Genomic DNA, 72,089 nt, shown 5'->3' with positions numbered 1-72,089 from the left:
TAATTGGAAAACTATTCGAAAAACTAATACTGAAACGACTGAAAAGTTACATAAACTTGCATGACATAATACCAGACCACCAACTAGGATTCAGACAAAACCATTCAACAGCACATCAAATTCATCGCATAGTTAACACCATTTCCACTAGTATCGAAGAAAACAAATTCTGCTCAGCTGTATTTTTAGACTCGTCTCAGGCATTCGATAAGGTGTGGCATAAAGGTCTCCTGTATAAACTGAAGAAGCTACTTCCACAACCATACTTCGTTATGTTTAAATCCTATTTAACTAATAGACATTTTGCGGTCAAATACGAAGGAGCGATATCACCTACACTTCAAATCAGATCAGGAGTTCCTCAAGGAAGCATACTTGGACCAGTCCTATACCTCATTTACACATCTGACTTACCAACACATCCCAACAGCACGATAGCTACCTATGCAGATGATGAAGCAGTAATGTCAACTCACGAGAATGCTGAAACAGCTTCGGAATATCTTCAGCTACTCCTGAATCAACTAGAAAGTTGGTATCGAAAATGGCGTCTCAAAATAAATGAAACTAAATCAGTACATGTTACATTTACTAACAAAAGAAGCCTATGTCCTCCGGTCAAAATAAACAACAAACAAATTCCAATCAGTACTGAGGCGAAATATCTTGGCATACATCTAGACCAACGTCTGAACTGGAGAAAACATATTCAAGCAAAGAAACAACAGATCAATCTGAAAATCCGCAGCATGTACTGGCTCATAGGTAGGAAGTCAAAATTATCCCTTAAGAATAAATTACTAATATATAAGGCAATAATCAAACCAATTTGGACCTACGGCATTCAATTTTGGGGATGCGCAAAACCATCAAACAAAAACATCATTCAAAGAACTCAATCAAAAATACTTCGCACTTTAACAGACGCACCTTGGTACGTCTCCAATCTCACCATCCACAATGATCTGGGAATACCATTCATCGAAGAAGAAATCAGAAACCGTTTCAACAAATATTAGCAGAACCTACAGGGCCACGAAAACAACCTAATAAATCAGCTAGTTGAAAGTCCATTCAATATCAGAAGATTGAAGAGAACCTGGCCAGTTGACTTGAATTGAAGAATAATGAAGGAGTATTGATATTTAATATCCTCTACATGTCTATAACATTCATCATGTTTGCTTAATACTTCACAGAAGTAGATTGTAAACCTCAATAAAAAGTGAAAAAAAAAAAAAATTATATATATATATATATATATATATATATATATATATATATATATATATATATATATATATATATAATTTTCGAGGCACACTAGAAAATTTCCAGAGATTTGTGACTTCAAATTGTGACTACTCATCCAATTTATATTTGATAGTAGATTGATGTCAGTCAGTTATATTTTATAAGGATCAGACATGAACCGGAAATTGATACTAATTTTTTCAACAAAAACTTTCATTTTGATATCAAAATAAAACGAGTATATTTGTTGTTACTGTTGTATATAATATAATGGATATTGTGTATATGATGTTATAATGGTCTAAAGGATAAATATATATTATTATTATTATATTTCAAGGGAAATCGGTGGATGTTTATTTGATTTTAAAAAGGAAGGCATGCCATTAATGATGGAAAACGATAAAAGGTAAGTTGTGATTCACACGAACAGACACAGGGTAGAAATCGAACCGTATAGATAATTATATTTTTGAATGATATATTCTCATGAAATCGATATCTCTATAAATTAATTTAATGAAATTACTTAGTACAATTATTGGTTGCCTTGATAGAACGGTATGACGATTTGCAGTTTTGCACTGTTACATTTCATGGTTATTGCAGATCATCGATTACAATGAAAATAGATCCAATGGTCACCTGGTCAGGATTCAGACCATCTGCTGTCATTGTGGTGTTGAAATGACCCACTACTACCGATGGTTTTCGATACAATGAATAGGTACAGAAGTTATCTCGTAGGGGTCGTTTAGAATAGAAACCAGCACGTCAAGAGGCAAACTAAAATTTGAAAGAATAAACAATTATTGACATTAATAGAGAGCATTAAATTAGCATATTTTCGCATATTATGATTTAAATTGCATCATACAAATTTTATACCATTTTTTGATGCTTCTTTTATATCTTAACTTGTATGAAAGGAATAAAATTTATACAGGGTGTTCCACTATATTTCGGGTGCGCTCTAAAATTTTGAAATTTTTTTTTGAAAGTATTGATAGGCTCCATTAGAGCTACATTATCAATTTTTTTAGAAATACACAGTGTACTAAAAAATGGTAAATGACCAAACTTTTTTTTTTATGCAACACTCTGCTTTTTGAGACATTTCTATTCTTCATGAATTGAAGGATCTCTGGAAAAACATGATAACTTCGAAATGAAAGAATCTGTTTGGATGAAATTCTGAAAGTGAATATCAGTAGAACGGAGGTAAATACTGACTTTTTGATAATCATTGACACTCTACTGAATGTTCAAAATGAGACGATTCATGATGACTCATTCAAACGTTAATATTTAACTTATTCCGAATGATACACCCTTTATTCTATTCTTTCTCTTGGTAGTGAATTTTTCAAAGATAATAAAATTTAAAAAATGAAATACGAGCTATGTCATTTGGAATAATGCCGATATTAACGTTTGGATGAGTTATCAATGAATTATCTCATTTTGAACACTCATCATTATATTATCAAAGAGTCAGTAGTTACCTCTATCCCTCTAGTATACAATTTCAGAATGTCATCAAAATGAATGAATTCATTCCAAAGTTATTAGGTTTTCCAAAGACCCTTCAATTTATGAAATATCGAAATGTCTCAAAAATGATAAGTTTTAAGCATATGAAACTTTGAACAAACTTGGGTTCTTGTTCCACATAATATGAAAATTGAATAAAGAACAGGGTGTTTCGTAAGAAAAACATTTTTAATCATTTACAAGTTTTTGGTACATCTTGTGTATTTTTAAACAATTTGATAATGTAGCTCTAATGGAGTATATTGTTACTGTGTCACAAAAACATCGAAAATTTCAGCACAATAGAACATCGTGTTGTATATACAACAAAAATCTTTTTTTCACAAGCGAGAAGTGCGAGAAGTATTCATCAAGAAGAATACCCTATGATTTCTCGTCTTGTGCTCTTAATACGTCAGCACTCTACATACATACAAGTTATTGCGCATCGTATGCTCAAGCAAACTAATATTCCTGTGGAATATTCAATGTGCTCACTTAAATACCCATTTTTCCCTTAATTCCATCAAAATGAGACTAGTAGAAAGAAGTGTAGAACGTGCAATATTGGTATCCCGGGTATTTCACATTTGCGCATGAGCAAGGCGTACTGTAAATCTGAAAGGACCGAAATTTCAATGGAACTACTTACTACCCGATCTGAACATTCATATCAAGATTCGTCGAATTCGAATACTTCTGCTAGTTGGTCTATGAAGCTGTTTTCATGTCCTTCCAGATTTTGTTGATATTTTCTTAATCGTTTTTTTGATTTCATCATTAATAAAGGAGATTTTGAAATCATCATGTATGGTCAAATTGGATACTTATCATGGTGCATCTGTTAACAATCGAAGTATTTCGGATTGCAGTCTTTGTATTATTTGGATATTTGAGGCCTTGGCACATTCCCAGAATTGAATACCGTATGGCCATATTGGTTAAATTATGGCTTTGTAAATCAGTACCTTGTGTTGGAGGGATACCTTGGATTCTCTACCCATAAGCCATTACATTTTCGGAATTTGATATTCATTTGGGCCTTTTTAGCTTGAATGTGTTGTTTCCAGGTCTAAGTGGATTCCTAGGTATTTGGCTCCTGTTTTAACTGGGATTTGATTTTCATTTATTTTAAATAGTGACACATGTTTCGTTTGTTGGTGAAAGTTTCTTGGACTGATTTTGTCCATTTTGTTTCATTGATGGTTAGGGGGATGATTCCAGGAATACAGCAGTACAATATTCATTATCTTCGAGGATTCTTAATATGGTGTTTATCACTAACTCCCTAAGAGAATTCTGACAATGTTTCTGTTTGTTCACGTGGTCTCCATTTCACCTTGTCCAAATGAATATTTTGAAATATTTCGATGTATTCTTTGATTTGGTTTATCTTCAATTGATATTTTTAGTATCTATTAAATAGAGTTGAGTAATATTATACCTTTGAAATTGTATACGTTCAAAGTATACTGAGAGTCCCAGTACAAAACATGAAATACGAAGTATTTCGAAAATAATTCATTTTAGGCACAATATGTCTAGATCACAAATGAAAACTACTTACTAGGCTATTCGATAGGCAAAAAAAATTCAGGGCATGCATTCTGAAGAAATGGACTTATTGCAGTGTTTTTCGGACCACCTGTAGTAGATGGATCGGTAAATTTGCAGGAGACTTGAAAACTTTTCGGGAATCCAATAATAAAAAAAACGTACAATTATTCGAATGGTTTTCAAGATATGATCTTCAGTTAAACCATTGAATACCATGATATTTTTCAAAAAAGTGGCTCACGTCAAAAAGTACCGCAAATAAATGATGACAAGTGGGGTATTTCTAAATCTGAATTTCATGTAGATTTTAAGTAGATATAAATAAAAAATGGGCATTCCCTTTCAAAAAAACGAGGTGGCATCGTGTTTCATCACTTTAGGTCCTGCCTGTAGTGCCAAAAAAAATTTGAGCTTATGCGCTGACTGTTGTCGATTCCGTCAAAATTTGAATCATTTTCCTAGCCCAAAATTTACACGAGTTATCTACCGATCAAGCACTAGTGACTCACCCTATATAATTAAAATTTCAGGTTTCATGCAGAAATTCGTGTGAATCATGCTGTCAGAACCATAGCAAAATCAAGCTGAACCTAAAAAGAATAACAAATCACTGACGTAAACTCAGGAGCCTCAGTGAGTTCGTTCATTTATGCGCCAATTGCGTTCTTGGAGACTACATAATATATCAATATACAGTTATTTGGTCTGCAAGGGCGTAAATGCTTATGACAAATGTTTTCTCATTTTTAATTTTTGATTCGTACCATTTGAAACGATAATTTGTTCAAGGGCGTAGATCTTTTTTTTTTGGGCTGGGGCTGGTGGTAATCGAAAAAAAATTTTTGACGACAACGTTTACTCATATTTCTAATGTGCGAAAAAGGAATTTGATAACGATATTTGAACCAAATTACTCGAAATAATTTTTTTTTTACCAAATCGGTTGTTCTTACCTTATATTGGATGTTCCTAAATTAGAGTTACGGAGGAAAATGAGATATTCCTGGGATACTTTCAAAAATTGAAAATCCCATGAATATGAGCCTGCAAACGCTTTGTTTTCGAGATAGAAGGTGTTTCTAGTGTGTCGTACTTTTTGGTGATGCTTATATTAGTTTATCAAATCTATATTAATCTTCGCTACAGAGTGGGTGAATAAGTACAGAAACTTATGATTAATTCATTCGTTACAGCTTACTTACTGAATATTTATAATAACTTGGATTTTCCTGAGAATTACTAGAGAGAAATTTGAAATTTTTCTATTTATTCTGCTATTGAAGTCGATAGCAGATATAATATCATAATTATAACAAACCAAAAAGTGTAGTACTGGACCAGAGTTTCTTTCTACATTTTTCTAAATTACCAGTGGACCATCAAATAGTTCTGAAAGAAAGAATTAGGCAACCTTCCAGAAAAATATCACCTGCGGATTTGCATTCAAAATTAGCATATTACATGACGAAAACATTAAATTGGAATATATATGGCCAATTCAAATTAATTATTTTGTGAAGGAGAGGTTCTATGAGAAAAAAACTTAAACTTTAACACCTGTATCTCAAAAACAAAGTGTTTGGGGACTCATGTTATAGGACTTTTTTCTTGAAATGATCCGTGAAATCTATCATTTTCATTTGTACCTTAGGAACATTTGTAATTTAGGAACACGGTGTAGTCAGTTCAAAACTGATGTCTTCAAAAGTAAATTGCAATTTGAAAGAAACACATTAAATGGTACAACACATCCCAGGCAATTTTTCTATGCGAATTACTCAGTAACTACAGTATTGAAATTTTGTGAGGAGAATGATACGAAAAACCGAAAACAACGGTTAAGTGTATACCGATGACGAATGTAAAAATCACAGATGGCAAATAAGAGACCGACAAAGCGGATAGATAAAGGAAAATAATAAACCTCGAACTCGGACATAGACGTGCTCGTAGCGCAATACAAGTACTCATCTTGAGAGCTATAATAAACTCATAAACCGTAAAAGGGTCTGATTTTTTACTGCCATGTGGATTACTAAAAAATTTAAAATGATTATTGGTTCATTTTATGGAAAAATGTTCGTTCTTCGTATTTGCGAGAATTAGCAATTTTATATTTTGGAAATCTTGGGTGTGGTAATTACCCCCAGTTACCCCCTCATTTCTACGCCCTTGAATTTGTTAGAATAATTCAGTTTTCGAATGATTTCAGAGTTTTATGATGAATTATGATTGAGGGATCAATAATCAATAACGAATCAAAATATTTCGATAGGAATAGTTTGATGAGAATCCTCTTGTTGGATAAACTAAAAAACATGGTGTGATTCATGCCCAGACTCTGTATGTACACATATCAAATAACGAGGGTTCAAACTGACCGTTGGTCCCTTCATCTCTTACACGCCTGCCTCCGAATGTTGTATTTGATTGACAGCTTTGTTGTTCTCTATTCTAGCGGGACTGAGAGCTTTTGACGTTTTGCAAACAATTAGTACACTTTTGCATACAATGGTTTTTGTCATTGCCAGTATCCACGCCAGACCGTAACAAGCACTTTTTTTATCGAATTCGTATAAAAAACTATGCAGCAGGAAAACTACCACCAATGTTTTTGGGACATTTCATGTCAGTCATTCAAGGACTATAATTGAGGAAAATGAGGTGAAAGCTGTAACAATTAAAAGTATTATTCTTGACAATATTTTCTTTGTAGCAGTTGTAATGAATAAATTGATTTTCACCAATATGCAAATGTTGAGTTTACTCTGATAAGTTGTAGATAACACTATTTTTAGGCAGCCGGAATGCAAATCTAAAGAGTTAATATTTCTGTGAAATATTCAATGTGTCAACCTGAATATCTGAAAAAAGTTGAGACCCGTCCAGGAAAAAGTCAACATCCTGTGTTACTGCACATACTTTCCATGCATAGCACTCAAGCAAAAAGGTAAATCTATGAAAAGTAAGATTTCTATCACTTCCCAAATGGAGATATGGAACACACCACCGCTCTACTGTTGCAGGACGCTGTATATATGAATGTTTGTATACTCTGATTGTGATTAACAGTTATCAAAATTAGAAATGCAACCCAAAATTTGGATGAAATAAACAAATAATTTGAGGGTGTACACAATCTTTCTTACTAGATTCTTCAGTGCATATTGATTTTGATTCTGTGCGGAAATGGCTGGATCGATTCTTTCAGTTTTTGAAAGAAAGCTTGGTATTGCAGATTAGAATGAATTACTGTTTTTTTTTCACAAATAAATTTATAATTTGTGTTTAATCAATTCGGAATTTTGAAGGTTTATCGATCGTAATTCAATTACTTCAATGACGAATTTCAAAATATTCGAAATTTTCACATTCTGATGATAAAATAAAAAACAAGCCATTAAGAGTTCTTGTTTATTCCAATTTAAAAATTCAGAGTATCAATAAATTGAAATATCATCAAATAAAAAAGCGATAAAGGATAAATTGGATCATTGAAGTGTTTCAGAAAAATTGGTAATTCCATAAAAAAATGTTGGATTTCATCCTTGAAATCATTGAGATACGATTGAAAAACCCTTCAGTTTTCAAAATGTATCATTAAACAAAAACTATAATTTTTTTTGTGAGAAAAATATGTGAGTTCAATTTAAACTATTATCTATGCGAAAGTTTCTTCACAAAATTCGAAGAATCGATCAAGCGATTTCTGGACATGATAAAAATGAATCTGCACTAAAGAAACTACTGAGAAAGGTAGTGTACGCACATACATAATGTGTTAGGTTTTCCTTTTTGTGTTTAAATGTTTTAAAACCTTCTCAGGAAAAAATTAAAGTGGGATAAATCATAAAAATTCCAATTCTGGTTTGAAATTTGTGATACGAAACCTATCAAACGAATCATTCTAGGAAAAACTTCTCACATTCAAATTTTTAAATTTCAAATTTTGAAATATGTATAGAATACAGAAATTGAATGAAGAAAAAATATTAAAAAAACTATGTCTTCTGTCTTCAGATCTTTTCTCGGAAATTATGTATTGGTAGGATTACACCATTTTTTTTCCGAAACTCCAACCATCTATACCTATTTTGAAGGTTCAGTTATTCTGAAATTTATTATTATTCTGTCGAATTGGCTATTACAAATCTTTTTAATGTAAATAATTATTTCAATATAGTATATTAGGAATGTCACATATCTGATCTTACATCTTTCCCCTCTATAAATTAGCATAAGAGTTGAGATATTTTATCATATTTATATGTAATAAAATAGAAATTACTATTAAGGAACTATAGTGATTGAATTCTGTGTTGTCACATCCTTGGGTCAACATGTTGAAGTATAATACAATTATTGCAATTAAACGACCAATTTGTACTCAATCAACGCTACAGAGAAAAATAAACAAAACAGAGTAGAAGTTTAAATTATTTGCTTACAAAGTTCAGTCGAATACAGATTAATTAATCTGATTACAGAGGATACTGTAAATATACAGTAACACTGTGTTAAATTTATAAAAACTCAAACAAAATGGCATAAATACTAAAAAAATTTTTTTAAATTGCAATCACCTTCAGAACAAACTGTTGAATGAGTAATGTTTTGATTTTCACACAGATGTCATAATGTTAACATATTTATGTGTTATGGAATTCACGATATGTTTCTATAATAAATAAACATATACATACCTGGCTTAGATCTTGTGTATCGGTCCTGTCATTAATAATCTCATATAATTTGATGAAAATCATTAAGCTGATGTTCCTTTTCTTCCCATTATTTTGATAATCCTTTATAATCGCGTTATTGTACTCGAACGTAAAATGATGTTCAGCAAGAGCGGTTTTATTTTTCTCTCATCACAATCATATTTATGTTGTGCATTTTGAGGCAAGGTATTTTATATACCACATTTGATTGGTAAGTGTTGTATCTTTTTTAGAAAAAAGACTACGTGTGGTTTTAGATTATGAAAGACCAATTTTGTTGTTGATATTTCTGTAAGGGTTGGAGGTTAGAGCGATATTCTGAGATCCTGAATAAATGGAAATCGAAAGTATCGGACTTTCTGGTCTTCTGGGCGATTTCTTTTCTTAGTGTTATAGGTACTGCTTATATTCATTTGTAACTTTATTCAAGAGAGTTATTCATCCTCGAAATTTCTTTTACTGTAGTCAAACTTTCTTCGTCAAATTTGTTGGAACGTTGGCTTACTGCAAATTTGTCGCCTAATTTCAATCGTCCTAACCCTGTAAATTGAACTTCAACATATAGTGAATGTTTTGTGAGGTTCATTTGCTCAGTTTGGATCATAGCTGATTAGCTAACGATAGGATCTTCGTAATGGACTCCATTTTAATTTTTCAAGTCGTAATACGCCTAGATTTATTATAGAACAACTGAATTTCACCTATAGAAAATGAAATTGAGGTGGTCGAAAAAATAACACATAACATCATGAATGAAATTCACATTTTATTTTTTAGTTATTTGGCGAACGGTTCAACAATCATGGTTATATGTATATCCATTCAAATTCAGACAAGTCAATTAGTATTTAATTAAAACTTTGGATTGTATTTTCCAAACGAGGAAATAAAAGCCAGTAAACATATTACCCGAACATCATTATGGTTCCATATTCGATAATGCATCTCCCGAAATCAATAAATAATGTCTGACTCATAGTTTCAATTTGCCTGTTTGCATTGAAATGGAATACTATTGGTCAATTCACCCCTCTTTAGAGTTCCCCCCATTGGCTCCAAACGAAGGGGAAGAGAACGCATCCCTTGTTTTTTACATGTTTTAGTCAGCCAATAACTGAAGCGATTGATTCGGCACCCCTGAAGTACACTCACTGTTAAAAGTGAAGAGATGTTATTAAATGTCTGTTATACATTGGAAGGAACCATTTGCAATTAATGTGTATAGGTTTGTTATCATATAATATAAACTTTCAATTCCTTATAAACAGGTAGTTCTTGCTTGTAGAAGGTCTAAGCTTCAGAGAGGTATTAAATATAGAAGATTCACATTTCTCATTCGAGATTATTTTATTTTTCTCTACTTTGCCTGAAAAGTGAACGAAAATGAACTGGTACCTAGGTACGTTGATTAATTTCAGAGATGTCCATGCCTTTGATTCTCTGATGATAATTCTTTGAAAAATGCACAGGTTTCTATGTTAATGAATATATTCTTGATATAGATATAATTCCAAAACTTTTGGAATTATACAGGGTCTAGGTATGAATAGTGCTAATATCGTAGTGGCCTTTGAATTGTTTTACCACCCTTCAATGGCAACCGTTTTATAGGGTAAATGCACTGGTTAAAAATATATCATGTAGTGCAAAATATTTTCGCGGTATGTGTTCTCGACCATTCTACCCTTCCAAGATAGTTTGCATAGTAGTGGTATAGGTCAAAGTTTTTGCGCTAAAAATTAGTTTATAATCGTCTATCATAGAAAAGGGTTCTTTCTCGTCCTCTCTTAGAAAAGTGCTTTGTGATATATGACCAGAAAATAGTAATTATTTCTTATTTTAAATGAATTATGTGTGTATATTTTGTTCCATATCAACTATTAGATATATTTTTGAGTGTATTTCAATCAAGAAGCGAATAAATGTATATTTTTTTGTTCAATATTCGGCGGTCGCGAACTGGTATTGGAAAATTTGTATCTTTTATTTCTCGACCAAAGTGGTCGAGAACCAATATGTTACTTCAATAATTGTTTATTTCAACCGATATATTTCTGTTGGATCATTTTGGTTTTTTTTTCGATGCCCTGATTCATTTACATATCTACTTTCTGAATATTAGTTTGCGACCACCGAATTAGATAACGTTGAAACACTTATTTCTACCCTTTATTTATTCGCGGTCGAGAACCAATTTGATTGTACTTAATTCTCGTCCACTGGTGGTCGGTGTTTTATATTTTATTTACTCATTAGTTTCTAAATAGATATTAAGAGCAAAATAACCAAATAATGTTGTATGAGTTGCTATTTTGAAATATTTATAGAAAGTGGAAACTTTTGCAAAATATTTTTTTTTTACTTTCCTAGTGTTTCTTACTTGATTACCTCATCTGAAACCCATCTGCGTGATAGGTAGTGATGTCGATGGTACGCCACGAAAGTAAGTACTAATCACTCATCCCGCTCTAAAATTTTTTATGAAATTTTTAAGTGGAGCGGCCACTATTATCAGTGGTCGAAAACTAACACAAAAATGGTCGAGAACTCTGCGGCGTGGTCGAGAACCGAAGGTTATTGAGATTTTCTATATGTTTTCACACTTCAAAGGTCAAATGCGGAAAGAACGCTTAAAATTATATGACAAATCATTTAAAACTCGCCAAAGAATCGATGAACACCAACACCATTAAAATTTGATAAGTTTATGTGCGAAAAAATCGTGCTCGAAATCGATGTTTCTGTTAACTGGTCGAGAACCAGTGCATTTACCCGTAGATGCACGGGTTAGCCGACCAGCACTGGATCTCGACCATTCCGTGCTTTGAGACAAAATAATAATAAAACTATATCATGTAGTGCTAAATATTTCCGCCGTACGTGTATGTGTTCTCGACCATTCTTCCCTTCCAAGATAGTTTGCATAGTGGGGGTAGAGGTTGAAGTTTTCGCGCTAAAAATCAGTTTATAATCGTCTATCATAGTGAAGGGTTCTTTCTCGTCCTCTCTTAGAAAAGTGCTTCGTCATCTATGACTAGAAAACAGTAAGTATTTCTTATTTTAAATGAATTATGTGTGTATATTTTGTTTCATATGAACTATTAAACATATTTTCAAGTGTATTTGTGTCAAAAAGCAGATAAATGTATATTTTTTTGTTAAATATTCGGTGGTCGGGAACTGGTATTGGAACATTTGTATCTTTTAGTTCTCGACCAAAGTGGTCGAGAACCAATATGTTACTTCAATAATTGTTTACTTCAACCGATATATTTCTGTTGGATCATTTTCGTTTTTTTTGCGATACTTTGATTCATTTATATATTTACTTTCTTAATATTAGTTTGCGACCACATAATTATTACTTATTACTTAATTTTCGACCACTGGTGGTCGACAATTAGTTTAGTAATAATATTTGGTTCTCGACCGCATCATACTTTTTTCATGGACCCACTGCAGAAAATATTTTTTGAATATGCTAATTCAAGACTCGTTTATTCTAGTGGCTCCCATAAACAACAAAACAAAGGCAAGCAGTGAGGTCATCAATCCAACACCGAAGAAGAAACAAAGAAAAATGTACCAGTATGACGCTGATAATTTGAAAAATGCGCTTTTCGAAGTAAGAGAAAACAAAATGAAAATAAGAGAAGCATGTAGACGATTTAACGTACCAAAGACGACATTATTAGATAGACTTTCCGGAAGAGTATCAGATACTTTAAAGAAACCTGGACCACCTCCATTGCTTTCTGTAGAAGGAGAAGAGCGCATCAAAAATTGGGTAATAAATCTGGCTAAATGTGGATTTCCGGTGAAAAAAGAGATGCTCCTCAATACAGTGAGCAAGATTGCATCAGATACTAATCCCAACTTATTTAAAAATGGTGTACCACAACAAACGTGGTACTTAAATTTTTTGAAAAGAAATCCGGAAATAAGTCTGAAAGAAGCGGAGAGCATAAATAAAGCGCGAGCCTTAGTTACAGAGGAATTCATCAGAAAGTGGTTTAGGGAGCTGGTACAATTTTTAACTGAAAAAGATTTATTGAATATACTTGCTGATCCCAGAAGAATATTCAACGGAGATGAAACTGGCTTTGCGTTATGCCCGAAAACTGGCAAGGTTTTAGGCCCAAAAGGGTTTAAGAACTTATACAATATTCAGCAGGGTAATGAAAAAGAGAACGTTACCGTTTTGATAACTTTCAATGCTGAAGGTAAATATACACCTCTTTTGGTGCTTTTTCCCTATATAAGGCCACCAAGGGCATTAGTGGATAGCATGCCAAGTGACTGGGTCTTGGGTAGGTCAGAAAAAGGATGGATGACGTCAGAAGTTTTTTACGAATACTTATGTAATGACTTCAATAAATGGCTATTGAAAGAAAACATCCCTAGACCTGTCATCCTTTTCGTAGATGGGCATAAATCTCATCTCACTATGGCGACAAGTCAATGGTGCGATGAAAACCAAGTAATATCATATGCTTTACCACCCACATTCTACAGCCAGCAGATGTCAGTGTTTTCAGGGCCATGAAAGCTGATTGGAAAAAGACCATTCGCTTGTGGCAAAGTAGGCCGGAAAATATCAATTCTTGTGTGACGAAGATGAACTTCTGTTCAATTTTTAATGAGGTATTAACCAACAAAGCAGACTTCGCAATGAATGTACAAAATGGATTTAGAAAATGTGGAATTTTTCCATTGAATCCAGATGCTGTTGATTACACAAAATGTGTACTCAACAACGCTGAGAAGATAAAGAAACCACAAGTACCTTCACGAAGGTGAAGTGAATCCATTTCTCAACGCGATGTCAGATCAGCGAAGAAAGTAATAAAAAGATTAAAACATGAATTGGAGGGTTATGGTTAATACCATAACCCTCCAATTCATGTTTTAATCTTTTTATTACTTTCTTGCTCTCTGTGCTAATGCACAGAGGTGATTCTGCGAGAAATTGATACATTAGAACAAACAGTGGTAACTCCAAGAAAGAGTTTAGACAGAAAAAAACAAAATTCGCTGGAAAACTCCTCTGAACCAATTTTGGCGATAGAATCAAGCAATCTTGTAGATATTAGCAATATTAGTCTGCCGAGTTGCTTTACAAATTCGGTTGTCAACGTTTTGGATGCAGAAGTGCTTCCTATCATTGACATATCAGATCCCTTTATGAATTTTGATTTAATCAGCTCCAGTATCAACCAACCAAATGGAGAAAATATTACCGTTACTGAGGCTGATTATACAAATCAGAGAGAAGACCTCAATATTGATGAAAATAAAAACAATCACACGAACATCACGATCAGAGAACCATAACACACATATACCAACAACAGAGATGACCAACGACATTCCCTCAGTCAAGCATTCGACGATCACTTGAGTTATCATTCAAAAAAAGTATTAAAACCAACAGAAAAAACATGGGAACAGCTCCAAGTGCAATTTTCAGCGTTAAATGGAGGGAATTCTACAAAAAAAAAGATGAAGAAAAACAGCAAAAAACTATGGAGGTTCAAAGAAAGAGGGAGGAAAGAAGAAAACAAAAAGAAAATCGACAGAAGAAGACAACTGCCCGACAAATGCCTGCAGAATCCTCAACAAAATGAAAAAGATTCCTTGTGCCTTGTGTCAAGACAATTTAAACAGCGATACAGAGGATGACGACAAGAAAAATATTGGCTGTGACTTCTGTGAAAATTGGTTCCATAAAAAATGTACGGAGTTTTATGATATACCTTATGTTGAAGCAGCTGCAAGGGATTATAAATGTGATTTATGCTAAATCAAGACATGAAAAAAACCAAAGATCAAATCACTTAAATTTTTTTATATTTTATTTACTTATTAGTTTTATATATTTTTTTATATTTTATATACTTATTAGTTTTATATTTTTTTTTATATTTTATATACTTACTCAACCAAAGAAAGTTGTTCAATATGAGTTCCTATTTTGAAATACCTATTCATAGAAAGTGGAAACTTTCTCAAATAAATTTTCTTTTACGTTTCGAGTGTTTCTTACTTAATAACCTCATCTGAAACCCATCTGATTGACAGGTAGTGATGTCGATGGTACGGTACGTAAGGAAGTACTAATCACTCATCTCGCTCTAAAGTTTTAAAAAAAAATTTCAAGTGGAGACGAGAGGCAAGAGCCACTATTATTAGTGGTCGAGAACTAACACAAAAATGGTCGAGAACTCAGCGGCTTGGTCGAGAACCGGTGATTATGCAGATTTTCTCTATGTTTTGACATTTCAACGGTTAAATGCAAAAAGAACGTTTAAAATTATATGACAAATCATTTAAAACTGCCCAAAGAATCGATGAACACCAACACCATTAAAATTTGATAAGTTTATGTGTGAAAAAGTCGTGCTCGAAATCGATGTTTTCGTTAACTGGTCGAGAACCAGTGCACTTACCCTATTTGATTTATAACTATTTTCTCCTGGGTAAGAGTAGGAGAAGTCCAGGTAATCAGGTATACAATCTTCTCTCAGGTAAATCGAAGAATCTATTTGCAAGTCCGTACCATAGTATAAGGAAAGGATAGTAAGCCAGTGTAGTGCTTTTTTCGATTTTGATGATGTTGAGCGCCATCTAGTTGTACTCACGTTTTACTCAAATATTACTGTCAAAAATTGGTCCGTAAAGTGGAGCCCCCTGAAAAAATCGGTGTTATTTTGAAGAACTAAAATATTTGAAATAGAGTGGCAGAAGATTTCTATATTTTGATATTTTTTCAGCTCTGTAAAAAGCATTTACGCCAGTGGCGTGTATTTGTGATAAAAAAGTACAATGCTACAAGTTATCATGAAATCACTAATCACGTCCAGTCGTCATGAAATGATATCTCTAGGTTTTTTCAGGATTTATGAATGGAATAAACTCCATTTTCCGGAATATCGATATTGCAAATGAATGGATTTGAAGAATATTCGATTGATATTATTTTGTTATAGATTGAGTGAGAATAGGTTAAGTTTCTATCAACATTAAATTCCTAATATCGTAAGTTCCAATGAAATTTCTCAAAAGCTATATTTAGCTTTTGACAGTTGGTTTCGATTATTTTTTTCCAACCTTTTACGATTCTTCGAGTTATGTGTATTATTCGACTGTAATAATTTTTTCTGACCGAAATATCAGCCCATGTTTTTATGAATATTTGAAGACAAGCACACCTTGAACAACCAAATTATATTGAAATATCTCAATTATGTTGAAAATAAATAAAATCATGTTTTGTTTTTATATTTACCTTATATTTAAAAGTGAAATGAATATTTTCGAATGTAGAATCTTATATTATTATTATTCGAACTCTTTATTGCTAAATTCATATGTTTGAATCTTATATTCAATTTTATATTTTTTTCATTGATAATATCCCAATTCTATTCATATTTCTTCTGATGAAAATCACTTTCTACTATTATATGAATAATTTTAATTCAATTGTATCTATCAATTTGTTTTAATTATTCCTGAATAGAGAGTTAAGTGATCATTCATACTTTTATCGTAATGCAAAACGCAATTATTCCAATAAATATTCAATGAATATTTGAATATTCAAATGTAGTGGTAACTTGATAATAACATAAAAATTGTTGGCAATGTCATGCGACCCCTTTTCAACCACGCCACTGAATGAATTATCGTATTATTTCTGCGCCATCTATAGCTCTTGATTCAGCACTATCTATTATCGAGTTAATTCTCCAAATCCAAATCCTACTACAGTAGCGACCCCTGGGGACTATTTCCTTGCCGTCAAACGGCGGTTGGCTTACTATGATATAGTAAGCCAGTGTAGTCCTTTTTTAGAATTTGTTGATGTTGAGCGCCATCTAGTTGCACTCACGTTTAACCTCGAATTTTACTGTCAAAAATTGGTCCGTAAAGTGGAGGCCTCTGAAAAAATTGGTGTTATTTTGAAGAACTAAAATATTTGAAATAGAGTGGTCAGAAGATTTCTATATTTTGATATTTTTTCTGCTCTGTAATAAGAATTTACGCCAGTGGCGTGTATTTGTGATAAACAAGTACAATGCTACAAGTTATCATGAAATCACTAATCAGGTCCAGTCGTCATGAAATGATATCCTTATACTATGCTTATACTATGCCCGTACCATAGTATAAGGAATGGATAGTAAGCCAACCGCCGTTTGACGGCAAGGAACTGGTCACCAGGGGTCGCTACTGTAGTAGCTTATACTATGTCCGTACCTACTCCCCAACGATTGGATCTTCTTTTCCTTTGCCTATGCGTTCATGTCGCCCATAATTACTGTCATTTGGTTGTTCTACTTGTTCTTCGTCAGTTTCAATCATTCCTCAATTTGGCGATAGACATTTTCCACTTCTTCCTCATCGTGGTCACTGGTCGGAGCATACACTTGTACAATGTTTAAATCTACTTTGTCAGTTATTATTTGTACCATCATTACTCTATCAGATAGTGAAACAGTGTTTGTGACTACTCGCGCATCTCTTTCAGAAAGGATAACTGCTACTCCATTTCTTTTCCTCTTCCCTTCACCACCTACATAATATGTATATACAACGTGTCAAAAAAGTAAGGTAACTCGTCAATAATTCTTGTGCGAAGAATTATTAGAGAAAATCCTCGCACCCTTCGATTGTCAATTTCGAAAGCAAATTATCCTGTGCTTTTCTTAATTTGATATTTTTCACACCACATCCACCTACCCAATTATATTTCAGATGGAAATATCTGGATTGTGATACATCACAATTTGATTACCTATTCAGCGATGTGGCTAAAAGTAGAATCGGTTTGTCATTGAAAAATTTAGGAAATAATTTACAATCTTTGATTAGAGAGTAACTGCAATCAGACCATGATTCTTTTACTAATTATTATTAAAAGAAATCCACGAAGCCATGGATTTTAAATTTAGAATGAACGTCTCCCTACACTATTTTTTATTTACTTTCGATACTCTTTACGCTCCAATCCCTCTACTGTTTTTTCGAATAGGATTAATAGGAACGTATGGGTTGTGATATATCAAATGAAAGGACTTATAGGATTATTAGGATTCCTATCTTGATAACACTCTTAAAAAAAATCGCACACTTCTTTATAGGTCCTCTTGCGACCCCCATATCCCAGAAATATCAACATTTCCATTCGCTGCTTTTCCCTCAATTGATTCATATCGCATATCGAATGAAAAATTCTCGGGAAATATGATATTATTCGCCTTAGATAGATCAGTTAGCAACTAATCATACACTTTGTCATCTTAAGTTGATCTGTCAGATCGACGGAAGAATATTTTTTCAATGAAAACTTAAGTTTTTCTCAACCTCCTCACTCTGTTTCGAGAACACCTACATGTGTGTGGAACCGACACCACCATATTTATCTGTGTATTCTTCTATTTGCGATCTAATACATTAATTCGCAACTGGTATTTTCGTTCACATAACTGAAATGATCTTTGATACGATATATCTATCAAAAGCAATAATTTTTGCCAATAGAAAAAAATTGTTGAGGGTTAAGGGTATAAACCCCAACTTCAAAATTGCATGCATTTCTCGAACTTCAAAAATCACCGGGTAGGAGGATATTTCTCAATATTCATTATTTCAAGAAGACCCTGACACCAACCACGAATTGTTAATTCTGTAACACCGTTCAATGTGCAATTGAATGTCTTCCATTCAATATATCAAAATCCATATATTCCTACTTTTAAAAAACAGTAGGGGGATGTGGAGCGTAAAGGGTGTGGAGAAATATCAAATTCAACAATGCACAGGATTAATTTCTTTTGAAATTAAATATCGACCGATTCGAGGATTTTCCTTAATAAATCTTCGTACAAGAATTATTGACGAGTTAAGTAGCTTTTTTTGGCACGCTATATATGATCATCAACCAGGCGCGGATCCAGGCCCCATTTTTGGGGGGGGGGGGGACGTTTAGATACTCAAAATACTGAAAATGTAAAACCCAGAGACTTCCACCATTTTGGGAAGTCATTTTTTGGCATTCATTAATATGGGTTTTCACAAAATGTATTGAAGGTGAAATTTTTGCTGATCTTGTAATTATTTGAGCCTTAGTATGTCAAATTCTAGGAGGGCCAGCAAAATTTAAGAGGTGCCAGTGCTATTTGGGGCAGGAACGTTCCCCCAGTTCCCCCCCTCCCTGGATCCGTGCCTGTCATCAACTACTGTTTGTTCAGTGTTAGGCCATTTCATTTCACTAATACCCAAAATACTTATGCTTAGCCGTCTCATTTCTTTGATGGTATTGTATATCTTTTCGGCTTCGTACATACTTTCGATGTCCATATTTATTCATAAGATTTTATTCTGTAGTTAGGTATATCCCGAGTGCTTGCCATATACTCGAATTTGAATCGATGAACAAGCACGAGGGATAAATGAAGATCTATTTCCCGAAAAAAATTTCACTCAATTTTAATTGTTCAAATACTTACCGTAATTCAACTATTCCCTTAAACAAATTTCAACAAATAATATTAAAGCCTTCGATACAAATCACTTATCAACGAACCGAATATTTTCAAATATAAATGCAGCGTGAAAATATCCTGGTCTGGTATTTGCACCTTTGCTTTAGGTTAATATTTTTGTGAAGTTTTAAACCATCGAAAACATTCAGGATGATTGTAAAAAAGATTATATTTATTTAATATTATATGATATTATATTCTATGAGATAGAAAGAATTATTTTAACATCTTCTGAAATTCTATAGTGTTTTCACGATCTATTTCCCTTCTTATCAACTGATACAAAACAGGCATGGATGGCAGTTCAAGAAGAAAGTTAAACATTGCAAGGTAGGCTATTCAGTCCAAAATTCTTTGAAAGTGAAATCTCCTCTCTTCAGTTCGGACTACGATCATCATGCGCACTAATTTAAACCCCAACTAACATAGTTGAAACTGACATCTATTGAGCGATGTGGTGAAACTTGACTTGAGTTGATTTTAAAGAAAATCAGCATTTTGCTATTCATCCAATCCATAAAGTAATATTTCATCAGTATTGGTTGATTTGAAATGTCATGTAGATACCTCTAAGGAAATAACTATACAAGAAAGCAATAGGTTTCTATTTCGAAATATACCAGAGTTCTTTAATTGTTAATAATTAGTCGGTTCAATAACGTTCTCCTCGGAAACTCATTTCATTAAAGGAAAATAATGATTGAAAACTGTTTGATGATGAATTTGTTTTTAATTGGACACATCTGTGGATCCAATATACCCTAGAATTATTGTTTCGAAATACAAATAAATAAATAAAAAAATAAATATATTGTAAAAAATCTCATAAGATCTGAACAATAATTTAATCTTCGAAATTTTTATGGCAGTCAAATTAGATATCTGCAATTTTCTTTAATTGCATATTGCAACTTGTTAAAGAGGAGAATTACATAACACTCGATGTTTATGTAGAATCTTCTATCAATAGGGAAAAAACTTCTAAATTTATTGTGCTCCCCACTCACTATCAAATGCAACAAAGACACTCCAAAAGACTCAGAAATTTGAACAAAAATTAACAACTCCAAAACTAGCTTTCTCATTAATCAATTTTAACGGTAATAGTTATTTATGGTACTAGTGTGTAGATTGAGACCACGAGGCCATCAGGCCAAGTGGCGTAGTTTTGCCAGACACTAAAACCAAGAAATCGAGAAGTTTCGCCATACTGGAAGGAGGATTTCCAGTCAACCCGATCAATTTGAGTAAAAAATACCTGTCTTTGAGACCGAAGAATACCTACTATAGTTTCAGCCGATTTTTGTTTTTTACAAAAATGGGAGGTGTATCAGACAGTCTGTGGGAATGGGAATAAATAAGTTGTGGAAAATTCAAGAATTGCATTGTTTTTGAAGTTGGAGGAACCTGCACTCTACACCGGCCACTACCTGAGAAGGTCTTCGGCGACAATCTTTTGGCCAATGCAGGAGCTAACATGACTACTTTGAAGCACTACGGAGGATGGAATTCCTTCACGGTATCAGAAGGTTATATAGAATGATCAGTGCATAACCAAATACAAGGTTCTAATGTGTCGGTGTCTTCCAGCACCATAAGCAACTGTAACGATATGGGAGCGTCTGGTTCCAATGAACCAGCGAATTTTGCAATCACTTCAAATTCGAATGAACCGTTAGCGTTTTACTTCAATTTCAATATCAATGTGAATTTTGCTTGCAATAGGAATAAATAAATAGAATACTACTTTAAATATGAACGTGAGTTTATAATCCATAACTCACTAGTGAGTAATGGATTATTATAAGACAGTGTGTTATTTGATAGTTTACTTGTCTAAAATGACATTATTAATGACAGTCATAACTGTCATGTGTTGGATAAACAATCTAAAATTGGGGGATGTTAACAAAATTATTAGCAAGCAAAGTTCTTTGGAAAACTTCTTCAATAGAAGGAAAATTGAAGCAGGTCAATCTTCAAGTTTTTTGTCTTACTGTTAACACTTCGACAGGTAAAAATCAATCTCAAGAACTGTCTGTAAATTCAAAAGCCATTGGAATAACATTTTTTTTTTCTTTTATGAGTCTTAAGGTATACATTTTGGTGATTCATTGTGTAAGGTATCTACATTTTCTCCAAATCAAGTCGAAAAACTAAATATCTTCGAAAAGAATGGCATTTTGGAAAAAACCTATAACGGAAATAGATACGATTTTCAAAAAAGTGTGGCAATTCCATCGAAATCGTAGTCCAACGCAAAATATTGAGATCCCGAGAATTTAAAGTTTGTGTGAGCATAAATGCTGAGAAATACTTGTCAATCAGACTCAAAACCTATAGGTACCGAATTTCATTGGAAAACATCGGACCCCAGAACCCGAAATATTGGGCATATAGGAATGAGGTCCGCGCATGAACAAGGTGCATCTTTTGTTCGAAAAAACCCAAAATCTTGCGGAATTACTTCCAACCCAAAAAGAACGCGAGATATGGAAATACCGAAAATTTAATTTTTGCGCCTGCTCAACGCATATCTCATTCCCGGAAAAACTGAAATTTCTGTGGAATTCTGTCCGAACATACATAATGAATTTCATCTTAATTTTACATGTCGAACAGGAGATATGGAATTGCCAGGAACTTCACGTTTGAGCATATAATTAACACTAACCCTATCATCAGTGAGGTAGAAATGGTTATGAAATTACTTTCGACTGAATGTGTACATACATATCCAATTTCATCGAAATTATAATAAAATAAATAATAATAATAAAGTTTATTTCAGTAAATAAAGAAATTCCTCACAGGGATATATAATAATATTATAATCTGTACGTGATATCTAAAATAATATAATATTCTAAAAATATGTTCTATAATAAAAAAATGACAAAGTCCTCAGGAAAATGTAATGAATTATGAAGATTCAGCTAGTAAGCTATAAGGAATAAATTAATTTTGAGTTTTGGTATTTATATAACCAATCTGTAGCGAAAATAATAAAAACCCAATAATTTGGTATTATTATGACAAAAAAGTAGGACGAAAACAAAGCGTTTTCGGGACCATGTTGATGGGCCATTTTTCCTTCAAATTATTCAGGAAATCTCTTAGTTTCTTTTTTACCTCCAATTCAGGAACTTCCTGTATATAATGTTATATGTATCTATGATCAGTTAAAAATACTGCAACAAATAATTTCTCAAAACGCACAGATGAGCAGTCTTGTAGGAGTAGTGTGCTAGTCGCATTTTCACAGTAGTAACGAGATGTCAATCACTTTTAGTCCCTAGGGATTAAAAGTACAATTTTTGTCCCTGAATAATGGAATAAAACTACTAATTCAATCTCAGAAGAGCATAGTGTGTGAATCTCTCTATGTCACATAAAAAATGATTATCAATCAAGACACTAATTCTATATATAATTATTTGATGCATACACAGAATATAATAACAAATAGGTAATAAGTAATGAAGAATATTATACTGTTTCGATTAGTCTGTTCTTATTTTTATGGGAAAATGAAAGACGAATAACTTCTGACATTTTTAATAGTCATATGAACATTTTTACATGCATATCTTATCAAAGTATTTTCAAAACATTTAAACGGTTGAAGTCAATGACGAAAAAAATAAATAACAATATTGAAGATTTGAAAGGAAACAGAAAAGAAGTCAATCTAAGATTTTTTTTTAATTTGAGGTACCCACCCAACTTTGTGGTAATTCATGACACAACGACAAGTATTAGAATAGACAAGAACAAAATAAGCTATTATATTCAACAGGGATAAAATTTGTGGGACATGATAACTAATCTTTGAATATCTTACTTATCGAACTAAATTGTGAAAATATGCCATATCTATTTCGTCTTATAAAAATATCTTTCTTTAGAGCACCTCACAGTACTTAAACCCTTCAATGATATATTGAAATTAACACTTTGAACCAATATCCACATTTCTCATATGGAAATAGATAACGAACGATCCATTCTTGTTAGAATAATGCTCGAAATAAATTTATGTACAACGGCAAGAAAATACCAAGATGATCAAAATTTATACAATTCATATCAATAAAACATCTGTAGGTACCTAACTGTACAAAAGAAAAATTATATCATTATATAATAATATACATTATATAATATATAATTATAGCAAGTGCATGAGATTTTTACAAATGGAAACAGAACAATGTACGATTTGAACTTAGTCAGTAATACTGATTTCACAAGCAGACGAATTATCTTCACTGTTAATTTCCAATAAAATTCTTATACATTTAGATTTACAAGCACCATATACATATATAAATATCTTTTATTTTATAAATTCACTGTTTTACACTGAGCCAGACAGAAAATATCGCACATTATATTTTTCTATATGCTGTTACATATTATGGTTTTTATTGAATTAGAAATTCCATCCAGAAACTATAATGAGATAATCCCAAGTATCAATAAAGTGATAAGCTGTTTCCAGTGAACCATATATAAAATAATAATTTTAAAAATAACATCACAGACAAACAGAATTTCAACTAATTCATAAATACTAAAATCAATGAATCACTGGATGGGTGAATTATTCATCAAATTAAAATCTTTGGAAAAATCCTAAAACAATCGTTCAATTTACATTATTGCTTATACTTGCTTATTTCATTGACGTTAAGAAGTTCATTGTAAATATCAGTACAGAATCAACTGCAAAAATTATGTGAAAAGGAATCGATTGTTCTCTTTTCAATAAACCTGAATTAACTGAAAATTTTTCAAATAAACTTCAATTTCTCACTCATTATGGATACTGGACGAAAATCTTAGCATTATTTTCGAGCACGTATATAAAAACTTGTAAATTCAACATTCTAATCGCAGTACTTTTCATAATTTTATATATTGCTTTTATTTTAAAATCAGTCTAAAAAAGTCAACAACTCGACCATTTCTTATAAATCTTTCCCGTCAGGATTACGTCCCTAAAACAACCTTCAACGGAAAACAAAATTTTTGACTCATAATAAAGAAAAATACGCTCCTAATTTCTATCTTATATCAGTATTTGAAAGTATTGAAACAACCCATCTATCAGTTTCGAGGTCACCTCAACTGCAACACAGCCTCATTTATATCAGAAAAAAACAAAAAAATAAATAAATAAGTCTAATAAACATGAGTATCTTCAGAAATTTGAACGTATAATCAATAAAGATGAAACATCAGTTCTAATAACTAAAATAAATTATCAAAAACTCAACAAGAACTAAAACTACAAATGAGCAGACTCTTAGGTACATTCGATGATGTGGAGGGGGGAGCTTGAAATCACGCTAGGGCGTGTTTCTGCGCCCCCATGATGATGATGATGATGGTGGTGGTGGTTCTGCTGCATGGAAATGGATCTGGAGAAGCCACTGTGCAAGACCGTGTGCCCTATATGAATCTGTTGAGACTTGTGGAACTCCATCGCTTTGATCTCTGTACGATATTCCCTCTTAGGGTTCATAGAATCCAGCAAACGGATCTGTTGCGATTTACAGAATTCGATAGTTTTGATCTCATTTTCTTGTTCCATCTTATAATCCACCGATTCCAGGAAATGCATTTTAGTGGACTTATGGGACTCTTTCTCTTCATGGTGGTGGTCTTTTTTCGAATCCACAAATTCCATGAAGTAAGTTTGCGGGGATTTTCGAAATTCGGCAGTCTCAATAGAATCGTGATCCATTTCCTTGTTGTTTGAGGATTCTATAATAAGGAATAAGGTGAAATAAAATAGGAACGATCCCTTTTCTTAGTTTTCTTCCTAGTACAGTGAAGAGGATGAACTGATCTTCGCACTTTATTACATATTCTTCTAGCCACGTTTTTATTTCATTTTGGAGTGAACTTTTCCTGGAGAAGTTGAGGAATTGAATTGAAAAGGAAATTTTCATTATTAAAATAAACATAACAAATAAATGAAATAGGATTGATTTTCGATATATGGGCAATACGAATGATCAACGTACATTTTAAGTTTTCAATAATCAAATCCTGTTCGAATCAAAGAACGATTAGCATACTTTCTACATTACTTGAGTAATTAGAATAGTAATAAAAACAATATCTAAGAATTTATAAGTATAAATCCCAATAAACCATGTAGTCGAGAGTGGAGAAGACGAAATATGATAACAATATATACTTCAAAATTAATAGCAATAATGATATTAATAATTTATTGACTGTTTTTGACATGTAATTGAGATCTTCTTTAACTAGACGTTCTTCTTTAAATGCAATGTAATAAATAGGTGAATACTAAGTTCGAGTTCAAATTCAAAATAGGATACATACAAAAATAAATCCATATTACAGCTAAGATTGATCTTAGCCTGATTGGTAAATAGGTTATTACGTTCTTCAAAACACAAATTAAACATACCTGATAAGGGGCTAACAACTTGAGGCCTTGAGAGTCCAGGATTCAAAATTTGGCTCACAATATGTGTCGTTTGGTTACTGGAGACCTCATAGGATTCTTTGTGATTTTCAGCGAGTTCGTCACCATCAACGGTTAGTCCTTGAATAACGGAAAATTGTTCTATATTATTTACCATAAAACAACTGAAATTGATCGAGAAAAATTCTGATATCTCATCAAAGTATCGTTTTTCACTATGTTGAAAATAAATCTAAATATAGCATTAGGGAAACGACTTTATGTTGCAAAAAAAGGTGAATTCTAGTTTACCTATATTATTTATGATTATGATGTCTAAACGTTATCTGTAGCAAACAGTTCAATTTCTAGAACCTATACTAGTTACGTCCATAAAACTTGATACTTGATACAGAGACGTATTTTTCATTAACTCATTAATTTCCATTTGACTTAACTAATCTCTCAAAATTATCACAGAAAAATTTATGTTTTGAAGCCGAATAGTTTATTTTTCGATAATTGAAGCACCTCATAGTTTTCTAGGATTATGTGTTATTCATTTTCAAATTTTTGTATGAAGGTTTGATTATTTCAAATTGATTTTAGACATTTTCAATTTTTTATTGAATTTTGAGCTTTACCAGTAACAAGTGTTATTGAAACTGATTTCCCAATAGAATTGAATATAGTTCGAGCAATGTTACCTGTATGTCTATCCAAGTTCTCCACTTTGTGGAAAGTGTCCACCTCCATGTCCGTCTCCCTAGACTGAGGAACGCAGTTGGTCGATTTCCAATGTGTCCTTAACCCAGAAGCACTTATGTAGTTCTTGTTACATGCGGCGCAAATATAAGGTCTCTCATTCGTATGTAATCTCTTGTGAAGTTTTAAATGTACAAACTGCGTAAATTTGGCCGGACAGTGCTCGCAGTGGTACGGCTTGGTCCCACTATGTAACCTCATGTGAGTCTTGAGATTGGATGTGGACGAAAACCTTTTCTTACAGATGTTACACTCGTGCGGCCTCTCTCCAGTATGTACCAAATGATGTTTTTGAAGATGAGCCAATTGCGTGAAGGACTTGGTGCAGACATTACACTTGAATGGCCTTTCCCCACTGTGTGTCCTAAGGTGAACCTTCAGATTGGAAAGCTGACCGAAAGTTTTACTGCAAACGTTACATTCGTAGTGCATTTTTCCATCTTTCTTTCTCAGAGGATATCCTAGGCTTTTGTAACCTCTGGATTGCGCTGAGTTCGGACTCAGAGGATCCGACATGTCTGAACATTTGGATGAAGTCGGTGACGTTCTGTCGTTATGAAGCTGAATAGGCGTCAGAGGAGTTAGGAGATGATGGTTTATGTTGGCGTTCATAAGGTGCTGCCCCGGCAGTATCAGATTGCCGTTATTTGGGTGTTGGTTGGGTATGAACCCGTTGGTTGAAGACGGAGGGGAGTAAGGCGGGGAACGCGAGGACATGGTGCTATGTACCAAAGGCGGCGAGTTGTATAATGTGTAGAAATTTGGAGGTGAGCCGTTACGGCACTCTCCTGAATATCCAGGAAGTTGAAGTTGACACTCCGGAGAAGAGCTGGAGGTTACCTTCGTCAGCAAGGGACTTATAGATCTCTTAGGAGGAACTCGCGAAGGGACCACGCTGGTACTAGAATCGGGGCTGACAGCGCAGTATCTTTGACTCTTCTTATAAGAATATGCCATCTCGGTCTGGGAAGTCGACGCCGTAGATTTTTCAGCACTCTCGTTGTTATTTGAGTCGGTTCTGTTGTTCGAGAGGATGTTCTCTAAGATACTAGGGGTTGTAGGCGAGTAGCGTGAAGCAACCACACTAAGTGGCTTGAGTTCTGCTTCACAGTACTTCGTCATAGGAACTTCATGAGGGGGATGGTCATAAACTATAACGCTAGGAGGACTCACTATTCTGGTAGTCGACTGTGTGCTATTGACTTCAGGTACTATCGTAGAATCGTCTTTGTGGGTATTGATCGGTTCGTCTTCTGCAGGTTTCGTACTGGACTTATAGTTATAAGCTTTAGAAATTTTAATTTTGACCTTTCTAAACTCGTTTTTTGGTTCTTCGGGCGAAACAGGCTGAATGACTGCTGCCTCTGCAGTAGCAGGTTTCGTACTGAAGTCAAGTACATAGTTGTTCTCACTATCCGAATCACATGACTCTTCCGGGGGAGACTCTCCCCTTTCCTGGTACTCATTGCTATGATACCCTTCGTCAGATCCAACACTACCATCGACAAGTTCTGGTGGTGTCAGCTGTCGATCATATGAGGCTCCTTCTTTGGTTACAGTGTCTGAAGTGTTTACAATAATCGCTTTCATTCGAGGAGTCGCCACCTCAATGTGCTGATGATTAACAGACATGTCTTTCACGATCGTGCAACTGGAACTGGTATCTGTATGATGTTGGTTAACAGATAAATCTTCTACGTGAGGTTCAGACAACGAACGTGAATCTGCGTAGTGTTGACTGATAGGCACTGCATCAGAAAAATGAAGGAGTGGACTTAATCCTTTACTTTGTCGTTGATCAACTATTGCAGACTCGGTGAAAGGCTGGCTAAGGTCACAGGCGGTTTCCTCCTCGTCGTTATCAACCGTCATGTTTGTTTCGCTGTCTTCATGCGGCAAGTTAACTATATGAGAATGAGCTCCATTGTCCTGACTATACCTGGGGGTTTCTAAGGGATGGATTTTTCGTGTTCTTCCTGAACGGTCGACCACAATCATTGGATCGTAGAAAGTTAGATGGTGATTATTCGCTTGATCTGAAACATTGAAATTCGACATATCAATTGTGGTGTCAAAGGCGATCTGAGTGATATCAGATTGAATTGAGTTGTGTAAGGGGGGTATAGAGCTGAGGTAGACTAGTCTACCTAATAAGTCATAGAGAAAAAACATTGGAAAGAAAATCAATGCGGATTCACGATGTAATCCCAAAAGATGTAATCTATAGCAATTTTAAAATACTTACGAATCCTAACGACCATCTGATCTCCGGTAGAAGGATAGTTTAGCCTATCTGCGAACTCCCTGCAGTACCATACCAAGAGTTCATCGTTAGGCTTAATTGGTTTAATCGCATAGAAATATATTTCCATTTTGTATTGGCAGGCAATCAGATTTTGTTCATCAAATGTTGTAGCTGGGTTGACGAATCTCATCCAATTAGCCATAGAAATGTCAGAAGCATCGATATAATGGAATTTTGCTCTTGTTTCGTATACCTGGTGAGAAAATGGAGTTACTCGAAATATTTGGTAAAGAATATTGAAATTTAATATCTATTGACCAATTCTAGCGACTCTACGCAAATAGTTTATCAGAAATGGATATAAAGTGTACATATATGTAATTTCTTACTACTGTAGCATCATCAACTTACTAAAAATAAATCAAAAAGAATTGGCATATAACATTTATAATTATATTCATATCCAGTTCAGATTGAAAAAAGCAAAAAAGCCCTGGAATTTTTCAAGCTTCGTCACAAGAGAAGTTAGATTTGCGCTGTTAGGAAACATGAAGAACCATTAATATCAAATTGGACAATTGATATATCAATAAATTAATTACCGCGATAATATCTACATGGAAGAAGAAAAAAGGGTACCTTTTCACCATAGTAGTCTCTGTAAATCTCGCCTTCTTGAACCTGAACGGAAAACGTACAATTTTGTTAGAAAATCATTTTGGATCGAAACATTATTTCTGAATACGGTTTCCCGAAGATGTTCAACGACATGTTTTGAAACTTGAAAACTTCAAGCCAGCAAATGATAAATAAATAAAAGAAAATAAATATGAGATGAAAACAGAACAACATGCCTTTTAACTCTTCATGAAACTGTATGGTTTAATTTTTTTCAAAAAGTAAAATTTTCAATTTTCTAAATATATATGTATATGAATTCATTCATTCATATTTGATTTCTATAGAGTTCTGAAATGCATTCAATAATGAATTTTATGGCAAGACAATTGATTTATTAATACATATAATTTGAAATTGAATGGGTCAATTCTTAGACTGAAGCTTTAATATCTAAAATATTTGATTGTATTGAATTAGAAAACTTTTGTAACTGCTCTTTTTTGAAAGGATGCTCGACATATACAGGGTGTTTCCTAAACATGCGGCAAAAATTCAGGGGGTTGTTCCTTGGACTATTTTAAGCATGTTTTGTCCTTGGATGATTTTTGAAAAACCTCTTTGTTTCGAAGATACAGGGCGAACAACATTTTTCATATTTTTAAAATTAATAATAGTTTAAATAAAAATGCGTACCGCACTGTGTTTACTAAGTAGGTACAATTTATTTTTAAATTTGTTTAACAACATTCCAATTACTAAAAACGGCCAGTTTTTTGACTAAAAATTGATAAGTGCAGATGGTAAAGGAATACAGATTAAACACGGTTTTCATTTGAATTCGTTTGCTGGGTGTAACTTAATAAGAAATGATCCTGGTGTTTTTGAAAGGGTTCGGCAGTCAATGAGGAGAAGATTGGATGCTTGTATGCTGGCTAGAGGTGGTCATTTTCAACAGTTTTTGTAGGTTGAGTTTAATTTTCATGTAATTTTTCATAATAAAATGTTATTATCTGAAATTTTGTTTCCCCTATATCTTCGAAACAAATAGGTTTTTCAAAAATCATCAAAGGACAAAATATTCTTAGAATAGTCCAAGGAACAACCCCCTGAATTTTTGCCGCATGTTTAGGAAACACCCTGTATAATTCGGGGATATCGACATATATGTCTACATATTAAAAGATTTATCATTTGATGAATTAATGTTGCAAAAATCTGGTCTATTATTTTTTCTTTCATTTCAACTATTATTCTATCTATTATTTTTTCTTTCATTTCAACTAGAAATTTGTAACTCACAACTTTCTACTCATGTATTCTTAAATTTATACAGCAGCATTCAAAATAGACCCGTCACTATCTATATTGAGCAATTTACAAAAATTTTCTATGAGTGAAATATAGTTTGATTATAATTATACAACAAAGTACTGAAGATAAGCAAAAAAAAGCTAAATTAAAAACATGCTACATTATGAGCTGTTGCAATAAAGCATAATAAATGAATTAAATCTATTATCATATACAAATGTACATAGTGTAGTTTATCTTGAATCTTGAATTCACAAATTGTTATGAGGAGAGAATTAACACTATAAGCGGATTATTGGCATAAAAGCTTTTGACAGAAAATTATTTTTCTTGGAACACTCCATACTTACCCTCCAAAAAAATTTCTTATTTGCAGTTTGCGGTATCTTGAATTTGCTATAGCTTCGTCCTTTGAGGGGACCAAACCTCGTTCCACGAGGAATATATCCTGTACTTATCACGCCATTACAATTCTGTAAAAAATATTCCACATGATGATCATTTGAGGGCATAACAACAGATCGGAATGTTAAGTTTATATCATTCTTTCATTAATATCTATTAAAAGTGAAGTAGACCATTATCTTGGTTCAAAAATTATAGCTTTGTCAACACAATAGTAGGAATTGACTTCAGTACCAGTAGAGAATTCTCTTTTTTGTGTTTTAGCGACTGAAAAAATAATGATAACTATCAAGCAATACATTATTCACCTGATATTTTATATGTTTTGGCACCTGAAACTTTTTTTGCAATGCGAAATTGAAGAAATATCTGTTCGATATTCTATCATTTGTGTGAATCGAAAAATGTATTTAATACCAACTTATAAATTAGAGTACTGTAAACCAACTAGAAGATGAAGCCTCAACTCCGCGTGAATATTTTGGACAGACAGTTGGGTCAATTCAGAATTCAGTTAAATTAATCCAGCATTGGCTTCATTTAAATTTCATTCTTCATTTTGAATATTCTGAACCTCCACCTTTTTTGTTTTTAAATGATTGGTATAAGCCCTCAAATAGGATAAAACAAAAGTATAAACTTTTACTTACTTCATCCGATACTTGCGATGTTCTCAATATCAAATTCCTAGGAAGAGATGCAATAGCCTTGTCAGGAGCATTTGGATCTACGTCCACATCAGGGACTATGAAAGTAACATATTTCTCGAAATCTTCCTCATGAATATTACGGATGTCCAACTCATCAGAGCAGTGAACTTCACTACCGTCCATTGCGTCCTTTAAGAAAACAATTATAATTATGCTGTTGTTCTTATTGACATGTAGTAGACAAAATCAGATGAAACTAGTGAAAATGATTATTGTATTCTAACAACAGTTAATTCGAATATTATATTCAAGGGATAAAAAACGTCAAAAACCAGTATTCCATAAATAATCGATTATAGTTGAAACGTTTGGAAGATAGATAGTAGGTATATCTTATAGGGGTTTTTCTTTGAATAAATGCTTGGCCTTGAAAAACAAAAAAAAATATTAACAATGCCAGATTGATAATAGTTGGTACAACAGAATATTAGCTCTGCTAAAGATTATGAACTTTGAATCAATTAAAATATACAAAAATATCTTCGAGGAATGATCATTGTATAATCTCACCTCAACCGATGCAATGGTTATATCTCAAACTGAAATCTGTATGACCTTCAGCCCATATTTTAGACGTTACTCTTTTGAATTGACATTCTCAGAATTTCCTTGTCATTAAATTGACATTCAATAACTCAATTCCGTATCTGACTCTGAAGTCAGATACGTTACACTGGGAAAATGTATTCAGAATTAGTTTCACAACTTGAAAATTTGGGAAATTTGCACAACGTCTAATTATATCATCGGCAATCAAACCAATATATCCATTATATTGAAAAAATATTCCCTTCAGATACGATGCATTTTGACTTTTTTCCTTCTAGGGAACCCAAATGGCATTTTAACAAACGTTTATACTGATTTATTTCAAACGACATCCTGCAAAATATTTTTCAGAAATTCTTAATTTGGTATTGTAGTATTATATATTACAATATTTTATTTATTGAATGATAAATATTACACCTAGGCGAATAAGTCTCATTATTTTTTCCCTGTTCGATTTGGAGATTTCAAATTTTATGAAGGAATTGTTTGTTATTCATTACCGAAACCAAGATTTTACATATTCAGCTCTTGTATATAATTTTATTATTGCTGCAGAAAGATGTAGGTACATTTGAATATGCATTGTGCATGTCAGAAGATACCGAGAGAATTGTACTTCTGACCCTTCAAATGGCAAAGGTGTACTTTTGACTTTTGACCTTTACTTTCTGATTTTAAGTAGATAAGTTGCTGTTTTGACTGAAGTTCTATCACGGTTTAGTTTGTTGATTCAAACTACCCATAATTTCAGATAAATCATAATGAAATGATGGCTCTTATTATTAAAATTTGTAAACCTCGTTATATAAACGGCTCATTTTCATAAACTACATATGCCTTATACTCAGCCAATATTTCGTATTTGCGAGAGAAAATATGTTAACTAGTTGAACAACATTTGATGGGTGCTAAAATCAGTTTATGGATTCTCTTAACTAGAGTATACCATGTATGAATTTCGAAAGCTGAAAATAACAAAAAGTTACTAATTCATAACACAAAATGATAAATCTGATAGTGATTTGAATTTTTTGGCCATTCTGGTGTTAAAAATTTAAATTATTAGTTGATTTATCGTAAAAATAATAAAAACGTACGTTTACTCAATTATCATATAGCGTTATAAAGGATGTATATCACCTTTCTCATGCACTAGGATCTTCAGTGAAATTAATTCATTTTGATTTCTTGCGGAAATTGCTTGATGGAATCTTTAAATTTTTGGATGAAACCTTTGTATAGCACTTTTGAATAAACTTGCAAAATTTTTTTTATATCACTTTGAAAATTGAAAGATGTTACGATCATACCTCAATGATTTCAATGTTGAATTCCAAAATTTTTTCAATTTTTACATTCTGATGAAAGATACGCACAATCTATTTAGAGATAAACAAAAATATTCCTTTCGTATTTTATTTCGAAAATTCCGAATATGAATGAATTGAAATATTACCAAATAAGAAAGCGATAAATTACAATTGCCTCAAAGTAAAGTTTAAAAAAAAATATAAATTCCATGAAATTTTGACATTCATCATCGAAATAATTGAGAAATCACTGAAAAACCTTTCAATTCCCAAAGGGATATAACACAAAAACTATGAATTTTTTTGTGAAAAAAATCATTAGGTTTATTCTAAATTGCCGTGCGAAGGTTTTTTTTCGAAAATTGAAAAAATCGATTGAGCGATTTCCGCACTGAATTAAAATGAATCTGCACTATAGAACCAAGTGAAAGGTAGTATACACCCTCAAGTAACAGACATTGGAGATTCTTTTCAAATAAGCACTCATATTTACCAATCGCATCTTTGAAGCCTGTGCAGATTGTAGCTTCTCTTCAAGGCATTTAAGTCCTGCAAAAAAATACATATTTTAAACCTCGTATAGTCAACACCTACATCGATCAGGTCATCAGCTTTAAATCGATCGAAATGTTCGATAAACAAACAATTTACTCTTACGAATTCAACATGCTATAACTGACCTTCGTCATTTTTGTCGCTAATACCTTAACCCTTCCCCTCCCCCTCGCTATTGTCACCACATCGATACCTTCACGTAAAAATAATCCATCTCAAAAACTGAGTATTTCCGTCGGTTTGAAGTTATTTAATTCTGCACTAATATTAGTGCAAGGTTGCATTGCATTACATGAGTATGACGCAGTATTCGATCTCACTTCTAAGTGCGTTATGTTTTTTGCGGTGCATGTCCTATCTTCGTCGGGTTAGACCTTGGCAGCGTTTGCTGCCATGACTGATCTTTTAACGTTCAATGTTGAAACTATTAGAAATTGCAAGTTCATAATATCGCGATAGTTCTACTGCGTTATTCGGAGAAGTGCATCGGCTAGGAGAGGATGCACGTTGTGTGATGCACCGGACTGGTCAATCGGGATTCGATTTCGTTTACAGTATTCGTCAGCACATTACTCGGTAGTTTCGAATAATCTGCTTTGCCAATAAGCTTTCATATGAAAATGAAATAACCTAAGTGTTATCAATGCAATCGTAGTATGTGTTTCAAGTCATTTGAAGAAAACCTACGGTTTTCTGATAAACAGTTAACTTATAACTTCCAAAGGTAAATTGAAATATTTTCTCAAATAATTATATCGAAATGCACTACTACTAAAACTTTCAATGTACTTTTTTAGAGACGATATCTGAAAACTGAGAAGATATTTATTTAACCAATGGTTATGGTATGCACAATATAATTACTTCAATAATCTGCAAGACGTTAATTTCAAGGAAACACTCATAAAATACTTTGTGAGAATTATATAAATCATTTCCTAGCCTCACAAACACTTACTAATGGGAAATACGATACACTGACATTTCATTCAAGTAAATAAGTATGAAAAAAATATTCCTCAAAGAACTTTTTTCGAAAGTACTATTATTTATATCCAGCTAAAGTGGAATATGGTTCCTTTCTTTTCGCTTTAATCTATAGAAAAAGTTGAGAATTTGCTGCTATGAGGCATCAATACTTCAAAATTTAGTATTGTACATTAATGAGAATAATGCCATCATTATTCATTGTCCAGAAATAATAAATATCATTGTGTGTATGTATATTCAAATTGGGGATACAGATGAAAATGAGAGATTTCTAGGTGAATTCCAAAAAACAAACTTTCTATAAACCTAGACCGGCAAAAACTTTGTTTTCGCGATACAAGGTGTTAAAGTTTAATTTTTTTTTCTCACTTTTTTTTCTGCACACTGATCTAGTACTAAATATCTTGTTTTTCTGTAGTTTTATCGTATCTGCTACCAATTTCGAGAAAAAATTTCAAACCATTCTCTCTAAATACTCTAATCTAAAAATTTCTATATTAAAATTTTCTATATGGATTATAAAACAGAACAAGAATCATTTTTGAAAGCGGTAAGAAGTATTTGGAATATTTCACAAAAACTTTCAATCCATTCTCTCGAAATCCTCAGGAAAAATCTCAAAATTTGTATATTGAGATTATCTTTATAAGGATTATAACATAACAAAAATAATTTTTAGAATCGGTAAGAAGTATTTAAAATATTTCAGGAAAAATTTTGAACCATTCTCCCGAAATCTTCAGGAAAAATCTAAAAATTTTTATATTGAGATTATCCATATTATGGATTATAACATAAGAAGAATAATTTTTGGAATCGGTAAGAAGTATTTGGAATGTTTCTAAAATATCATCCTCACTATAGGATAACGATTACATAAGTTTATAATGGTTGCCTTAATTAAATGTTCAGCTCTTTATTTACCCTGAAAATGGATGACTATCAAATAAAATTACACTGAATAATTTGAAGAATATTGGTGGTAATTACATACTATGTTTTATTTTATTAGGTTAAGAATTTGCATCAAGTAAGAACCGTATCCATTAAATAGAAATTGAGTATGTTTATTGATGAAAGAATATGCACAATAGCAGTTATCTACTTTGACTAAAAAAGGACATCAGCTTTTTAAGGTCTCCTTTTCAAGCAAGGAATTGAAATAACTTAGTTGTTTTTTTTCTCAATGCCATACCTTGTTAGAGTCGGAATAAATACAATAAAAATTATATTTCATCTGAGATGGAAGCATGTAAAATCTTTCCAATGTTAGTTCCTTTGATTCAACTGAAGCAATGTGAAGGATCAACATTTCAAAAAGACCTAACATAGATATCAACAATTAATCAAATGTTCACTGACGATCATATTATTGAGGTAATTAAATTGTAGTTGAGGAAAACAATGATAGTGCCATAAAAATTTAAACTCAATAACCTTGAGACGAACTTGAAATTCACTTTTCTATAAATATGCGCTGTAACATGCAGCATGGAAAATTTTAACATGCATTGAGAAGGAAAATAGTACATGGGTTTCTAGGCAGTAAACAAACTCATTTTTGCCAATTAACGATACAAAATGATCCAAAAATAAAAGATATTGCAAAGGTCAAAGTTGAAGCTTCAAGTAGAAGTGAATCAGCAGACAGATTAGAACTGAATAAAAACTAAATAATCTAAAACGAAGCCAAAACTAAACAACAAACATCTCCAATTACCTTGAGAAAGTCAAAGCGATTTCAAAATAGAATCTTTGTTGGGCGTGCTACTCAGCACGGTCTGAAACGGAAACGCAGTAGACGCCATCTTGGTTTTCACTTTTGATGATATCGAACGATTTCAAAGTGACATAATGCTGAAATTTTCTGATACAAGTGAAAATATACATTTCTATTGAATTCTGATAGAAATTTGGACTATATATGGGCCAATTGACATTAAAATCTGGTTTGAAATTTCAGTTCTATAAATAGATTAATCAATAAAATTTTCATTACCACCTTTCAATTTCATTTTTGTGTTTGTCTAGACTGTTCCAGACATGGCTTCAAGGATGAAATGTATGGAACTTGACATATTTCAATAGTATATATAAAATATAGAACAAAAATGACAATATAATTGAACAGAGAAGATTCAAGGAGCCACTGAGGGCTAAAATCGAAAAAATATGGTCTTTACAAAATATAAGGTATTTACCAACTTTAGTAGGGTGCAATCTTCAACTGAACAGTAGATTAGGTTATGTGGGAGTATTAGAGCATGACCTCATTTGCATTAATAAAATCGAACTGGAGGAAAATGAATTTTCAGAATGGTTTCAAATCAAATGCCATTCTATCATATTGGAAATTCAAATTACTAAACTGCAACCAATTTGAAAATATATTTGAATTAATAACATTCTGCATGAGGGATTGTTCATTATTTGATTTAAATATTTCTTCATTCATGCATGTATATGTATGGAAACTGATATAAAATTAATAAATATTTTATATAAAAATTATATTTAATGCCAATAATTGATGACTTACTTCATAATAATAACTGTTTATATGTTCCTTTAGAAATGTTATACCATTAGGTAAGTAGTATTACTCAAATCCAAGAATTTTCCCCGAGAAATAATGTATGTATTTATCAAAAATTAAGTACCTAGTATTATTCAATTTTATTCTTGTATCGAAACAAATCTACCTAATGGTATCGTTTTTCGAAGTAAAAACCTAGCTAGAGATTATAAAAATTTCTTTTAATATTGAAAACATAGTTATTGAGAAATTTTTTCATTTTACATTCATGATATTCATCTTCTGTAATGAAAATAATTCTGCTACGAGTTGAATTTTGAATTGATCAAAATTGAACTCTTCCACGATCATTGAATAAGATGAGCATAAGATTTGCAACTGAATTGATACAATTTTCTTTTCGAAAAACTGTTATCAAATATAAAAATTATAAAAAATAATAATCTGAATATTTTAAAATTCTATTTTCATAATTTATCTGTATTCTTTATGTTGATGCGCAATTTCGAATGTTTTTCTTTTAATTAAAAAAAAAATTAATTTTTCACCCCTAATTTCCAGGAATATCGAGGGGATTCCCACACGTGCGTGTCTCTGAAAACAACTCAGGCTGTACGCACCTTAACTGGACGGAGAAAGTCGGAAAATCCGTGGAAATGCACCGAGCACAGACACAGTTTCGAACGTCTGGACTCCGACCTAGCACAACACATTCTGTTGTGGGAAATGCAATGTTGCACGTTGTACAACGTTTCCCAGTAATGTTGCCATGTGCGCTGACCTATCCGATTTCGTTGCATTTTGTCAAAACATCATGATCAAATGCAATCTTGGAAATAGTTATCAATTATATTAACTGAGAGGCAATATTCCATTCTTGACTTTTCATTTTATTATTTTCAAATATTTTAAGGAAAGGTGGAAAAATTCTTCCAAATCATCAAATTTCAAAAAATATTTTATGATTCATGTGCCATTTGAAAGTTTTCGATTTTAGTCATGAATATATTTTTAGGGAAAATAAATTCAACAACAAAATATTTTTGATTGTCAACAAGATAATTTTATCAGTATTAAGTAAAAGCAAATTGACGTCATTCTGTCTCGAATAGATACTTTTTATGAGCATAATTCACTAAAAATAGTTGAGTGCATAACAATATCTATTGGTTGTTTATATACTACGCAGCACTTAGAATGAGCAGCTCTTCAATAAAGCAAAATAAACTAATTCCTCATTTCCTGTTGTTCACAAAAATGCTAAATAATCATGTTCATTATTTGTTATGACGGGACGTAGGTGAATAACAAGTTATTCTTTTCGTATTAGAAAAGCGTTTTTGAAATTGGTGAATTTCGAGAAACCGAAAATAATTTATGATCCAACGTTTTCTATACCTTGTTGATATCAATAAATACTAACATTGGAAAATATAGTAAAACAAGGAAATTTATAATTTAATTTAATTCAATTATTAAATGAATTATATTTCATAGTACCTACGTTAATTTTGAATAATAATGAAAGGAACATTGAGAAGATCTGAATAATGGCATTGCTCGTGATATAGTTTTGATCGTAGTTTACTTTTGAATTCAAGGAAGAGATATTGAATCGAATTGAAATTTCATGTTTTGTATAGATATATCACGTTAGAATTCTATTATACTAATTGGCGGGTAATCAATGTGTATTTCATTTCTCTACATAAGAAAAATTATACAATGAATTGAACTACCATTCCTTTGAAAGCGGCGCATCCACCATTTAATTAAATTTGGATCAAATTACTTCACTATATAAATGAATGATTTTTCTACAAAGAACTTTCCATCATCAATTGAGAAAAAAAAGGACAGAGTAAAAAGCTTACTCCAACATATCATTAATTTTCGGAATACATCATCGTTTTTCTTTTGTATCAGAAATATGCATTTAATTAGATGTGGAACATGTATGTATCTGAGATTATACTTCACTTTTAAAACAATTGAGTAAGCCATTTGAAAAAAGAAGAAAAGCTTAGAGAAATAACGTGATGACAAAGCATCATGAGCTACATCAATTTTCTCGAAAGCATTTTTGAGACAATAATTTGGATGAATTTGAAGAAGAATAAGTACAATAGCAATAAATACTATTTTGAGTGATTTGTTTTTATAACATGTCCTTCCTTGAACAAATATTTGTTCAATCAATTACCTACTTCTACTCAAATGTCATTATTCTGATTCTTAGGAATAATCATATTTTAGTTAATATGATAAAGAGATAGATTATCAATATATCCCAATATGTGTTCATTAGGAGATGTTCGAATGAATTTTGAAGAAGAGCAGGATGTATAATGAACAGATTATTTAATATATTCCTCTCAATTGAAAATTATGTTTTATCTTTCGATGACAGTGCACCATTCAAACAAAACAAAAGTGAAACTCGTCCAGATGAATCGATGGGAGTTCAACGCCCTTCCTAGCCAAACTCCCGGAACCAGGAATACCGAAATTTATTTCAGCTAAACCCAGGTCATATCGCATTGTACTACTCAGTTTGTTCGGATGAATAAGATGAATGAATATCGAAAAATCTCATATAAGAAGAGAGACATCGGCACCTTCGCCATTTTGCAACTTTTTGCGACTTAAATTGCAACTAATTCGCATTTTTCTCATTTCATGATCTTACAACTATAATTCGAATAACTAAAACAAATTCATTCTTTTGAATCTTCTAACATTCACAACAACTATTGAAAAATTATGCCTCAGCAGAAAATCTGAAGTAAAAGGTTTTTATATTTAGTAAATGTGCATTCACCAATTTGCAACTTTCATCAAATTAAGTTTATGAGCGGGAATTTTTGAAATTTGAGAGAATATAATTGAGAGATTCATGATATCATCAAATGTTGAAAATTTAACGCCAAAACAGGAAAAATCAATTCTGATCATTTGAATATCATTATCAAAAATTCCTCTGGGCCTTATTATCATGTATGCGAAGTAGGCTGTTCACCCTTGATAGGTCATCCATGCATTTGAGTGGAACAAGGAACGGCTCTAGCTCTCCCATTCTAGATCTGGAACTACGGGGTTCCTTTTCCGGCAGTTACGTTGCATGAGGACGTTGAACTGCTATCGATTCTTTGATGCAGTTTCACTTTTATTTTGTTCGTCCTGAATTTTTGGGAGGATCCCCCAATTTGATAATTGCCATATTATCTTATTCCTCAAGGTCTAATTATTTATAAGATAGGGTCTCGTCAAGCTACATATCTAGAAACATTTTATGAATATTTGTTGTTTTCATATAACGAAGAACGAATTGAAATAATTCTATTTTTCTATTATTTTATGTTTGTGAAGTGTGAAGGGCTCAGCAATGTGAACCGCATTTTTTAATGGCAATTATTATTATCAAATATTATCAAAGTAGAAAAAACAAGGTTAAGGACAATGTACTCTCAAAAACGTAATAATGTATAAGGTACAAGATTATTTTTGAATGAATTAACAAGATACTTATGACATTAAAATACAAATTTTATGAGGGCTAAGTAAATTCCAAATAATTACCCAAATACCTAGAGAAATTCAATCTATAATAAATCTTTGGTTTTAAATGAAAACAATATATTGTTTCTTGAATGAAGAATTCTTCAAAATAATCGAGACTTCAATTATGTACTGAAAATATGTGATATTATTCTTTTAATTTCTCATAACTAAAGTAGTGAAAGAATTACAGTGATTTTTTCCTTTGTTTTACAACTCAGTATATTAGAAATTTTAATTCAATTTCAACAATTGATGAGAATGATCCCAAATTGATTTTTCTTATATCTTCAGAATGTACCGGAAATCGTTAAAATTTACAGTCTTGTTTGGTTCATCTCAGAGAATTTATACGAGGTTAATAACTCACCCTGCCGCTTCCATGTGATATTGTTGACAAACAAAACGGAATTTGGGGGTGAGTAACCTTTCCAACTATCCGAATGAATGGGGAAGGTCCGGGTTTGACCCCAAATGACCTGGCCCAACACTTTCCATGGTAACCGGCACGCAACTCCACTAGCTCTTGGATCCCCAATCGATTTATACTCCGGAAATATATTCCCATCACACGACAACTACGATATCTATGAAAAATGTTTATACGAAAAAATTATAGACAAAATTAATACGACACAATTTTTCTAATATTTCTCAACGTGAGTAGCAGTTGATGAATATTTCCCAAGGAGGCTACAACAGAACTTAGTTGGAAAATAGGTTTTTCTGTGATTTTTTGTAATTTCAATCTACAGCTATTTACAATAGCTCAGGCTACAATTCGCTGAGGGATTTAAAAACACTTTATCGCTATATTAAGCACTTTGGGAAAATATTTAAAAGATATCTCATCATATAATTCATTGGCCGGTTAAAAATAATAGCTTTAATAACAAATACATAATTTGTCTAAAACTTGTCAGATTAGATGTCTTGTAGGAGTAGTCCGCTAGTAGATAGTATTCTTAACCTAGTAAGGGGATGACAATCACTTTCAATCCCCAGGAATTAAAAGTACCATTTCAGTGTCTGAAATGAGGGATTGAAAATACTGATTACTGAATGCCTACAATTCCTTATGAACCGCTTCATTCTGTTCATAGATGGCATTGTTGGTGGTCGAATATCTGACCAAGGTGTGTAGGTCATTCGCTATCTTTTGAGGCCAAAGTCAAACGTAGGAGATGCGCAACGTCTAATCACTCTCTCCATTCAGTAAGCGACTGAGACACAGGGGAGGGAGTAGCGTTAAGTAGCGGAGACAGTAGCGCCACCCAACGACGTGAATGTTGAGGTATTCTCGATGCAGGAAGAAGGAAGCTTGACCTGGATTCGTCGATTTGTAGACCAAAACGTTGAAGGTTAGAACTGAAGCGTTTTATGATTGCGGAATTGTTGTCCAATGTGAGTACCGGTTTATCGCATATTATTGCTCCCACATAGGATATTTTCTTCATATTTTCACCTCAAATATGGCCAAGACATATTTCTGTATATTGAATAACTTGAGAATGGTCGGAATTCAATTGAATTTTTTCTTCATGTTTTTGAAATTATAAATGTATAAAGTTAATGATTATGTTATCTGTTAATCTTGTTTCATATTCTTGATAACTTCCAATACAATTTTAATTTCGATGAAACTCACAACAAAAATGGAGTTAATAAAAGAAATAAAGTAATAATTAGAAAGGAAGAATAAAAGAATTTGCCGACCTACAAAAATCTAAGATATTCTATAATATCATAAAGCTCCAAATTATCACTTAAACTCCTGCCTCTCCGTTCGTCACTACTTTTAAATACAAAATAAAAATATCAAAATAAATTTGAAATAATGCGAGATTCGTCGGTAAAAATAGTCATCTTCGGCCAGTTTTAAATTAGCCCAATCAGCAAACATGCAATGTAGGTGTCAAGTTGAAAAAGGCGAAGTTTCGACATTTCTGCATCTTCATCTACAGCAGACATATTCTCTTCAGTACAGACTTTTTTTTTTGTCTTGATGATGGTTTTCAATCAAGAAGAGTGAAATTAGTGGAAAAACGATCAATAACTGCATGAATTGCTGTTCACCAGGCCGATTATGTTGACTATGAAATGGATCGAATACTCTATGAACTTCACGAAAAGATTAATTTTTTTCGACTATTTTTCCATAATCTAAAAGCGTTAAACAATTCATGATGGGATGCCAAACCTTACCGAACAGAAATGTCAATACAGTTTGACATTCTCAACTGTCAAACCATAGACAACAACCATCGAAACTTTTCATGCAGCTAAAAAAACACCCTCATCTACCTAAAATAATTTTCATGCGAAATAACAGACGAAAACCAACAGATTAGATGGTATTCCAACCCTAATCTGCGATAGTTGTAATATTGTTATATCTGGAATGAGGAAGTGGGTAATGAACGTGGTGGCCTAGCATGGATGTCAACATCGAGACCATAAGTTCAATAACCGACATACTCTGCGCTCTCCCACCACTCCCAGACCTGTCTGGAGTTACGATAGCTGAATGCTAGCTGATTTCTGCGAGCGGAACATATGGCTTTAGAGTTCGATGCCTTCTCTGCTTCTTTTATCCGTGAAAGGCGAAGATCAAGGTGAATTCGAAAGAAATGATACTGGATGATTGACTGCATAACTCCCGCTAGTCATTAACAAGACTAATGTTGATCTCTTGGGGCGCGGAATTGCTTCATCGGATTTGGATCGAGATGTTGTAATGCTGTAACTGAGTTTCATGTTGGATGGGACCTAAGGTTGATCATTCGAAGGATTATTGAAATTGGTTTTATAAGCAGTTTCTAATAATGAACCTCTGACGGTTTGAATGGATGCTCAGTGATTCGAAAATTGATTTCAGAAGAGGTAGGAATTTCTAGGTTTTTAATAACCTTATTATGTGTGGTAAAGTTTTCGATATAATATTTTCAGTTTAGATCCTTGATTGTTTGCTTACAAAAACGAATTTTATTATGAAATAATTCTAGTACTAAACTGGGAAGCCTGAGTAATAATCCATTACTTTTCTCCTCCGAATTTTTTATTTAACGTTTAATATAAGAAAAGCTTTGAACGGTATACGATTTTTTGGATTCAACACATTCGAAAACTGTGCAAATTTCATGAAAGGTTAAAATTTTTTGGCGTCGAACGATTCCAAAGGTTTATTATTGAAATTAATGAATTAAAATGGATGGAAATTTTAGTTTTTAATGTTTTTTCTAGAGAAAGAAGGGGACATCATTACAGAGTTTCTTGCAAATTTCAGATTAGATATACGGCTGAGAAATTCATGACTACGATACTTTTGGACAGAAAGATATTGAATTGAAATTTTAGAACGCACTGGGGATTTTTAATTTGAGAGATATATCTCCCAAATTATGATTTTTTTGTTCAGTTGAATCAGTTAAAAATCTGAAATAGAAAACATCTTACAAAAAAATTTTTCGAATAGAAGATTGATGATTTCGAGGTGAAAGTCCACTTATGATACAACCTCCCTCATTCCCTTTAAGGAAAGGAGGGATAGTCAACTTCAGAATTTCAAATGGGATTCCCTGTTCTTTATTGCAGATTCGTATTCTACAAGAAAGTAAGCAAAGAGTACAAAATTTTTGTACAAACAATTTTTCACGATTCATCATAGATGGCTCTCTTGAATTTTCCGTTCCATTAAGTATTCACATAAAATCGTGACCGTTTTTGCTGAACTGTTAGTTTTCAGTACATGTACTGCAATTGATCATTGGGAAATGGCGGAATTATTTGTTCTGAGTGTTTTTGGTTCAAACTACCCATTAATTAAAAAGAATCATTAATTAATAAAAATCAAAATGCTTCCCTTGTATTAGCAATCTAATAGAAATCTTCGTCAAACCTTACATCTTCCTGCGCAAAAGGTTTTTCATCATTTCAATGAATAGTTGGACAATTAATGATAAAATTTCATGTGAATTATTAATGAAGATGATACTTCAAATTCGATTGCAGAGCCATTTGTGGCGAATTGTGAAAAATTGTTCCTACAAAACGTTCATATTTTTTGGCGTAGAATAAGAATGTGCAACAAAAAAAGGGATTCCCATTTAACATTCCAAAGTCCCTCTCCTCCCTCCACAAGGGTAATAAAATGGTGGAGTTGGGAACATAAGCGGACTTCCCCTCTTCTTTGAAATGTTTCTTTTTCTATATTTCAACTGATTCAATTCAAGAAATCACCTGGTATACATTTAAAAAAAACCTCAATAGTACGGAAAATAGCAGTTAGTTTTATCATAACGACATATTTACAATAATTCTCTACTTGGTACGAGTTGAGTTACTATTTCACGTGAAAAAATCATAAATGTTGATATTATATAAACTTTTCCACAATTCGCTCCCAAAGATAGAATAATAGAGATCCCAAAGGAATAAGAACAAAGAATTTTTTTTGATTTGGATGCAAACAAAGTGAATGGATGACCAGTCTGTTATACTTGAACTTTGAAGGATCAAATTTAACGTGAACTTATTCAAATTTACATTAGTGCTTTTCTCGATTTTTCTGGAACCGCTTTTTAACGATGTAGTTGGCCAATCTCAGTTGATGCATCGGTTCAGCCACAAGAACAAAGCCATCTTCATCATCCACTGCCGACTGACGCGGCGAGTTCACTGACCTGTCCCACTGACCTACAAAATTCGCAAGAAGTAACACATAGAAAAACTGAGAATACATTACGTATTCGACCGAGCTATCCATCATCTACGTGGATTCGCGAATTCCTTCCAGTACACCTTGCGGACTGGAAATTTTCGTCACTTTTCGTGACGCACATACCTTCATGAACTGACCTAGTGCCAATGTTGAGGCTACATATTAATAAGCTAGGGAAACAACTGACCGTAAGAATGATTTTCTATAGAGCAAGATTCCAGAGAAGTCGGGCCTTACTTATTTTCTGAATGAGAAAAGCATTTGAGCGCTCGTCATTCATTCGCTAATTGCATTCCCAGATCGCATATATGTCCCCAATATGTGGTTCCTGAAGGTATGAAAAAACTAGAGACGTAATATTCCTGAGTTTACATCTTGTTTTTTTCAATTCTAATTGCTACTTTTTAGTCGTGCTCTACAATATCATTCGAAATTCATAATCAACATTGACGGTTTTTTTACACAGTGATTTTTGCCTTTGGGCTCATTTTGTTAGGTATATAGTGTTTATCAATTTAATAATTGTTGTTGTGATCAATTTTTGGATGTAACATAGTTTTCAACTACAATCAACGAGTCAACGACTGTGAAAAGATAAGTTTAATTATTTTCGAATGTCTGGCGATAAGAACCTCCCACAGATGTTACCTGAAAATTTGATTCACAATTTCTAATGATCTTGTGACAACATCTACGAACTTGGCAACCAGAATTAGGGAAGAGTGGCCAATAGTTAATATGCCTTCACCATGTGGCATCTATATGCCACGTGGTGAAGGCACATTACGGTGTCGAATATATTTACTCGACATAAAATGCCAGTGATTGGATTTGATGAACATTTTTTGCCAAAAATTATAGCAACTAAAATATTATTTTACTATATCCTAACCTATATACGTCGAACAACTTTTAAAGAAATCATTTAAGCTTATATTGAAAGTTCCTGTTCATCTGTACGAATAAAATTGGGTGATAACTTATGGATAAAAGTATTGGGAAGATATCAAAAATTAGATGTCTCTTACATTTTTTGACTGGTGGTTGTACATGCTACAACTTTACTTTGCCCTAAAAAAAAAACAATTGTTAGGAAAACTAAAAATATTTCAATTTTTTTCATAAAGCATTCTCTTCTTGGTATATTGAGTTGTTTCTATTCTCAGTAGATTTTCGTAGTTGAAAAAGTAGTAAAAGCATGAAACCAGTTATCCATTATAACAAAGTCTTCGAAACATTAATCAGAAACACATCACATTCTAAATAATTCATCAATTTCAGTTGTTCAACTGAATGAACTCCAATGAATAATTGATACTACTACATATCCCAATCGTTAGAAATTCCAATAAGAAGCCGAGCGCTATTTCCTTTTCAACTCTTGAATAATCGGCAGAGAAATGCCACCAACATTTGCCTCTTCAACAAGAAGATCAATAGTTCTTTGACATCCTCTAAATCTGAACCCTTCTCAAAGATTTAAAACATTCTTGACAATAGTTAGGTGGTTCCACAAAACCACCGAACAAATAATAAGGCAGCTGAAGGACCAGTAAAGATGACCACTTCTTTTGCGTTTATTTGAAGGCTTTTCCTGCTAAATGAACTGTGAGAGTAAAGGATGCCGATTGTATTTATTTTTGCGATTTTGTTTAGTTTTGCAAAGGTCGTATTTTGGCCACAAGCGAAGTCTGTTCAGTTCGGGCCTCAACTTAAGCTGTTCATTTTTACGGTAGTTTACGAAATACATTAGCGCTTTCCACATCCCTTATTGTATTCCGAAACTAAAAAATTCTAAGATTTCGTATTATGATTTATTGATTCCTATCGATGCAAAACAAAGAAAATATATACTCAAAACAGAAGATTTGCCCAATTAATGTTAATCTGTATATCTGGATAAAGGAAAGTTTCATGCAAATAATTCTCGAGATTGCTGAGAGAAGGAAGACCTGAAGATTTTTTCATTTTTTGAATTTCAAACATTTGAAAGCATATTTTTTCATGAACGATCCCAAAGTTTTATAATAGCACATAATCAACCAAAAACTTAAGGAACCGAAGAAATACCATCAAACAAAAAATGACAACAAAAAATAACCGCAATACCATTTCTCCAAATGGATATTTTCCCAGACCAACCAGAAATGAATCTTCTATGTTATTGACGTGGAATACAACCATCCCAAATACCGTATTGTAATCTGAGTAGGCGGAAATCAAAGTACTGAAAAGGGACAGGTTACCTAACGGTACTACTACCAGGGCCTGCTCATGGAGGTACTGACAGACTAGAATGGATGCATTATTTACCCTTGGGACCGTTTGATGTCTGAAGAGGACGAACCGCTAGAACGCGAAGGATATTCAAGATACCTAGATTTTAACACCTGCTGCAAATCACTTTATTGGAAAATTATTAGTAGATATTTTACGAACTGAATTAGTATTCTGAAAGTGTTTATAGAAGAAAGGAGTATCCAAGTGAAAATATGAAGGAATAGAACATTTTATATACAGGCTGCTCCTAAATTGATTCCTCGCCTCATTTTAAGAAAAATGAGTTTTCATAACATGAGCCCGCAAACGCTTTTTTTTCGAGATACAGGGTATTAAAATTTGATAATTTTTGTAAGTTTTTTGCTCATAGCTCGTTCACAAGATATTTTACTTGAATTTGGCATAGATTTTCGAATTTAATACTGTCATCATGTGATATGCCAATTTTCAATGCAACTCTACAGAATGATATTTTTTCTGTAGCAGTGCTAGCTTCCTTCTTCCAAATTTTTTTTGGTGGACCATTGGCAGTTTGAAAAAATGTAAAGAAACTTTGGTTCAGTAGTTCATTTTTCGATTTTTGGTTTGGTTTTAGTTTTGTTATTTGTTGTTCAGTAGTACATTTTTTGATTTCTGGTTCGGTTTCAGTTCAGTCGTATCTGCTACCGATTTCGAGAAAAAAAATTCAATTGATTGACAAGTAATCCTCAGGAAAATCTAAACTATCATAAAAATCTAGTCAGTAACCTGTGATGAAGAAATTAATTATAATTTTCAGTACTTATTTACCCAATATGTGGCGAAAATGAATAATATTCGATCGATAAACTGGTTTAATTATAATCATTACAAAAACGTAGGACTACAAGAAACACCCTGTATCTCGAAAACAACTTTTCTGCCATAAAAACTTCATTTATCCCTATATCGATCATTTATTATTAGATGCTTTGATATATTCATTTATGTTTTACAATTATGTTATTCATAAATATTTCATTTTTTCCATTTATTAATCCAAATAACTGAGCTATTTTTGATGTGTTAAGTGTCTTATGCGTTTGCATTCTAAATATTATTGATTTTTTATACAAATTGTACTTTTTCAATAAACTATATATTATATTATATTATTATTATTATATTTGGGATCAGTCTCATGAGTGCGCATGCGTGCACATTGGAGAAAGTCATGTTCAAAGAAGGCATTAAGGAGAAAGTATATTTTCATTTGTTCCCTCAAAGGGAGATTTTGAATTTTGAGGAGAAAACATTGATAAACTTTCTTCTTATTTTTGATTATTCCGGTATCATGATACTTCGAATGGTCCTTATTATGTGACGTATTTCACCGTTATTTCACACCTCATTTACTTGAAAAATAGATATATCCTGTGAACTTCCCTTAATTGCTTCGATGAATTCATTGTGTGACCACTAGTTCTGTAATTTCCATGTTTTTTTCAAGCCACAGACAGTCTCTGATTTTGTGGTATTTTAGTTTGTTTGTCATAGGTTTTATTTTTCTTATATTAATTGAATTGCCTCTTTGACATATGGAATTATTAAATTATTGTTATTCAAAACGACGTTACTCTTACAATAGCACTCAAAATGAAAAAAAGGGTTATCGGTAGCTTGATGAGGAGGAGTATTAATGGAGTTGGTGTGTGAGCATGCGCTTTATAATCCACAACTACCGTATCCTTCAATAAGGTTACTCCATGCCGTTTTATAAAAGGGTATTGCACAGTTTGAATTTCAACATGAATTGATAGATAACAATTTGTCGAATCATAGATATGTGATTAAGTGATTGAATTTAAAAAAAAATTCAATAACTCTTCTTTGTCATCAAAAAAAGCCTGTTGCTGATTAAATCATTATATCAGACAGTTTTTTCAACAGCAAGAAATGCATTTTGAGAAGAAAACTAAACCAAACTAAATATTACATAATAAATGATTCTGATCAAGTTTCTTAATAAGAATTGAAGTAAAGTTTTTAAAATATGAGATCTTTTGAACAATACTCTTAATATGGTATCCTACAAGTGGAGATTTTAATACGCACTTGGCCACTAGTTTATTCTGAAACTAACTAAGTGTGTTTCAAAGGAAGTCACTACAATTCATAGAAAAAAAAACAAAATGCTTCACATTATTCACGACTATCTTATTGGACTATTTGCCTTGTCACTCAGATATTGTGTATCTATTTTTTATTTCTGACAATATTTCATGATAACAACACTAAAGGAAATTACAATAATAATGGCCAAATATATCTAGTCAAGCATCAGTAACATATAATTACCAAAAGATTTAAAAGAATTGAAAATTTTATTTATCAACGAGATTCGGTAACCGTAACTTAGAATCAGCAACTCGTGTCTATATTCTGTTTTAATTTTTCGGCATTCTTTATATTTTTTACAAATAGCAAACTGAATATAAAAAATTTCATCATCCTAAAAAATGTATGTCTATGCACATTCTTCTGAATGTAAATAGACGCATCTGCCAATTTGTATTTATTTTTATTATACATATTAGGTTACATAAGGTGAAAAGTACCTAGTGTTGTAAATCAGTTCTTCTTCAATATGTTGATACCTTTAAACGTGAACGACAATAAACAAACAGAACATCACCACCTGCTAGCAATATGAATATGACATTATAATTACTAATATTTAGTTTTTCTCGTCAAGACTGAAATAATATAATACAAACGATCTAAAATTATATTGGGCCTCAAATCAATTCTGAAAATGAACTGACGAATATGTGAAGGCTATGAACAATATAAAATACGTTCATTGAACTACTCCAACATTACCAATATTTACAAATTTCCAACAAAAAATATTTAACTACAATTCGGACAAAAAGGTTTTTTATCTTTTTTATTCCTGGAAGTTATGAACAACTATACTTCAAATGTTGCTACATTACATGCAAAACATCTGATTACTAGTTCTAGTGAATATTGATTGATGATATCACAGGCATACTGCTGTTGATTCTAACCTTCCCAACATAATCCAGAAGGTGTTGAACTTGAAATTACGTCATGCGAACCTTCTAAAAGAAGCTGCTGATCTATGGAGACTAGCCTAAGACATGGCCTTGAAGGTTTAAGCATACAAGCTTTTTCGATGAGCCGGTAAATAATGACATTTTATTGTTGTACCCTATGTTTTTGCATCCAGTGCTAATATCGAGACCTTATTCTTCGATACGAGTCCAGAGAATTTGAATTTTTTTAGATCTTGAATTATTCGTGAAATAATATTAGAATGTACTAAGCGGAAGTAGCACCTTCAACTCTTCGAAAAGCACTGAGCGCTCTCCAAGTAGGAAACTATGCTACTGCTAAAGGGGGTCATGCACATTATTTGTCAATGCGGTGTCTATAGGGATAGGTCATGGAAATTTCAAATGAAGTACTATACCTCCTATAGATTTCAAACTAATTTCCGTTGAAAATCTGACAGTTTATCTCATGTAAATATTAAGAAATCGAAATCAATTAACTTGAAAATTCACTGTTGTTACTATTATTCATGGGTAATATTCATGTATTGTAACTGTTAGATATTTTGAATTTTTGAAAATTTATAAAACCAAAATTTCGTGTTTCATTAATATGAACAGTGTTGTATGAAATTGTTTCAAATTGACATTATTATTATTGTCATAATCATTTGTTGTTCATTATGTCGAATCAGAATTTCAAGGTAATTTTTTTAATCCAAAAATTATTTTTCGTCTTACCTTCGTGGCACTCCTTTGGGGGTGTGTATAATATCCAAGGTATCCAAAAAATTTTGGCAGTTTTTTTGGCACGAAACACAACACGTAAAAGTATATCCAATAAACACAAAATAAAATGGTGTATCACAAAATTGTTCGAAAGTTTTTTCTTTCACTTTGTTGGTATCACTTGTCAAACTAGGGATGAATCGCTACCGCATGTCTTTACAGATGTCAGACATATCGATTGTAGTTTAGCCTCCTTCGATGTCTTGACGATACTAACGATGGGTAGTATTGCGTTGGTAAACTTGACCATGACGATGTTGCTGAGTACAGGCGAAGAATGGAGCAGCGCAGAAGCGGTAGTGTGAAGAACTTCTTGGGTACCGTTACCTGTGGGTCATCAACCTCCGAATTATCGAATTCTATATTCCATCTCGTAAGATTATTACCGTAAATATGGTTCCTTGCTTCTCGAAAATGTATTTATGCAATTCGCCTGAGACGCGACTTGTAGGTGTTGATTTCATTTTCACTATTTTCGGAAAATTCTAGCCGATTAGCAATCAACTTTTTTTGTTAGATATTCGAGATCAGTGATGCCATCGACTAATGCTGGACACCAGATATATTGAGAACTTATATATAATACATAATAAATGAGAATTTTCACAATATTTGTTTTGCTTGATGAGTTGATTTTAAAGAGTTTTTTTATGATCAATATAATAACGATTTAACTGTAAAAAAACCTAGTGATTACTTTCAAATTCTTAATTAAAACAAAATTCTCAGATAAGTTTCGTTTCGTTGTCGAGACACGTTAATTTAAATATAAAAATAATTAAGTTCATTCTTCTGAATTATGTTATATTAAAAATTAGCATTAGGTATATGTCATAATTTGAAAATGTGATACATATTATTCAAAAATAAATTTCGAAAAATATGAATTCAATTGGGTGTCATAAGAGAAGAACAAGATTGGAATGATAAAGAAATTCCAAAATTTCAGTTACAGTACAGAGTGAGCCAAATTGGACACTTTGGAAGTGGAATAGGTAAAAACTAATGTCAGTGTCTGAGGGGCAATTTTCATGAGAAACTCATCGGCGTAAACTGCAACTACATAGCTATCACCTCAAATGTTTATTTTCGAAATATTTCTGTTCTTTTTTTCTGTTGCGAACTCTTCATTTCAATAAGAACATTCTCGTTTCAATTTTTCACATAGAATTCAATGACAGTAATTGGATTTTCAGCAAACTGATATTTTATCGAATGAATTTATTTTTTCAAATGGACAGCCCGAATATTTTTACATATTTCGATAGAGCTTTAAATTATCAATCCAAAAATATAGCATATAGCAATCAATTAAATTATCTCTTATCTGTTTTCTGTTAACTCATTATTTCGGAAAAAGAGATCAAGGGTCCTTGATGATTTTTTCTCTAATTCTCACAATTCTCGAGATGCTTTCAGTGGGCAACGAAGTTGGGATACGATATTTCTTGAATTTCTTGAATCAATGCTATCTACATTCTTTTCGGGTTTTCAATGGTAATGAAATTTTACGTTTTCTAACTAAATATACATTTTCTAGCTAAATCAGCACAAATGATATATTTACCCACTTGTTCCAGAGGAACATCTAGATGTCATTTTGAAAAATGTTATTTACGAATTCTGAGCCGGAAGTAATATCTAGCAATTAGGTATGTTCGATGACGAAGTCCCCATCAAAATAAATTACCTATATTCGTCCGCTGTATACAACAACAAGGGAATGTGATAAAGAATTGTCAGAGTAAGTTCAGGGTCTGAATATTTCTCCTTTTAATTCGTTGATTCGAAATATGTTTTCGATAATTCTGGAGTTATACCCATATAATAATAATGTTTCTCTATTTCTGTATCGTAATGAGTTCATTACAGTTCTAAAAAACAGTGCTGTAATGAACTCATTACAGCATCGTTTTCAGATATATTTTTCGTTTTGTGGTTGTCTATGCTGACTTCCAATCCTATCAAATTTCAACAAACGTCAATAATTGTCAATATAATATAATTTGGGGATATAGAGAAATGATTTGCTACATATTCGCAAATTCTCATAATTCAGGTAGTGTTCAATCGATTTCGTCAGACATAATTCACGAATTTAATGTATAATTGTAAATTATGTCTAAATTCGAAACATACGATTCATATTCAAATTCCGTAATCTGTCAATTTTCGTAACAGTCACACCAACTGCCAAGATACAATACAAAAGTCACTAGGATATATAATCTGAATTTTTCATTGAATTTCGACAATATTTCGCAAAACTTGACTGAAATAGAGAAAATATCGTCTAATACTCGTTGCAGAAGGCAATTCCAACACTCATGCGTTCCAAAACTCGCTCCTTCGTCGCTCGTTTTCGAATTTCGCATTCGTGTTGGAATAGGAGCCCATTCTGCAACTTGTTTTAGAATATACTATTCCAGCAAGGGCGTAGAAATGGGTGGTAATTATCCCCCTCCCCCCAATATTTCCAAAATATAATACTTGACAATTCTCGCAAAGACGAAAAACGAACATTTCTTCATAAAAAGAACCAATAAACATTTTACTTTCCTCTGAAATCGACACGGACTACAAAATCGAACCCCTTTTAATAAGTTTATTATCGCTTTCAAGATGAGTACTTTTACTGCACTACGAGCACATCAATGTCCGAGGTTTATTATTTTCCTTTATCTACCCGCTTTGTCGTCGTCGTCCCTTATTTGCCATCTGTGATTTTTGTATTCGTAATCGGCATACACTTACTCGTTGTTTTCGATTTTTTGTTTCATTTTAGTCACAAAATTTCAATACTGTAGTTATCAGAGTACTGAACTAAGTAATTCGCATCGATCTATTGTCTGGGCCGTGTTATACAATTTATTGTGATTCATTCAAATTGCAATTTAATTATGCAGATATCAGTTTTGAATTGATTATATCTAAACCTAAACGGTGTTCCTAATGTATACAAATGAAAATGACAGATATCTCGGGTCATTTTAAGAAGAAAGTCCTATAACATGAATCCGCAAACGCTTTGGTTTTGAGATACCGGTGTTAAAGTTCAAGTTTTTTTTCATAGCACCTTCCCTTCACAAGATATTTGACTTGAATTGGCATAAATCTTCCGATTCAAAGTTTTCATCTTGTGATATGCTTATTTTGTATGCAAATCTACAGGGTAATATTTTTTCTGGAAGGGTACTTGCTTCTTTCCACCAGAACTATTTTTTGATGAAGCACTGGTACTTTAGAAGAATGTGAAAAGAAAGTCTGGTCTAGTACAACACTTTTTGGTTTGTTTTAGTTTTATCATATCTGCTTTCGATTCCGAGAAAAAAAAATTCAAACAGCTCTCTGGTAATCCTCAGGAAAATACAAATTATTATAAAAATCCGAAGATATAAAAAAAAAGATAAATAGCGAAAATTAATAAAGATTCGAAAAACTAATAAATATAAGCATCACTGAAAAGTATGACTATACAAGACACCCTGTATCTCGAAAACAAAGCGTTTGCGGACTCATGTTTATGGGACTTTTCATTCTTAGAATTATCCAAGGAATCTCCTATTTTCCTTCGTAACTCCGTTTTAGGAAAACCCAGTATAAGGTGAGAACAATCGAATAAGTTATAAAAAAATATTTTGTGTATTTTGGTTCATACTTCGTTATCAAACCTCTTTTTCCCATTACATCACAGATATGAGTGAACGTTGTTGTAAAAATTTTTTTTTTCGAGAACCCCCCAAGAAAAAAAAGATCTCCGTCCTTGGTTTCCAGATGCCTCGGCATTGCTCGTTGCGAGTCGTATACATGAAAACCGAGTTGTGATCTTCCGAATTATTCTGTCTAGTGCTCCAATATTTTTTTCTCTTGATATTTTTGAGCGCCCCTTCAGACCCTGCGCCCGTGGCAAGTGCCACCTTTGTTACGCCCTAGATACGGCACTGGAGGACCATATTATATTATGATAAAAAAAATGAAACATCTTTCTGATCTGATTATTTCGATTATTAGTAGGGGACGTCCAAGAAATAGAGAGCAAGAACATACAGAGTGGTGCAGATAAATCGCAAATTCTGAGGATATAAGGTTGAAATTAATTTTGAAATATTTGGCGAGGATGGAAATTTATTGAAGAAAACAAATTTTATTGATTATCAAAGATAATGTCCATTATGGTCTTTCTTTTTGGGCAATGCTTTCTTGTAGTCTGTTCTTCATGTTTCGTAAAGCTCGCTAAAGCATGTCGATTGGAATGGATCGAATTTCATTCTCAATTAAAGCCTTCAAATCCTGAAGGTTGTATGATTTATTGGGGTAAACTTTAGCTTTTAAATGACTTCATGAAAATAAATCACACATGGTTAGGTCCGGCTAGCGAGGAGGCCATTTCGCATCTCAGTTACGTGAAATTAGATGCTCAGGAAACATTGAATTTGTGTCGTAGTCATTCTGTTCGAGTTGTGGAGTAGGGTTTAAAGTACAGGCAGTTTTTGAAGTTATGTCCAGAAGACTGGATTAACTATAAACGGTTTTCCAAAAAAAGATTTTTTTGAATAGCTCCCTATATGGACAGCTGTCACTATAAAACCTCTCATTTGACAGGTGAAAACTACGTCATTTCTGAAATGGAAAGATAAACGCTTCTTTGAAATTATCAAACCGCACTACGTTAATTGTGAAAATTTTGCTTTCGCAGTTCACAAAACTAAAGCACTTTTGGTTCGTTGTTAAGTAACTATCGGCTGGCAATAGGGAAACTGGTGGATAAATTTAAGCTGTTGAGACAGGTTAGTGATGTGGGAAATCAAAACCGTGTACGGCTCAAAAACAACGGAAAATATTGATTTTGTAGACCGGAGAGTTCAGAAAGTTTTTAAATTCTTCGATTATCTTGAGAATTTGGCATTCCACAAACGACATTATACGTCATTATATTTAATGTGGACGACTTTTCATCTAAACAAGATTTTTATGTGCTCTACGTGACACATAAAAACGAAACAATGGCAATTTTGCAAAAAAAGTTGACCGCGTCATTTCTGGAAGAAGTGATTACAATTGGCACCGAAATCTTGTAGTTTAACACCTTCAGACTTTTTTCTTTTAGGTGACATAAAAGATCTATGACAAGGCTCCACAATAGATTCAAGAACTCAAAGATGGAATTTGTGAATCTAGGAAATACATCCGCAAATATGCGAATTGGACATGGAAATTTTCATGAAATGGTGCTGCAATCGAAGCCATAATGATTTGGCTGATATCATTTTCCATCGTTGAAGACATACTATTTTTACAATGAAACAAAAATCCATTGATTTCACTCAAAAAATAATCGATTTTTCAATATTCAAACGAAACCCTGGAACCCTGGAAAACCCTTTACAAGAAAGGAGGAATATTGTATCAGGTGTACAACACGGTTTTCTTATTAATAGTTTCCCTATTTTTTCAGATTTTCCAGAGACAACAAGCAAGATTGCCCAATTCGCGATTAACTATTCCAACCCAAAGATGCATTTGAGATAACTTCGAAAACTCATTGAGATGATTGTGAATTACTTCCAACGAAGAGGATAAAAATTAATTTGAGCAATCTATTTGATAAGAAAATGAAGAATTCGTACATCCATTACTGAAACCTTCTGAAAACAAAGTTGAAATAATAAATAAATACTGGTGGTAATTTCCAACATTAAATACCTATGCAGGAAATTCAAGGCAAAATATGGAAAACTCCAAGAAGACTTTAGAGTGCACTCAATAAAGTTGGAAATATACTAGCTTCATCTGAAGATAGAAACCATAAAAAAAATAGTAAAAAGAACAGTCTATTGGAATGGATGAAAGACCATAAAAATGACGAAGTAAGTAGAATATTCGAAGTCCTAGTCAGAAATTCTGACAAAAAGCATCGCTGAGAAACATGAAATTTCGCAAAAAAAAAGTAAGAAATTCATAGAAGAGTTAAGCTTATCCTTTCCTCTTCACAATGAAATAAACATCCATTGATTCCTCTTGAAATATACTTGTTTTTTTTTATCAAAATGTCACTATCAATTTTTGCTTCGATAAAGAGGTTTCAAGTTTCAATTTGATATTGAAAAAAAAGAGTATATTTTAACATTTGTTTGAATTCATATTCAAACAATCGCTCAAATTGTCATGGCTTCAGGTCAGTCCAATTTTCGTTTTTAAATAAAATGATGCTTCGTTTTAAATTTTTATTTCCTTGGCTAGACATCCCAGAAATCCTTTCAAAACTCAACTATTGAAATTCTATAGTTTCTATTATTATCTTCCTATCAAAATATTCATGTAAAAATTTTATCGATATTGAAGTTTTCAAAGAGAAATATCTTCTCTAGAAATTTAACAGTGAAAATCTGTATAGAACAAAAACAAAAAATAATCCTTGTTGGAAAATATCTTGTGTAATAATTACTCATTTAAACAGAATTTAAACGGAAAATGATGGTTTCTGATAGCTCTAGGTATTTTATGATGAGGAAAAATAATCATTATTATTGAAAATTAATTTATAGCTGAACCTATTTCCTATATAATCTATTCCACCTGCACGAGAATAAAGCCACGTGGTTGCTACACGTGCGTATAAGAACCACTATTAAATCCTTACGCATTGCCAAAATAGAAGTCATTGACGCCAGTTATCTGGAGGTCTTTGACATCAAAGGTGAGGCCAGCATTTGTTTGTTGTAAAAGATCAAAATACCGTTCGCGGTTCAAATAGAAGCCGAAGTATAACTAGTGAAATGCCTTTCTCTTCAGATTCTCCGTAGCAATTCAAGATTGCCAACTTTATGTCGGTCGGTCCCGGTATTCACATTTCCCGCTTAGTTTTCGGCGAAGTGTAATGAACGCATTATGAATCATTACAGCCACCAGAAGATTTAATCTCACTTTTCGGTGTAATCGAGATATTTCGTTGAGTCACACTTCGATGTGCTTTAAGCATTGACTTTGGTAGGTTACTCGCTTCGTCTATCGTTGAAATCTCCATCTACATTCGTTATCAGTAAATCTATGAGTCATATTCGCTGATTATTTCAATCATATTCTACCTAATAACTTAACTTATATTTTCAAATTATTGTAGATTAACACTTTTCATCAGGAGATTAGAATAAAACAGTTCGAGAAAAATAACTGCTTCGAGCTTGTTATAGTTGCATAACTTTTTTTCACGTTGAATTTAGCAGGGTTGCTCAAAAACAGAATATTAAATTCATTACATTCGAAATTTCTATAGCTATATTATAGAAAATATGAAAATTTTGTAATTGATCTATCAAAGAAATAACATTTATTTATAATTTTTAATAATCTGCTTGAATTTTCTATACGGTTCTGACTTCTCATGACGCGATCGATATAAAATTTTGCACGAAGATTAAAATTAATCTTACATAGAGGGTTTTTCAATGAGAGGTTCCTTGTTGATTTGGCTACTGTCACTTTTCAAGCTTTATTCTTTTGATCAGTGAAAACTACAGTGAAAATGGATTGATTATTTATTCAGCAACGAATTGAAATGAAATTTTGTGTCGTCGAGAAGCACCTTCTCGACCAGTAATAGTGAAACTAGTAAAAATATTTGAGCTTTTGGGACATTGTAAGTGATGTTAAAAATCGAAACTGTGTGCGTCGCTAAAGAATGAGAGATAATATTGCTGATGTAGACCGCAGTGTTGATAAAAATCTAAGTTTGTAGAGTCCTCGTCGAACTTGGAATTAGGCACATACGGGGATTGGTTTAAGAATTATTATTTATGCTCTCAATTGGAAGATTCAAACTGTCATTCTACATACAGGGTTAGAATTATTTAGCGGGGTACTACAAGGATATCGAAAACTTCGAAAAATCTTAAAATCGAGATTTATTTTTTTCTGTATTACTCATTTGTTTCGGGAGATAACTGCACGAAATTCAGTTTTTAGCCATTATCCAATATATGTATGTATTTATCAAAAATAAAAACTGAATAAAATAAATAGAGATTTTAATGGTTTTTCTGTTTTCCATTTTTTGAGAGACGCGATAGTCAATTTTTTTGTTCTTATGGACGCCATATTAGTTCTCCTTATGAGGTGATGAAAAAAATATTACAAATTCAACAATGTATCACACTGTACAAAATATCGAATCTAGCTACGAAAATTTGAACTTCATTTTTATTTTTTTGTTTAATTAGTAGGCTGGCAAGTGCCAGAATTGTGAAATAACTTGTTTTTATGTTAAACCATCTCTCAATTTTTTTGGAAACCTTAATCCTGTTTGATAAGTAATGTTCTATTAATTGCATAATCATGCTGATACCAACACTCTACATAGCTACTGGTACAACTGGCAAATTGTTCTACATAATTTGAAAAACTCAAGTGATGGTTTCACAAAACAACTGTCAACAAAGTTATTTGAGAATTCTGGCTCCGGACTTCCACTAAAACAAAAAAAAATAGAAAGAAAGCCTAGATATTTATGGAGATGCATTGATATATTAACATGATAAATTATTTACGTCGTAGGCTGGAGCCCATATTGTCAAATAACTTTTTTGACAGTTGTTATGTGAAATCATCACTTGAGTTTTTCAAATTATGAAAAAAAATTTATATAGATATTGCCAGTTGTACGCTATGTAGAGTGTTGTTATCAGCATGATTATGTAATTAATAGGATGTTACTTATCAAACAGGATTAAGGTTTTACAAATATAAAGGTAATGGTTTCACATAACAACTGAAAGAAATAACAAGTTATTTGATAATTCTGGCATCAGTTCAAATTTTCGTAGCTTGACTCAATATTTTTGTAGAGTGTTGAACATTGTTGAATTCGTAATTTTTTTTATCTCCTCATAAGGAGAACCAATATGGCGTCCATAAAAAAAATTGACTATCGCGTCTCTGAGACAATCGAAAGCAGAAAAAATCTGACGACACCATTAGAATCTTTATGTTGGATAATGGCAACAAACCGAATTTCGTGCAGTTATCTCCAAAAAAAAATGTGATATTGAAATGTGATACCTACAGAAAAATAGAAAATCTCGATTTTAGTTTTTTCAAAATATCTCGAGAAACTAAAAGGAAATCATATTTTCTAACGGGCGTATTCCCGAAACTCCTAATCAGATTTTACTAATTTACCAATTCAACCATGGCATTCGATACCTGAACCTACTCGAAAAGTTTAAAGTTTCTAGATTATTCCGTTCGAGTGTTACCATGTTTACGGATGGACAGAAATGAATCTGAGGATGAATTCGTCATCAGCCATCGTTCGAAACTATTCCAAACTAACAGAAATCTTGGCGAAATGATCTTTCTGGGAACGACCGCCCAAAATAATCATTACTATATTATACCTAGGTATAAACATTGACGCACCACACTAATGAAATCAAGTCCAGAGGCTGATAGTTACTTTTTTCTCCGATTGACAGCAAATATTGATTCTGCAGACACATATCAATCAGCAAAGTATTACTTTTCCTGCCTAGACAGCAAAGTGATTATTCTCAATGAGAATAAAACATTCTACATTTTCAGACAATCAATATTTTTGCCACCTTCCTTATTTCTGGAGGAGTAAGTACTTCTAAGTCGCTATCACTGTCCATAATGTAAATATATCCGATATTTTTCCAAACAACTGTCAGATATTTCAAAAGTTGACAAACTATAATTATGGACATATACATTGTGGGATTGTTACAATTTGCAAATACAATATCTTACATGTATCATAATAAACAATCGATGAAAATATTATATGATTGTTTTAGTCGGCAGCAAAGTAGATTGACTGCCTTGGCTAGTAAAACAAATAAATATTATCTTTAATTTTGAAATAAATTATTTCAGCACCTATTCGACAATACTGGTAGAAGACTGCGAACTATAAAATGAGATTGGTTTTGTTTGGATATTCAAATTAGGTGATTACTATATCAAATTAAAATTTTATGCTTCTATGTAGTTCATGTACTACTTGAAATATAAAAAGGTCTCTCGAAAATCTGTACGAAATATAAATACAATTTTATTATTATGAATCATCTCGACAACGTTAATTGCCATTATTAACTAACTTTACCAGCGGCTAGTGTAAAACAATAATTAGAAGAAATAAAGAAATTCCTTCGAAGTTGTACTTCCCTAAGAAAAAATTCCATGGTATCAACAGTCTAATTAATATGATATTACGATATTCACTCAGCCTGTACGTTAGTTCAAAGTATAAATGGAACAGAGTAAATGAGTTGAAATTTTGAATAAAAATTTAAGGACGATTGGAGGTGAAATGGCTTTCCGTGAATTTGGCTGAATTTTTGATATGCTGTAGTTCTTGATAAACTGATCAGAAGTGTCTATAGCCACAAAGCTCAAAAATGGACAGTTTTCGAGATATGGAGCTTTGAAAATATTATTTATATTTATCAACGATTGACTAAACCTGTTTTAACACTCAAATATGAGTTTCTTTCAATACTTTAATTATCACCTACCTTTTCCTTTCTTTCAAGTTATTCAATTTCATTGACGATAAGCGTATTGGGTATTGCAAATTCGTTATCTCAGAATCCCTTTGAGCTTTAAAAAAATGAAGGCTCGATTTTAAAAAAACTTATATTGGTGAAAAATTTAGGTGTTATTGGGCAAATTTTCATGCTTCATTAGAAAGCAATCAGTTGAAAACTATTAAGTATTATAAACAAATAAAAAAATTTGAAATTTGGACATTTCAGTTCTTGAGAGAAGATTTGAGATTCTTTAAAGAAACTGCAATGTTTGAATATTAGGTATCATTTCAAGTGTTAGTGAATTTCCATCATGTAAGGACTGAATCCATCGAATATCATCATTTTAGATCTACAATTGATTCAAAATATGATAATCAATAGGTGATGTGATAGTGAATTTCGTTGAAATGTCAACATGTGAAACGAATTGAAATATCGTTCGAAATAGAATAATGTATCATCAAGGAGGTTGTCAAAAAAGAAAACAAACCTCAACCTACGCAAATCACTTTATATAGAAGGAAGACATTATCTAATTGTCAATTTCGAAATTTGATTCGTAAAACCGGAATTGCCCTATTGAATTTTTGGGAAACATTATGAATTAATTAATCTCTTCTCGAAATTTTATCTATTTATTTTTTTAACATCTTTCATTTTGGATCCATCGTATTATTGTAATTCAGTTCTATACCAGTGTTGAAAAATCTGGGTGTCCCATTCAAGAAACAACAACTTCGCTCTATATTTTTAAAACGGCAATCAATTTCTATGATCTGTAATGAGTATCATATAAATCATAAAAATCACTGAAAAAAACGTTAAAAGTATTTCTCAAATATCTCGAGCAGAAAGCAAGTTATATCGAAATATTTGAAAAAGAAACGCCTTGTAACTCGAGAACGAATCCAGATATTTATGATCTGCTTTCTGATTCTTATTATTTCGAAAAAAGAACTCTAGGATCCTTGAAGATTTTTTCTCTAAGTATTATAGTTTTCGAGATGCCTTCAGTGAGCATCGAATTTGGGTTGGGACACTTTGTACATAATTTTGACCATGTTTACTACACTTTCGTTTCTAGCAAATTAGCCTTATTCACTCTAGCTAATACTTGTGTTATCTGAGAGATTTGAGATTCTGCGATAAAGGTGAATAATATTTTCGAGTGATAGGTACAATTACTCCATGTCATTATATCTTGGCATGTGCTTTACGAATATCCATGTATTATTTACGCATTTAAATCCTATTCAATGATATTTTCTGCCTCATAGAATCAGGGCCGCTGCCAAATTTATTGTCGCCCCGTCAAAATAAAATTTCGCCGCGCTGCTGCTGCTGTGCCTAATATGTCTTAATTTTCTTTGAATCCTCTGTTTTTCCTCTCAGGCATCTTTTCAATTTGATATAAAATTTTTTAACTTGAAATCATCTTATCAAATGTATCAGAGGACCTTTTGTCGTAAGTATCATAAGGGTATCTAATTTTTCTGAAAAAAATCGAAAACCCCCGTTGTTAAGTAATATTTTAACAAGAAGGATGAATTCTGGTGACAGAAAAATCCGAGTCGAAGACGAGGATTTTTGAATCTGCACGAGTGCTTTTTGTTAAAAAAATATATAAAATACTTCGCATTGTGTTTTTTCGATTTTTTTCACAGGAAAAATTCAATGCCCAATGGTATTTTCTAAGACCATAATTATTTGTTATCAATGTGTAAGGTGCAATTTTTGGTGACAACAGTTGTCAAGTTTTCCGCGGGTAAACTCGAAAACATTTTTGAAAAATATTTCAAATATTTCACACATTGCTAAGTAATAACTTAGCAATGTGTTTTTTCAATTTTTTTCGGAAAAATCAGATGGCCTCATCATATGACTTACGGAAAACGTCCCGCATTGTTTAAAATTACTACACTCTTTAACTTTATAGTGAAAGATGCATTTTACCACCTAGTATAATTAGTTGAAAAAGCCTATTCCATTTCAATAAAATTGGCTATTGGCATTTTTTTTATTTACTACAAAAAAAAGTATTTTCTCCAAGAAAAATTTGTGTGTTTAATTGACTAATTGGCGCCCTCACTATTTGGCGTCCCGAAAAAATGTCCAGTATGCCGGTCCTGGCGACGACCCTGCATAATATAGAACAATAATTCTACACACACACATATGAAGGTCTGTTTTAAGAAGAAGAAGAAAGTAGAATACTCACACATAACTAGATTTGGTGAATATTCATCTTTTTCTTTATTTTTTCGTTCTAATTTTAATGTCAAGAAGTTGTCATATCACTTTGTATTTGTGTATTGTTTTTTTTTTAATGAAAAACAATCAGTATAAATCTATGGGCGATGATTCCCCAATATAAGGGGCCTGTAGCGATCCTAGTACTCCTGAGTAGACGACAAATTATCGCTTGGAGAATCAGTCCTGGTTTAAAAAACCCTCGCGATTTCGGAGCAGATTTAGTGTTATTTACTGGAATATTGAAGGGATTTCTGAGGACAGGAGTGATTTTTGTCAACATTGGCCATATATAGTGACGCGGTGGTGACCCTTTCTCAAGAAACCCTCATGGCAACTGAAGAAACACTTCGAGAAAAAGGAATTTTAGCAGGAGATGTGTTGATAGATTACCTATGGAGTTCTGTTTATGGTCCGGCTTGTTATGTTGAAAAATCATTAATTAGTTGTGTTGAATTGGTCCGAAAAGATGAAGTTGATGGAGTATTTTTTATTACTTTCAAATTTTGTAATATTTAAGTGATTAATACATATTGATGACTAAAATATTACAAAATAGAAAGCCACTAATAACCTATACGCGGAGACGGTTTTTTTGCAGAGGTTTAATCAGTTGTCTTGTATCATACGTTGAAATGTATGATGCCCCGTTCACATTTCCTCTGCTAATACTAAGATTTATGGACACATGTTTTATTGTTTGAATTTTTCTTAGTGCTCTTTCTTAAAAGAATATATTCAATATATTTTTGCAAACTTTCTAGTTTTGAATTTGGTTCAACTTCCTAGTTCCCTGTTGCTGCAAACTTTCTAAATGTGTTCACATTCATTTAACTTTTCAATGACAGCAGTTGAGAGAACCGCAAGATCGATTGACTACTGTAACATCTGTACCCCCTGCAGATCAACCCTGTGGTTTACAGCCATGAAAAAATCCTAGCGGACCTTTCAATTGTTGTGGTTTATGATACTGTCCTCAAACCTACAGTTATCCTTACAGTTTCAGAAAGATAAAAACTGTTGTGTGACAGATTTACCGTTGCTCTACTCCTACCGTTAAATTGAATATGGGTATTTTTCGATAAACCATTTCCTTACTACGAATTAGTTGAGGTTTGGATTTTATTGCACTTGCATTTTCAAGGATCTTCATGCTACATTTTCAGAGAAAGAAGAAATTCTAGTTAAAGTAGGTACGCATCTATCAGCTAAATTGTTGAGTTTCCTTAGGTTGTTTGAGGATATGACAGACTAATAAATAAGAGTTGTTCTTACGATCCAAGGATTTTTTTAGGTGAAATATTTTTTTGGAAAAATGTCATTTTCTTGACCTATTTTTTTCGGAGATGCTCATTTCATACCTCCTTCTTTTCGTACTGCTGTGTTTGATTGACTACTAAAATTAAGTCCAATTCAACAAGCATAAACCATAAACATTTTTGGTAACAAAAATAATCATAAATTGATCTGGTAATTCATAGAGAAAGAAAAGATATTATTGATCGGAAAATGTCTTACCATCTGCATCTTTCTGCCAGTATAGTTACATATATCATATCTGAGCCTAGTTTCGAAATTCACATGATACACAATATTTTCAATGATTTCTCATTCAAATACGTTTTGCATATTCTGATTACAAAGTTAGTTTGACTTAGTTTTTGGCATAATTTCTCTGAATTTATTATTTGTTACCATAATTTCCTCATTTTCCCAAGGTTGTGCCTGTTGGTTTGCTCCTACTATTCCCGTTGATACTAAAAATCATAAGGTTTGTCTTTACTCGCATATAATGAAAATGTCAAATTCGTTATACCACTAGGTTAGTACGAGAACTATATTATGTATAAGTATCTATTAAATATAACATAATAGAATAACCGAATTTATTAATCTTTTGTCAAATATCTAAGCTATATAACACAAGTATGTTTTGCATACAACAATTCCAAATTGATCAATAATATGTAAAGTTCTTATGAGATACTTTATAAGGAGTGTCATTCTCTGATTAAATTGACATTGTTGTTTGTTCCTGAACTCTTGCTAAAATAAAATCTCTGGATGGAAAATATGTATTTTTTTAGCAGCAGAAAATTTATTTCAGGTTTTTTTTGTATTATGGCTTATCAGTTATACAAAATTTCCCGACCTTGTGTGATGAAGACAAAAAAATCATGATTTTATTCCATTATATGAAATATTATATGTATATTCATTTAAATTAATTATACTTCGTCCGTTTCTTTGAAATAAGATAATGAATATGCCGAAAAATAGAAAAATTTCTCAGTGTACTTTCTTGCTTAACTTGAATAAAATCTTACCCATACACCGTTAGATATTATACGGGTTACATATTATATTGTAATAAAATACTAGATGACATTTCGAGGTTCATCAATGTGGATTTCATGGAATCAATACATTACTTTTGGTGGTCATTAGGGAAGATAACGCGGAATCAAATATAATTTAGAGGTGTTAATATACGTAAAATGAGTGAGTTATAATAAAATGAGTATTCTTAAAATTGCAAGTTGACAATCAATGAAGGTAAAACTGTTGAGAATAACAAAAATGTACCGTGTTATAGATTCAACCTCTTTAGAAAGAATAACTGTCATGTTCTATGATTCTATGACACCACTTTGATGGAAAAAGGCCATGATCCAGCCTCTCTTAATTTGGTGTCATTCAGAGTAACTTGTATGATCTTTGTAGTACAATTTGTCTTTCGCTTCAAAATAGGCCTCTGTTTCGGCGATAAGTTCTTCATTGGCGTTAAATTTCTTTCCAGCGAGCATTCTTTCGAGGTTTGAGAAATGGAAAAAGTCGCTGGGGGCCAGATCTGGCGAATACGGTGTTTGCAAAAGCAATTCGAAGCCCATTTCATGCAGTTTTGCACGGCGCATTGTCTTGATGAAACAGAACTTTTTATTTCTTCAAATGGGGCCGTTTTTTAACGATTTCTTCCTTTAAACAATCCAATAAAGGTATATGATAATCGCTGTTGAAGGTCTGGCAATTTTGGAGGTAATCAATGAATATTATACCTTGCGCATCCCAGAATACTCAAGCCATAACCTTGCCAGCTGACTATTGTGTTTTCCTCGCTTTGGTTCCGGTACATCGTGCGTGCAGTCCACTCAGCTTACTGTCGATTGGACTCCGGAGTGAAATGATGGAGCCTTGTTTCATCCATTGTCACATATTGACGCAAAAATTCAGGTTTGTTGCATTTCAAACACTGCTCAGTATCATTAACACGTTGTTGCTTCTGATCGATTATGAGCTCGCGCGGCACCCATTTTGCACATAACTTTCTCATGTACAAATATTCATAAATGATATGATATACACCTTCAGATAAAATCTTGACAATCCCTGCTATCTCGATAAACTTCACTTTACGGTCGTTCAAAATTATTTTGTGATTCTTTTATTTTTTCGTCGGTGGGCGCCCACTGCGTTCGCCGTCTTCGGTGCTCATTTCACCACGTTGAAACTTAGCATACCAATCAATGATGGTGGATTTTCCTGGTGCAGACCCCGGAAACTCTTCATCAAGCCAAGATGTCGCTTCAACTGTATTTTTTCCTCTCAAAAAGCAATATTTTATCAGGACACAAAATTACTATTTTTTTCATCTTTTTTCAAATAACAAAAGTAGTTATACTCACAACGCAATATCTCACAAATGACTGGTCGAACTGCTTTCAAATTTTGACACGTATCCTTTGAAAATTGGTAGGTAATAACTAAAAATCATATGGATTTAATACTAGCACCGCCATCTGTGCATCAGACCGGGGATTTTTCAAATGGCGTGATATAGAGGTTGGGTAGATCACAGAGGCGCATGAATTAACGATCGCCCTAAAGCTCCAGATGACAAGTCATTTTTTAATTTGAGTCTGTGTCTTTCCGACATTCCGATTAATATTCTCTATAACTGTTCGATTTTATCTATTACCATGTATAATGGAATAGTGCAGGATACATCTGTAAGTGGCAAGTGCCTTTGAAGCCCTTGTAATATTCCGCGTCCTTGAAAATTGCACTTTTGCACTTTTAAGATCATATTAAAGGTAGTATAGGTATTATTGCACTCAATTCGAAGATATCCTTTTCGCGTCATTTGAAAGACAACAAAAATGACACTTTTATGTATGTGTTGGAAAACACAAAAAATAATTATTGACAGCCGTGATCAATAGTATATACATAAATCTTCTGATCAATTTGGCAGCATTCACTTTCAATAGAACGCTTCGATCTTAGCCTAGCAAGGCTAGAATATGACCCAAATTTAATAAATGTTGGAGTTCGATAATGTTTATTTTAATACAATAAACTCCCTGTTCCGATCAAATATCGAGGAATCATAACAACACAGCCAACAGCATAACCTCCTTCCTTCGCAAAGTCGGTCAAAAAATCCTCGTCAATAAAGTCGGACAACCTGTATATTAATTCTGAAATCGTGAGTCAAAATTCTCTTGCATTTTGTAATTCCCTCTGACCGTTCTGATTTTCCTGCTGTAGTACACACACCTTACGGTTTACCTTTCGCCCTCATTTTACAACATTTTTAGACCTACTGAACGGCTCGAGCTACGAAATGCCTCGTTCAGTCGCATTACTTTTGAGCAGACGTTACATCGGGGACGTACGTCTTGGATAGTTTGTTGCAAAGAACTCGTAACACATTACGAAGCTGAGGTTGTTGACCGCTCAGTGTGGATTTTTTACGAGCAATGATCTTGAGCTTGAAGCTTGGGATGATAAATTCGCACAAGGTTGCAGACTGAAATTAAGACGAAGATTAATGTGGAATAATTCAAGGGTCTGTTCTTGGAGTTTTGGTGAATAATTTATTCGTGTTGGAACCAAGCAGGAAATGCTGCAAATTTTTTGTCCATTTATTTTAAATTCTGCCATCGAAAGTGTTTCTATCAGAACCTTCTCAATAATTCAGAAGAAATGAACAATTAAGGTTGAAAATATTAGGATATTATATATTTTAACACTAAGGTGGGACAATTTTTAACTACCTCACAGAGAATCTAGAGCTAACATCAGCAAAATAGAAAATGTTCTGAAATCCAAATACAAGAACATGACGAGTCTCAGATTAATTTTTATAGATACATATATGGATAATAACCTGCGAAACACAAGTAAAGGCTGACAAGAGCTTATAACACTACCCAGAAAGCTGGATAACTCGAATTATAGAAAATACGCCATTAGATAATATTTTCGAGTAAAATTATTTCATTATTGTGTCAACCAAAGTCATTTCTCTTTAGTACATAGGCGTACCTACAGAACGGCAGGGGGCAGCTGTCACCCTCTTGGAAGCAAAAAAATTACTCGTCATTAAATTTTATTGCTAGAATTCATTTAAATCTTGAAATAACTATTTTACTTATAAAAAATACTCACACTATTGACAATTATGCAAAAAGGGTAATTTATTGTTATTTCATAAAATGTTACAACCTGAACGAGCATGCTTTGTACACCCCCCTAGTTACGATGCTGGATAAGCTCTTGTTTCAATGTACTTATGAGATTTCAATGATTGCATATAATTTATATATTTGCATTCGTTGAGGCTTTATATTTTAACTTCAATTTCATAGAACAAAAACTTATTACCTAACAAGAAAAATATGCATTAGACAGGTCCGCATCCAATGACCTGTCAGGCCGAAAGAACGAAATACCGAAGACGATCGAATTTAATCATTCTGATATAACAGGCTAACTGAAAAGTCCCCAGTCTACCATAGAAAAACACATTTTTTTGGCAAAATTCGATTTTATTATTCAACATAGTTGCCTTCTGGGGCGATACATCGAATATAGCGATCTTCCAACTTTTGGCAGTACGATTTGTCTTTCGCTTCGAAATAGGCCTCAGTTTCGGCGATCACTTCTTCATTGGCGCTGAATTTCTTTCCAGCGAGCATTCTTTTGAGGTCTGAGAACAGGAAAAAACCGCTGGGGCCAGATCTGGCGAATACGGTGGGTGCAGAAGCAATTCGAAGACCAATTCATGCCATTTTGCCATTGTTTTCATTGATTTGTGACACGGGCATTGTCTTGATGAAACAGCACCTTCTTTTCCTTCAAATGGGGACATTTTTTTACGATTTCATCCTTCAAACGATCCAATAACGCTATATAATAATCGCAGTTGATGGTCTGAGAAAATCAATGAATATTATACCTTGCGCATCCCAGAATACTGATGTCATAACCTTGACAGCTGTCTTTTGTGTTTTTCCTCGATTTGGATTCGGTTCATCATGTGCAGTCCACTCAGCTGACTGTCGATTAGACTCCGGAGTGAAATAATGGAGCCATGATTCATCCATTGTCCCATATCGACGCAAAAACCCAGGTTTATTGCACTGTTTTTTTTATTTTCTCAGTCAGCAAATTAATCTTATGAAAAGTTTTGAAGATACAGCAAAAATATATCATCAACTCATTTTTTGATCAGGTAATATCATAATTAGAGCATCAATCATTGAAATGAAATGTTCCATAACATGGCCTACGTATAAAAAAAGCGGTAAACTCTTTAGAATGGTTTATTATTTCCCCTTATATCGCAGCAAAGCCAAAACTGCTGCTCTAGGCAGAGATACAATTTGCCGCCTTAACACCTTAACAGAAGTCAACACTGCACACTACGAAAAATTTGTATTGGGCAAGCAGGATCTCTCACCAAAAGACTCAAAATTTCAGGCATCTCTTCGAAAATAGGGAAAATATCCGTCAACAAAAACTACAATTTCAAACCTGGTAAGAAAAAATAAAC

General features: G+C 32.7%; 1 protein-coding gene and 1 long non-coding RNA gene across 11 annotated transcripts; one reads left to right on the top strand and one right to left on the bottom strand.

The window, feature by feature from the left end:
• Nucleotides 1-23,160: 23,160 nt before the first annotated feature.
• LOC123677457 lies at nt 23,161-52,696 on the bottom strand. Of its 9 annotated transcripts, none has more exons than XM_045613979.1 (10): nt 52,404-52,688; nt 34,479-34,534; nt 32,634-32,796; nt 32,064-32,252; nt 31,359-31,481; nt 29,716-29,757; nt 29,077-29,329; nt 26,774-28,867; nt 26,070-26,207; nt 23,940-25,390 (listed from the first exon to the last, which is right to left on the bottom strand). In XM_045613979.1, the coding sequence occupies exons 4-10, from the start codon at nt 32,244-32,246 to the stop codon at nt 24,930-24,932; spliced, it is 3,294 nt and encodes a 1,097-aa protein (XP_045469935.1). In that variant the 5' UTR covers nt 32,247-32,252; nt 32,634-32,796; nt 34,479-34,534; nt 52,404-52,688; the 3' UTR covers nt 23,940-24,929. The 9 variants fall into 9 exon arrangements, with proteins under 9 accessions (XP_045469931.1, XP_045469935.1, XP_045469938.1 ...); XM_045613982.1 differs by lacking the exon at nt 52,404-52,688 and adding an exon at nt 38,687-38,760; XM_045613981.1 differs by lacking the exon at nt 52,404-52,688 and adding an exon at nt 34,666-34,809.
• LOC123677458 lies at nt 34,998-40,217 on the top strand. Of its 2 annotated transcripts, none has more exons than XR_006747106.1 (3): nt 34,998-35,264; nt 37,562-37,723; nt 38,628-40,217. It is a non-coding gene; the product is annotated as an uncharacterized LOC123677458 (long non-coding RNA). The 2 variants fall into 2 exon arrangements; XR_006747107.1 differs by lacking the exon at nt 34,998-35,264 and adding an exon at nt 37,338-37,479.
• Nucleotides 52,697-72,089: the final 19,393 nt, after the last annotated feature.

Source organism: Harmonia axyridis, chromosome 4, assembly GCF_914767665.1.
Source record: "Harmonia axyridis chromosome 4, icHarAxyr1.1, whole genome shotgun sequence".
NCBI lineage: Eukaryota > Metazoa > Arthropoda > Insecta > Coleoptera > Coccinellidae > Harmonia > Harmonia axyridis.
Note: the sequence above shows the minus strand (reverse complement) of the source record. Positions and strands in the feature narration are given on the sequence as shown.

Coding starts and splice junctions, on each gene's coding strand:
- LOC123677457 (XM_045613975.1), bottom strand. Junction 31,482..32,063: donor CATCGCAAGTATCGGATGAA/GTAAGTAAAAGT, acceptor TATTTTTTACAG/AATTGTAATGGCGTGATAAG. Junction 29,330..29,715: donor GAGACTACTATGGTGAAAAG/GTACCCTTTTTT, acceptor TTTTCTCACCAG/GTATACGAAACAAGAGCAAA.